Raw genomic sequence first — 69,083 nt, 5'->3', positions numbered from 1 at the left:
TAAATCAATTCATGGATTATAGTTTTCTAAGGACTCTTTTTTGTTGGCAGTTGTAATCCATAGCTCTCATGTTATATGTATTAGGTTCAAAGATGCCTCCCTTTAAACCTTTTCTTGTTTCTGCTAACACTTAATTGTGACCTGGATAAAAATCTCATTGGTGAGTACCAGTTTAATTTTTCTGTTGTAGGGTCCCCTGAGAATATGTGCTCCTATGTCACATGAAAAAGAGCAATATGCATTGAACATTTCATTAATAAGAAATAATGAGAGATGAGCAATATCAGTGCCTTCCAATACTAAAAAGTTTTATTTGGGAGCCTCAAGAAATTCCACATGAACATAGATTCCATTGAGAAACATTGGAAAGAAAAAAAACCTAGAAGAGGAACATTTAAAGACTTTTATATTTAGAATCAGAATTAGAAATTCTGAAAAATCAGCTGCATAATCTGACCATAAATTCTGACTCATTTGGCAATAAGGTATTTCTACATAAGAGAATAAGTGACATAGAGACCAGAGGTTTCCAGATCAGTCCATGGGTCTGTTTGTAAGTTCATGACATCAGGAAGTGCCATGTGTTTTGTTAAATTAGATGCTTTCTTCCTGGACTGAAGGATGGGGGCAAGGAGGTTCCAGTCCAGAGCAGGATGTTCAGCAGCAAGAACTGCCATAGCAGCTGGGGCAGCAGCAGGTGCAGGTGGTCTGGCAGCAAGAGGGGTGGCAACAGCTGGACACACAGCAGCTGGGGCAACAGTAGGTGGTCCTGCAGTGTGTGGTCTGACAGCAGCTGGGGCAGCAACAAGTCTCCTGGCAGAGGCCATGGCCACAGCTCTGGTCAGAGCAGATGGAGCCACAACAGGAGTTGACCATGGTGTCAGAGGGCAGAGGCTCTGGTTGGGTTTCCAGAAGAGTGTATTCCTTGAATCTAGAAGACTTCTTGCTCCAGGCCCCCTTTTACACCCTGCTGAGGGACCTCTTTCCATGTTACTGTTTACCCTAACAAGTAAGCAATCGTTTAATTAGGTAATTACATTTTCCAAGTTGGATGGAAAACATTGTTTCCTTTGCCTGATTAGGATTTATCCCATTATCTCCTCCCCTGTCACATCTTGGCTGTCTTCCTTTGTATGAATCATCTTGGCTCAGATTCTAAGCTGAATATGTTGACTCTCTCTCCATCTGCCCTTTCCTCCTGAATCATCCCTGGTAATTCTGTCCTTGTAGGCACCATCTATGTTTACAGATAGAGAAGCTTCTTCCAGAGAGCAGTTGTCATGGTGAACCTTGACATGGAGTAGTCCAGGTTTCACTCTTCCTCATCTGTGGGTCTTATCATGCTTGCAATTTTTGCAGCATTTCTTATGGAAAAAAGATTTAGTCATAGGTTAAATCCCGATATAAGAAAATCTCAGAAGAATGGAATCTTAACCTGAGAAGTCAAAGTAAAATCCATCAGTGTGGTCAGTTGTTAGCAAAAACAGTTGTGGGCACATGCAGAATTCTCAAGATACTCAGACTGTGTTCTAATCCCATTTCCTGGACTTGCTGTTTTTAAAGAACAAATATGTATCTGGAATGGACATATAGCCCTTCAGGAATCACCACCACTAGAATTGATAAGAGAACCTAATATATGCAAAAAAATTTATATTTATACATAAAATAGAATATACAGTATAGCCCCAATTATGTAAAAACATAGAGAAATATTGAAATTATTACAAATATTAATTTTATTAACATTTAATTACAGATATTAAAAATGATATTAACAGTATTTCTGGTTGGTGGACTTACAGAAACTGTTAATTTTCTCCTTAACACTTTTATCTTCTACTTTTCTTTGATGACTTTTCTTTTGTAAAGAAAAGAAAAGAAAAAAGAAAAGAAGGAAGGAAGAAAAGAAGAAAGAAAGAAAGGAAGAAAAAGAAAGAAAGAAAGAAAGAAAGAAAGAAAGAAAGAAAGAAAGAAAGAGAAAAAGAAAACCTTGTCGTGCAATTACACCACTATTTAGAGATCTCTAATGTGACCCTCTAGGACTGGGGGTTGGAAGATACCAGATCAGGATGATACTGTCAGGGAGGAAGAATTTCCTTTTCCCCTCAAGGTCCTTCTAGCTGGACTAAGAAACAAGTTGACAGAGGCACCTGGGTGGCTCATTCGGTTAAGCTTCTCACTCTTGGTTTCAGCTCAGGTCATGATCTTACACTTTCATGTGTTCGAGCCCCATGTTGGGCTCTGCACTAGCAGTGCAGAGCCTACTTGAGATTCAGTATCCCTCTCTCTCTGCCCCTCCCCCACTTGTGTTGTCTCTGTCTCTCTCAAAATAAAAATTAAAAAAAAAATTTGTTTGAAAAGAAACAAGTTGACATGAAACAGATTAACAGGAGAAAATCAATTTTAATAGCATACATCTGGGGACACTGAAATTCCAAAGATCATGAGGCAGCATGATGCTTCTATGAGCTAAGGAGAAGGGTGGGAGTCTGAGGATACAAATGGGGAAAAGACCATTATCCGGAAGGTGAGAGATGTTTACAAAGCAAAGTTGCCCTATTATGTTGATAAGCTTCTTAGCTATCTTCATTAATAATTCTCTTCCTGATAAAAGCAGGCAGTTGACGGGAGGTAAAGAGTGTTTCCTGAATCTGCTGGGTTTTGATTGGTTTTAACTCAAGGTTCATGCCAAAGTGGCCCCTTTGGGGACAGTCTGCCCTCAGCACCTATACTTCTCAATATCATCCAGGTCTCAGCTCAAATCATCCCCTTCACAAGAGAAACCACCTCTGACCTCACAATCGCAAGGATTTCTCAGTCCCTCTCATCATATTGTACTCTTTGTGTTTCACTTGTCTTCCTAGAACTTACCTTTATTTGAAAGCACAATCATGTGCTTATTGTCATGTGTTGCCCTCTAGAATATCAACTCTTGGTATTACATTCTCAGTAGCTTGAATATTTCTCTGATATATAGTAAGCATTCAGTAAGTATTTGCTGAATGAATGAATAAATATAGCACATGATTCCATTGGGCAGGGTCATGGCGTGTGTGTATACATATTTAAACATAGAAATATTTATATAAACACGGGAAAAGGTCAGGAATGATATCTATCAATCTAGGGATGGGAAGAAGGTCATTAGGGAGACTTTTACTTTATACTTTATAAATTTTCTTCATGTTGGGTTATTAGAAATACTTTTGCCTTCTTTTCAGTGTTTTCAAATAAAATCAAGTTTTTTAAAACAAACAGGAGATTTGGCTTAGCCAAGAAACACATCTCATGAACTATGGATTCTTGTTATAACCTCTTCCAGATTTTGTGTGACCCTACCAGGCATGGGGCAAGGCCTCATGATAACAGGCTATTGACTCTCTGGTGCCCTTAGGATGTATTCCAAACTTCTCAACACCCTTCACACACCTACTTTCCAACCCCATCTACAGTCACTCTCTCATCTTCCTCATTGCCCTAAGCTCTAGTCCACACTTTTCAGATTCAACCCTTTGCAATTCTGTCTAAGACCCTAGAAAACCTATTCCTTATTTTCTACCTCACAAGAACATAGCTCAAATGCCACTCTCTGATAGCTTCTCTTACTCCTTCAAACAGTTATTTGGTGTTATTTCTTTGATATTCCCATAGAGTTCAATTCATCTTGGCTACAGAGCTGCAACCATGTTGTTCTTGTTTGAATCCTCCACATCTAGCAAAGTCCTTGGCTCATAGTATATTCTCAATAAAAGGTTTTGGAGCTTGAGAAAACATTAAAATAACTTTAAAGATCTTTTAAGTTGTATTATGATACTAAGTTATAAAATGTCTGCATAGAAACAATATAATGAAATTTCACTAATTGAAAAATAAGAGAGCAGACTGGCCTAATTTAGCTGGCTAGAACTTTTTAAAATATTGCCTTTAGGGGCACTTTTAGGTGGCATCTTTAGGGATTTAGTTGGTTAAGTGTCTGATTCTTGATTTCAGCTCAGGTCATGATCTCATGGTTTGTAAGATCGAGCCCTGCACTGGGCTCTGCACTGACAGTGTGGAGCCTGCTTGGGATTCTCTGTCTCTCTCTCTCTGTCCCTCCTCCACTCACACTCTATCTCTCTAAATAAATAAATAAATAAATAAATAAATAAATAAACTTAAAAAAATACTACCTTTTAGCTTCTTTCCAATACATTTAAAGTGTAATTAAGAATCATAGCTAAAGAATGCTTCTAAGTGATAGGATCAAGGCATAGGTACAGAATGATATGATTCACTTGCAGTTAGCATTAAGTAAGTCCATACTGTGTTAAATATATCTTCTGTAATTAAATTCACTGTCTCAGTTTGCCTTACAAACAATCATTTTACAGAAGATGCCAAGTTTCAGGTGGGCGCAGGCCAGGAAAAATTAGCCTGCACATGTCACTGATGGAATGTGTCCAAATTAGTGATATTTTATTGTGTGAATGTCATAGCAAGAGATTTAAAGGGTGTAGGAGACATTTAGGACATTGTTCTAATCCTTTTCTCATGGTTCTGGTAATGTGTCAGCCACATAATGGATAATTGCCCCAATACATGACACTCCCAGGAATGTATAATGTCCTTAGAATAGAATTACTTTCCTGAGAGTGAAAGCGAATCACTGGTCCCATAGTCTTTAATGTTTAGGATGTGCACATGATCATGTAGGGATTGTGTTGGGGCCTACAAAGCCCCAAGTGACTCACAGTTCAAATCACAATAGCAGGCCCATGTTTGCAGACAAGCTACATGTTGGTTAGAAATGTTCTCCTTGGGGTGCCTGGGTGGCTCAGCTGGTTAAGCATCCAACTCTTGGTTTTGGCTCAGGTCACAATATCACAGTTTGTGGGTTCGAGCCCTGCATTGGGCTGTACTCTGCCGGTGACGAGTCTGCTTGGAATTCTCTCTCTCTCTCTCTCTCTCTCTCTCTCTCTGCCCCTCCCTTGCTTGCTCTGTCTCTCTCTCTCTCTCAAAACAAATAAATAAATAAAACTAAAAAAAATGTTCTTCTGGAAAGGTCTTTGTTGGGTTTGGTAGAATCATAAAACTAGAGTCTTGTAGAGCTGTAGATTGTCACTCACTGATATATGTAGCAAACAGCAGTTGAAAGCTTCCCTATTTTGTTCCAGGCACTATGCATGAATGTCCGTACTACTTGTTCTTTAAGACTCAAGTGTCATTACCTCATCCAACAAACTCTGCTTGATACTCTCCACTCAAACTGCCTTTCCCTCTTCTAATATCCTGGAGGTATCTTTAAAATTTTTTTTTTAATTTACACTTACTTATTTTTGAGAGACAGAATGAGACAGAGCATGAGCGAGTTGGGGGCAGGGGGGGGTGGTGGGCAGAGAGAAGAGACACAGAATCTGAAGCAGCCTCCAGGTTCTGAGCAAGTATTCAGCACAGAGCCTGATGTGGGGCTCAAACCCGAGAACTGTGAGATCATGACCTGAGCTGAAGTCAGACACTTAACTGACTGCACCAGGCACCCCTGGAGGTATCTTATAGCCCCCATGCCTAGCTTGCAGCATGGCCAAGAGCTAGTTCCATATACACATTTGTTAAATAAATCATATAGTCTCCACCTTTGAGAAACTCAGTGTGGACAGAGAAAGAGATGAATAAAGAGACAGTTCTAGTCCAAAGAAAAATTCTTTATGGAGAACCAAGTGCTCCTGTAGACTGTCTCAGGATAGGAGAAATAACTGTCTAAAAGTGATGCAGAAAAGGGACATTAGATTTAGACCTCAAAGAGCAAAAGGGGACAGATGGAGAATGAATTTGAGACAGAAATGCTGACATGTACAAAGGGGCAGAGACATGGGAGAGCATGGTGTGTTCATGGAGTGGGAAGTGATTTTGGAGAGCTAGAGTTACAGGGGTACTCTAGCATTCCTGTACTTTAAAATAACCTTAGGATGTGGGGAGCTGACTTTGGCTCAGGTCATGATCTTGTGGTCCGTGGGTTCAAGCCCCATGTCGGGCTTTGTGCTGACAGCTTGGGGCCTGGAACCTGCTTCAGATTCTGTGTCTCCCTTCCTCTCTCTCTCTCTCTCTCTCTCTCTCTCTCTCTCAAAAATAAATAAACATTTTTTAAAAATTTAAAAAAACATTAAAATAACCTTAGGATGTGATGTATACTTTGGGGGATGTTGGAATGTCACAGAGCAACACTGATGGGGCAGGAGACATAGATTTTTCTCTTTAGCTTGAATCATGTAAGGGTAAGAAACTGAAGCATGAATGAAATCTGCATATGGTGTATGAATGGCGAATAACTCTTGCCAAAAATTTTCTTCACCCAGTGGCCATTCTCTTGAAGCTAGGGTGAGTAGAAAAAAATGAAGCATTGCTGGTTCATTAAAGACTCAAAGAGATGAGTTTTCTTTGTGTTATCTGATGCTTTTTTGTTGTTAAAATAAGTTTAGAAATTCTGTTATGTAGTGATCCAGGTCTAAATTCTTGTCTGTATCTGTATACAAAATCAGTTATTCAGGAGCTAGTTATAAACACAGGAGAAGTAAGTCCGTTTTATTTCTGTGATGAGAAAAGTGAATATTGAATTAAAAAATGGGATAATCAGTAGAAGAGAAAAATCTAAGAAAATGTCATCAATAAAAACTGAGAATTAAGATGATCTACTCAGAGTCATATAACCTTGGCCAATAATGTCTTTCTTACTGAGTGATGGGAGATGGTGTTGAATGCCTGGTAGTCACTTACAGAGTGCCTCATGCAGAGTGATGGTCTTAGGGAAAATGTGGGAGAGAAATCAGAAACTAGACACACAGCCATCGCAACTCATTTGAGTAACATCACCCAGGACTCTGTGTCCTGGTGCCTTGCATAAAAGAAGCTTTTGATTCTGTAATGATGTTGATGGGGAAGGTGCAAGTGTGGGATAGGGCATTCAGCAACAAGAGGATCCATAGCAGCGAGGGCAGCAGCAGGTGGTATGGAAACAAGTGATCTGGTGGCATCTGGGTATCCAGCAGCTAGGGTGGTAGCGACTGGACATATCACATTTAGGGTGGCAGTAGCTGGGGCACCAAGAGGTCCCCTGGCAGAGGCTGTGCCACAGCCCCGGTCAGAGCAGATGGAACCACAATAGGAGCTGACCGTGGTGTCAGATGGTGGAGGTTCATCATTTCCAGATGAGTGAGTTCCTGAGTTTGGTTATCTCCTTCCACAGTGCCCTCTTTGTACTCAGCTGAGATGCTGCTCCTCAAAAATAAAACTCAACCAGAATCTCCAACCTAACTTTCCTTACTCTTTCCCATAAATACATTTCACCCACCATACTAACTTATTTCCTATGGCATTTGTTGTTTCACCCAGGAATCTCTGGCTCTTGTCTTCTCATTGTCCCAATCCATGAATTAATATTGATATACTTCTACTCCTTAACTGGTTATACTGTTTTCCTGATACTTTTAAAGTAAAGATTTGCCTTCATAAGAATACAAACACTCTGCTTTTACCCAGTTCTCTCCTTCACTTTGTCTTGTCTTATGTGTTTGTGAGCTGTATGCCTTCTCCTGAGTTTTCAAACTTGACACATTTTATTTCTATGAATCAATCCTTATTTATTATTCTTCTCCAGTATTACCAACACACTCTACTGGCACGTATCTTCCTATTAAATTCAAGATTCCATTGTGACTTCCATGAGGGGTGAGAACTGGGTCTCATCCCACATGTGTACTTCCCAGAACCCAATAGCACAAGGACCTTGCTAGGTGGCCTAAAATTCAATTATAGTAAAAAGGACATTCTTGTTTTCTCTTGATAAACTTGATGGGAGAGAGGTGGACAGTCTGGTTTGGGGAAAATTTAATTATTTGCATTTTCTCTAATGTAGGCTTTGATTGATATGTGCAAAATCAGTTTTCTTTGTAGGGCAGAAACCCAAACTTATCTTCAGTTCATAATCAACATTAAAAAATAATTAAGGACCACAAATGTTTCTGACACAGAGTAAGCATTTATTGAGACATAATTATTCTATCTCACATAATTCGTTGCAAAGGCCAAGCATGCACAACAGTCATAAGATTAGGAACCTGTCCCCATGAAGTAAGGTAGATATTTGACTGAATGTCAAGGTAATAGGCATAGAACTTGGAGGGTTTGCATGGTATTTAGTTGCTTGGTGGCATGACCAATAAGATAAATAAATACAGTGACAGATCAGAACATGGCCAGATGCTGTGGACAAAAGAAATGAGAATAAGACAAGTACATTGGCATGATGGTGCTCAACTCAGGGCTGGTGGTGAGGAGCAAAGTCAACAATAAGAGGATCCACAGCAAACAGGGCAACAGCAGGTCATATGGCCCCAGGGGGCCCCAGGGAGTCTGACAACCTGCTGAGTGGAAGCAGCTGGAGTCATAGCAGGAAAGGTGGCAGCAGCTGGACACATAGCAGCTGGGTCAGCAACAGGTCTCCTGGTAGAGGCCATGGCCAAAGCCCTTGTCAGAGCAGACAGCTACAACAGGAGCTGACCCTGGTACGAAATGGTGGATGTTCTGTGTGGGTCTCCAGGACAATGAGATTCTCAAGTGGAAATCTTCTTCTCCCAAACTCTACTGAAGAGCTGTCATCATCACATCCAGGGTTATTTTCTTGCTATTGTTTATCATGTTTATTTTTTATGTTTATTTATTTATTTTTGAGAGAGAGAGAGAGCACAAGCATGGGAGGAGCAGAGAGAGAGAGAGAGGAGAGAGAGAGGGAGGGAGGGAGAGAGAGAGGGGGGAGGGAGGGAGGGAGGGAGAGAGAGAGAGAGAAGAGAGAGAAGAGAGAGAGAATCTGAAACAGGTTTAAGGCTTTGAGCTGTGGTCAGCTGAGAGCCTGATGCTGGGCTCGAACCCATGCACCATGAGATCATGACCTGAGCTGGAGTCAGATGCTTACCTGACTGAGCCACCCAGGTACCCCTTGTTTACCATGTTTAAAAAGAACTTATCAGACATTGTGATTGTGGCATGACTCTCATGCAGAGGTCACTTTGCATTTAAAATGGATGCTTATGGGGAGCTGAGGTGGCTCAGTCAGTTGAACGACTGACTCTTGATTTCAGCTCAGGTTGTGGGATCAAGCCCTGCATTGGGCTCCACACTGAGAGTGGAGCCTGCTTAAGATTCTCTCTCTTACTCTGCCCCTCTTCCCTGCCCACTCTCTTAAAAACAATAATAATAAATTTTAAAAAGTAGAATGGATGCTTACACAGTTTTCATGTAATTTATCCCTAAAAGCATCACTTGCCTTTCTTTTCTGTTTCAGCATCATCTCATCTGTTTGTCTTATCCTTTTAATACGTATCATTGGATATTCTGAGCATACTTGGAGTCACTCTTTGGCCTTCCAATCATTTAACCTCTTATATCCAAAAGAGACACAGAACCACATTTCCTCCTACCAGGACAACACTTAAAACAGACACAAACGTGGATATGCTATTGCACAAAAAAAAAAAAAAAAAAAAAAGGAAAAGGAAAAAGAAAAAGAAAAAGGAAATGAGACCCCACTCCACTGTAGCACCATGGCTGGTGGTAAAACCAGCCCAGCACACCTGTAACTTAGTGAAGAAGCTAAGAAATACAACTGGGTTTAAGGCATGTGGCTTCAAGTTTATCTCATTCAAAATTGAATTGGTCATTCTCACTTTTTCTAAACCAACACCCCAATTATCCAGTCCTATTACAAATTACTTATTTTTGGTCCAAGTTTTCAAGCTAATAAAGTTACTAGAGTTCTCCTTTCTTCAAATGATCATGTATTGATTCTCTCTATGCTGGAGCCATTCTCAGGACATAGACACAGAAGCAAATAATATCCACCCCATCCTTTTGCCACTAGGACTCCATTCTGACTTGCTGAACAACAGCAGATTATTTGACAGGGTGGATTGGTAAGGCCATTACCCATATGCTGGGTCTGCAAACAGGAGGTTTATACACCTTCATCCACATTTATCCACCTTTATCCGCTTCAGCAACATATGCCAGCAACAGAGGCACCTGCAGATGCATCCAAAATACTAGCCTTGGTTAAGTCAGAGCAAATGAAGCTCCATCAAGAGCCACATTGTTGCCACTGAAAGGAAAAGGCTCTTTTCTTTAAAAGGTTACAAGTGTAGAAATTGGGAAGTGTCCAAAATATTGTGCACTTACTCTGCTTTGCTCCATTTATACACAGGATGGAGTAATTGTCCCTTTTGTTCCTGCATGAATACATTTTATGTTTATTTTAATTTTTTATTGAAGTATGATTAACATACATTGTTATATTAGTCTCAAGTGTACAATATGATGTTTCAACAATTCTACACATTATTCAGTGCTAATCACGGTAAATGTACTCTTTTTAATTTTTAAAAAATTTTTATTATTTTTTGTTTTTAGAGAGAGTGCAAGCTGGGGAGAGGGGCAATGGGAGAGAGAGAATCTTAAGCAGACTCCACCCTCAGTGCAGAGCCCAACATGACCCTGGGATCATGACCTGAGCTGAGGTTGAGTTGGATGCTCAACCCAACTGAGCCACCCAGGCACCCCACGGTAAATTTACTCTTAATCCACTTTATCTATTTCACCCACATCCCCATCCACTTCCCCTCTGGAAAATGCCACTTTGTTCTCTGTATTTAAGGGTCTGTTTTTTCATTTGTCTTTTTTTTCCTTTGTTCATTTGTTTGTATCTTTTATTCCATATGTCAGTGAAATCATATAGTTTGTGTCTTTCTCTATCTGATTTACTTCATTTACCATTATATCCTCTAAATCCATCCATGTCGTTGAAGATGGCAAGATCTTGTTCTTTTTTCTGGCTGAGTAATATTCCATGTTTTAAACATACCACATCTTCCTTATTCATTCATCTATTGACGGACACTTGGGATGCCTCCATATTTTGGCTGTTGTAAATAATGGTGCGATAAGTATAAGGGTGCATATATCTTCTCAAGTTAGTGTTTTCATATTCTCTGGGTAAATACTCAGTAGTGGAATTACTAGATCATATGGTAATTCTATTTTTAATTTTTTTGATGAGTCTCCATACTGTTTTCCACGGGGGTTGCACCAATTTGCATTCCCACCAGTAGTGCATGAGGGTTCTTTTTCTCCACATCCTCACCATCACTTGTTATATATTTTCTTTTTGGTTCTAGCCATTCTGATAGGTGTAAGGTGATATCTCATTGTGGTTTTGATTTCCATTTCTCTGATGATTAGTGATGTTGAGCATCTTTTCTTGTGTCCATTGGCCATTTGTATGTCTTCTTGGAAAAATATTTATTGGCATTTGTTCTTTTAAACTGCACTTCAAAGCAAATATTATAGTTGTCAAACTTCTTTGAAACCTTTCTCTTTACCATTAAATGTAAATATACTATCTGCAGAGAAAGCTTTTTTATCAGCTCTGTCAACAGATTTGGAGCTCAGCATGTAAAAGACTGTCAGTTATACTCAAATCAGTCCCCTGATGCAGGAAACAAGATACCTAATGAAGTTGTTGCTACTAATACATTTATCAATTACTGAATTTTGTGACACAGATGTACATCTTGTGAAAATATGGCTTTAGTTAAAAATGTGTTAAAGTATGTTTTGAAATCATCACCTTTGTTTCATCTATTATCAGAAGTATATCCCTAAATAGTTAGTGCCAAAGGAAAAAAAGTAGGTGGTGACAGTGGTTCTGACTTCTCCACATTAGCTTGAATTGTCAGGTGACCAGAGGATGTATTCTGTTTTAAAAAATAGTGATTCATAATTAAATGATGCTGTTATTGCCTACTGCCTCTTCAACTTCTGAAAATAAGTTCCTAAGGGTTATTAATTAACCTAGGGGAACAGTCCTACCATTTACATTCAGAAGTTCATAATCTTTAAGGGACTCTTTCTCCTTGGGTAATTCTCCATGTATCTAGAAAAATACATTATAAATGATACCAGGAAAATTCTGATCATTGGTTCCAAATTTGGAACCAGTGTATGAAAGGCCTAGTGGAGAAGATAATTTCAGTGGCTTAAAAATTTATCTCTGCTCAGAAACCCAACTCTGCACATCTGAGACCATGATCTACTCTGGCTGCAGCTCCTGCTGCCAGCCTTTGTGCTACAGGACCACCTTCTGTTGGACCAGTGGTGCAGACAAACTGTTGTGGGGCCAGCTGCAGTGGACAAACACACAGTGGGGCCAGCTGCTATGGAGCCAGCTGCTGCCAGCCTTGTTGCCACCCAACCTGCTGCAACACCACCTTCTATAGGACCTCATGCTGTCACATATGCTGTGTGTCCAAACCTACTGCCAGCCTTCCTGCTGCTAATTGCTTTGCCGAGAGGCACCATCTGCATAAAACACCAATTTGTCATTTGGGAAACAAAGTCACTGCCAATATTGCTGAAAGCCTGCGCACAGTCAACAACATTACAGGCTTGTGAATCACCTTGAGGAAGTGTGGACCATTTCTAGCTGAGTCTCATCTTCCTTCATCTTTGGATCATGTGCCAACTTCATGCATACTAATATGGAGTCATGACCTCTGCCTTGACTCCACAGTCAAGATTGTCACCCTCTCCCTTTCAATAACATTCAGAAAGAAATTCTAGTGACTCACACATAGGTGTCTACAACTACTCAAAGTCTTCAAATCATGTTTCCTTTTTCAGTGTACTCGTGGTTCTTATATCCTTCTTTCTTCTTCTTGTGATCCATGTAAATGTCTCCTGAGACACAGGGAGTCTTCACTTTTATTTCTCAATAAAGCCTGTGCCATTCGCGTCCCATATGATGTTCATTTCTTTGTACAGTGTTCCCAATGTAGGTATTTGTACACAGGATACATACCAAATCCAGTACCCATTTGGAGCCTCTTACAGTGTCTCACAAATTATTATCTCCATTTTCATACGAACAAACTTCCAGTCGCCTGTCTCAAGCTGATATGCACAGACTCAGAACCCAGACTGTGTCTCCTGCCCTTGATGAAGCGCACATATGTTCATTCTCTCCAGATGAGTTAGAAAGCACCCTGAGTCTCAAGAGTAGCAAGATGTTCATTTGAGTGTCTTCTTTGGCCAAGGAAGTAATATTCTCTTGTGTATGCAAGTGACATCTGGGAATAACTTGTGGATATCAATGTCCAACAGTTCAGCTGACAGTAGCCACATGTGGGAGCAGCAGGACCTGCCCTTTGAAGCTCTTGTGAACGTAGGAGTTTTGTTGCTTTAGACTCCTAGCTCCGCAGCACTCCCCTGCATCAGACACAGGCGAGCATGCAGTGTTCCCACAAGAAACACATGGAGCTGACCACATTGTATTTGGTTCTTGGGAATCACATTCTTGCTTGGCTTCCTGGTCTTCAGGGCCTATTAGCAGAGTAAAAAAGAATCAGGTAGTTTTGCCAAACCTATTTATCTCCCCAACTGTAAGGTAGTTTGTCATCATGATCAAAGTGTTCCCAAGGCAATTAAAGAAGAATGATGTCAGGGACTGAGAGATCGTGCAATGGTCATGTATGACTTTGAGTAATTCATAACTTCTGAATCATGAAAAGCAAAGGAACTCCCTCCGGTATTTTGTGGAGGAAGTGTGAGCAACCGAGGGGGAAAAAATGATGCCTGCTCTGTGAGGGTGAGGAGAATGTGAGGAAGAAAAAAGAGACAACAACGTGTGCATTCCTAGGAGTCAAGAACGAAGTCTGCTGCTTCTGGTCCTGAGCTACTGGTGCCAACTCAGCACTCAGGGCTGTGAGGCCGATTCAGGCTCTGAGAGGAATAGGAGACAGGGCCCCGGGTCACTTCCTGGGGGCAGTGGAGGGACCTCTGATGAGCTTCGAAGGCCCCTATCCAGGACACATGCCACCATTGGAGACTAGGTACCCAGGATGCTCTGGAGAGACTGCCAAGGCCAAACGTGCCTACCACTGCTGGTTCTCAAGAGCTCGATGTTTGCAAAATAAGATGAAAAACTGACATGACCTATGTTTCTGCGTATTTGCTGGATGTCGACTAAATGCTTCATGAGCATTCCCTTTAACTCTTGGAGGAACTTACAAAGTAGGTATTAAAGTTCCCATTGTGGAAGTGAGGAAATTGAGACTGAGTGGGGTAAAGGAAGGTCAGAGTTTTATTTCTTCGAGAAGCTACTTGGAAGAAAAATGTCCAGGAATTTGGTTTTGCAGGGAGGTCATATTGCACTGGTCTGAGTGCAGGTAAGTGTCAAGGGAAAAGGCACTTTGAAGCCAGAATCACAGGTAGCAACTAAAGCTTTAACCTGAAAGATATATCAGAAATGATGTCTCACACATATACAGACACAGACACAGATACTGAGATTCTCCTATATCAGCAATGAGAGAGCTGGAATCTTTATAAACCAGGTCTCGAGAAGCACAGATGGAGTGTTCTTTCTCTGAGTGACATACTCAGGCAGGCTGACATTATGCTGTGCATGAAGAGCCCTTAAGCAAGGATTAGGAGTCAGGGCATACCTAGGGCTGGCGAATTCAAGACATCATTGACAATCCATGGTTTTTAACATTCATCCCACTATTTTATTAACTGGCTTGGTGGATAGACAAAGTAATTGGAAGAAACAGAAGAAGATGGTGAAATATGAATGGGGGATGAGAAGAAGAAGGAATAAAAGGAGAAGGGAGGGAGGAAGAAAGAAAGCATAGAAGGAGGGAGGGAGGGAGGAAGAGAGGGACAAAGGGGAAGACAAGAAAGAAAGAAACTAAAGAATGAAGGAAAGGAGGGAAGGAAAGAAGGCATGGTAGGAGGAAGGAATGGACAGGCATGCAGGAAGGAAGGGAGACAGGCAGAAAAAGAAACACAGGCTGACAGAAAAAAGAAAGAGCAAAAATAAATAAAGATGTAATCAGCTACATGAGGATTCTGATGAGGCTAGCTAACAAGGTTAGGACTACAGTGCCCAACTCACCAAGTTTTGCCCATAATGCCCCCCCTTCTGCCCCTGAAAGCCCCACATCGTGTGAAAGCATTCGATCCTAGGTACAACCGGGGGTACTGGACAATCCCCCCTGCTTTGCTTCTGCCTGGCCATGTGACAGAGAAAACACCAGACATCGGCTACGCAAGGGTCTTTGATTGAACTGAGATACGCAGGTGGGGTTGGGTGCTAGAGGAGACAGATAGGCCTGTGGGAGTCTTGAATCCGGCTTCTGTGGGGAAACGGAACTGTCCTAATGGATCTACCACATTTGTCCCAGTGAACATATCAGCATCATGCCCCTCAACTTAGAGATACTCGCAATCCACATACAAACTAAGGGCAAAGACTGGGGAGGGAACACTGCCGTGACCCTATCCACCCGAGCAGAACGTGACCACACGATGGATGCCATGATCATTGAAACAAGAACGATGCTGCTGATGTGCCCACCTTCCTCTCGTTGGAAAATGTTTCTGTGAGTTATTCTCAAATAGGAAACCATTAGACACTTATTTTGTAATGATTCCTAGCATTTAGGAAACAGCTTCCTCCTTTATGACTCCCCAATGACTGGAAAACGATGTAAACACCAACAAGGAAAGTCCTTCCCATTGGTCTAAACTTCGGGGGTCGAGTGCATAAAACCCCCAGATCCGGAGGAGGGACCAGAATCTGACAACCTCACCTCCGGACAGGACCTGCCCACCCTCCACCCCTGACACCATGACCCACTCGTGCTGCTCCTATTGCTGCCAGCCTACGTGCTGCAGGACCACCTGTTGCCGGACCACCTGCTGCCACCCCAGGTGCTGTGGGTCCAGCGGCTGTGGGTCCAGCTGCTGCCAGCCTTGCTGCCGCCCAACTTGCTGTCACACTACCTGCTGCAGGACCACCTGCTGTAGGACCACTTGCTGCCAACCCAGCTGCTGTGGGTCCAGCGGCTGTGGACACAACGGCAGTGGGTCTAGCGGCTGTGGGTCGAGCTGCTGCCAGCCTTGCTGCTGCCCAACTTGCTGTCACACCACCTGCTGCCAGCCCAGCTGTTGTGGGTCCAGCGGCTGTGGGTCCAGCGGCTGTGGACAAAACTGCTGTGGGTCCCACTGCTGCCAGCCAGTTTGCTGTACCCCCGTGTACTGCACGAGAACCTGCTACCACCCCACCTGCTGCTGCCTGCCTGGGTGCCTAGCCCAGGGCTCTGGATCCTGCTGCCAGCCTTCCTGCCGCTGATTGCCTCGCCAAGAACCACCATCGGACTTGCCACTTGGGAATCGGTCACTACCACGCGTTGCGGAAAGCCAGCCCGCAATCCCCAACATCTCGGTTATTCGTCCGCCTGTCTACCATCTTGTGAATCAGCCTGATGAAGTGTGGACCGCTTCTCCCTGATTCGCTTCTTCTTTCCTTCCTCTGGCTCATGTGCCAGCTTCCCCCAACCTGATACAGAGTTAGGATCTCTGTTTGCTCTCCGTAGTCAAGAACTTTATCCTGTCCCTCTAAATACGTCAGCGAAACACCTCCTCAGGAATGACCTATAACTCGTGGAAACTGCTGAAAGCCCACACGGGTATGTTTTCTTTCTCGGTGTACTCATGAAGCTTGTACGCCTCTTGCTGCCTGTCATGTTCCCTTTCAATGTCTCCCTAGACGCGGGGAGTCTCGCCTGTATCTCTTAATAAACCCTAATCATTTGGAATCCCGTATTGTCTTTGTGGTTTTATGTACGTACGTTTTACATCACATGCAGTGTCCGTGTGGAGCCATACACAGTCCTCCACAAGTCATTATGCGCATTTTCAGCTGAGGAGATTTCACAGTGGAATGTCCCACAGCTGACATGGACACACTCGGATCCAAGACTGTGGTTCGGGCGCTTGCTGAAGCGCACTTACGTTCAGATCTCCAGACGTGGTAGCAAACACCCTTAGTCTCAGCACCAGCAAGATGTCCATCCGAGGCCTTCATTGACCACAGAAGTGTTATTCTCCTGGACAGGCGGGCCATCACTGGCACTAAGTTGTAGACATCAGTGTCGTACAACTCAGCCACAGCAGCCATATGTGAGGACAGCGGGACCCGCCCTTTAGAGCCCTGGGGAACCCAGGATGCTCCTGTTGCCTTGCGTGGCATCCAGGCCCTCAGCACTCTTCTGCCTCACATACAGGTGAGCCTGCGGTGTCCTCGTGAGCAACAGAGGCAGCTGAACACGCTTGTGTTTGGGTCGTGGAAATCACATTCTTGTTTGGCCTCCTTGTCCCCAGGACCTAATGGTATATAGTAAAATGGCATCTTGTGATTTTCTGCCAAACCTGTGTCTCTCCCCTCCTGTAAGGCAGTTTGTCATCGTGATCAAAATGCTGCCCAGAGAGTTGATGAAGCATGGTGTCAGGGCCAGAGAGATCGTGCAATGGGCATGTAGGACTTTGAGTAATCCATGAGCTCTGAACCATCTAAGGAAACAGAATAAGCTCTGGTGTATTGTGGAGGAAGTGTGAGCAACCGAGGGGGAAAAAATGATGCCTGCTCCGTGGGGGTGAGGAGAATGTGAGGAAGAAAAAAGAGACAACCACGTGGGCATTCCTAGGAGTCAGGAACGAAGTCTGCTGCTTCTGGTCCTGAACTACTGGTGCCAACTCAGCACTCAGGGCTGTGAGGCCGATTCAAGCTCTGAGAGGAATAGGAGACAGGTCCCCGGGTCCCTTCCTGGGAGCAGTGGAGGGACCTCTGATGAGCTTCGAAGGCCCCTATCCAGGACACATGCCACCATTGGAGACTAGGTACCCAGGATGCTCTGGAGAGACTGCCAAGGCCAAACGTGCCTACCGCTGCTGGTTCTCAAGAGCGCGATGTTGGCAAAATGAGATGAAAACCTGACACGACCCATGTTTCCGCGTATTTGCTGGCTGTTGACTAAATCCTTCATGAGCATTCCCTTTAATTCTTGGAGGGATTGGCAAAGTAGGTATTAAGGTTCCCATTGTAGACGTGAGGAAATTGAGACTGAGTGTGGTAAAGGAATGTCAGAGTTTGGTTTTCCAGAAGCTCCTCTTCAGTAAAGAGTCCAGGAATGTGGCTTCTTTGGGGAGGTCATATCACACTGGTCCGAGTGTAGGGAGGTGTCCCAGGGAAGTAACACTTTGAGGCCAGCATCACAGTTTGCAACCAAAGCTTTACCCTGAAAGGTATCTCAGACACGGTACAACTCCAAAGAGGCACACTCGCGCGCGCGCACGCACACACACGCGCGCGCATACACACACACACGCACACACGCACACACACACGCACACACACACACAGGTTGAGATTCTCTTATTTCAGCCACGAGGGAGCTGGAGTCTTTATAAACCCACTCTCCAGAAGCAAGGGTTGAGTGTGTTTTCTCCGTGTGGCATGCTCAGGCAGCCTGACATTCTGCTGCGTGTGAAAAGGGCACTTAGGCATTGAGGTGCAGAGCTGGTAGGCAGAAGTTGTCCCAAACACACCAATACCCAAGAGATAGGTTTGGTGGCTTCAGACGTCTTTGGCAGACTATGGTTGTCACCATTCATTCCACTATGTTCTTAATTAGCCGGGCGGATGGAGAAAATCATTGGAAGAAACAGAAGAAGAGGGTGCAATATGAATGGGGGGGATGAGGAGAGGAGTAGGGGGAAAAGGAGAAGGGAGGGAGGAAGAAAGGAAGCCTAGAAGGAAGGGGGGAGGGAGGAAGAGAGGGAGAAAGGGAAGAGAAGAGAGAAAGAAAGAAACTAAAGAATGAAGGGAAAGAAGGAAGAAAGGAAAGAAGGCACGGTGCGAAGAAGGGACCTGCATGGACAGGCATGCAGGGAGGAAGGGAGAAAGGCAGAAAAAGAAAGACAGCCTGACAGAAAAAAGAAAGAGCAACCATAAATAAAGATGTAATGAGCGACGTGAGGACACTGACGAGGCTAGCTAACAAGGTTAGGGCTAGAGTCCCCAACTCACCTGGTTTTGCCCATCCTGCCCCCGCCTTTATGCCCCTGAAAGCCCCACCTCCGGTGAAAGCATCCGACCCTAGGAAAATCAGGGGTCCTGTTCAACAAGGACGTCTATTGACTGATGCTTGCTTAGTCCCAGACTACTGCTGCTGCTTCTCCCCACCTGCTTTGCTTCTGCCTTGCCATGTGGCAGAGAAAACACCAGACATCGGCTTCGCAAGGGGCTTTGATTGAACTGAGATACGCAGGTGGGGTTGGGTGCTACAGGAGACAGATAGGCCTGTGGGAGTCTTGAATCCGGCTTCTGTGGGGAAACGGAACTGGCCTCAGGGATCTACCACATTTGTCCCAGTGAACATATCAGCATCATGCCCCTCACCTCAGAGATACTCGCAATCCACATTCAGTCTAAGGGCAAAGACTGGGGAGGGAACACTGCTGTGACCCTAGCCACCCCAGCAGAACGTGATCACACGATGGATGCCATGATCACTGAAACAGGAACGATGCTGCTGATGTGCCCACCTTCCTCTCGTTGGAAAATGTTTCTGTGAGTTATTCTCAAATAGGAAACCATTAGACACTTATTTTGTAACGATTCCTAGCGTTTAGGAAACAGCTTCCTCGTTTATGATTCCCCCAGTGACTATGGAAAACGATGTAAACACCAACAAGGAAAGTCCTGCCCATTGGCCTAACCTTCGGGGGTCCAGCGCATAAAAGCCCCAGAACCGGAGGAGGCACCAGAATCTGACAACCTCACCTCCGGACAGGACCTGCCCACCCTCCACCCCTGACACCATGACCCACTCGTGCTGCTCCTCTTGCTGCCAGCCTACGTGCTGCAGGACCACCTGCTGCCGGACCACCTGCTGCCAGCCCAGCTGCTGTGGGTGTAGCGGCTGTGGACACAACAGCGGTGGGTCTAGCGGCTGTGGTTCAGGCTGCTGCCATCCTTGCTGCTGCCGAGCTTGCTGTCACACCACCTGCTGCCGGACCACCTGCTGCCAGCCCAGCTGCTGTGGGTGTAGCGGCTGTGGACACAACGGCGGTGGGTCTAGCGGCTGTGGTTCAGGCTGCTGCCAGCCTTGCTGCTGCCCAGCTTGCTGTCACACCACCTGCTGCCGGACCACCTGCTGCCAGCCCAGCTGCTGTGGGTCCAGCGGCTGTGGACACAACGGCGGTGGGTCTAGCGGCTGTGGGTCGAGCTGCTGCCAGCCTTGCTGCTGCCCAACTTGCTGTCACACCACCTGCTGCCGGACCACCTGCTGCCAGCCCAGCTGTTGTGGGTCCAGCGGCTGTGGGTCCAGCGGCTGTGGACAAAACTGCTGTGGGTCCCGCTGCTGCCAGCCAGGTTGCTGAACCCCCGTGTACTGCACGAGAACCTGCTACCACCCCACCTGCTGCTGCCTGCCTGGGTGCCTAGCCCAGGGCTCTGGATCCTGCTGCCAGCCTTCCTGCTGCTGATTGCCTCGCCAAGAACCACCATCGGACTTGCCACTTGGGAATCGGTCACTGCCACGCGTTGCGGAAAGCCAGCCCGCAACCCCCAACATCTCGGTTATTCGTCCGCCTGTCTACCATCTTGTGAATCAGCCTGATGAAGTGTGGACCGCTTCTCCCTGATTCGCTTCTTCTTTCCTTCCTCTGGCTCATGTGCCAGCTTCCCCCAACCTGATACAGAGTTAGGATCTCTGTTTGCTCTCCGTAGTCAAGAACTTTATCCTGTCCCTCTAAATACGTCAGCGAAACACCTCCTCAGGAATGACCTATAACTCGTGGAAACTGCTGAAAGCCCACACGGGTATGTTTTCTTTCTCGGTGTACTCATGAAGCTTGTACGCCTCTTGCTGCCTGTCATGTTCCCTTTCAATGTCTCCCTAGACGCGGGGAGTCTCGCCTGTATCTCTTAATAAACCCTAATCATTTGGAATCCCGTATTGTCTTTGTGGTTTTATGCACGTACGTTTTACATCACATGCAGTGTCCGTGTGGAGCCATACACAGTCCTCCACAAGTCATTATGCGCATTTTCAGCTGAGGAGATTTCACAGTGGAATGTCCCACAGCTGACATGGACACACTCGGATCCAAGACTGTGGTTCGGGCGCTTGCTGAAGCGCACTTACGTTCAGATCTCCAGACGTGGTAGCAAACACCCTTAGTCTCAGCACCAGCAAGATGTCCATCCGAGGCCTTCATTGACCACAGAAGTGTTATTCTCCTGGACAGGCGGGCCATCACTGGCACTAAGTTGTAGACATCAGTGTCGTACAACTCAGCCACAGCAGCCATATGTGAGGACAGCGGGACCCGCCCTTTAGAGGCCTGGGGAACCCAGGATGCTCCTGTTGCCTTGCGTGGCATCCAGGCCCTCAGCACTCTTCTGCCTCACATACAGGTGAGCCTGCGGTGTCCTCGTGAGCAACAGAGGCAGCTGAACACGCTTGTGTTTGGGTCGTGGAAATCACATTCTTGTTTGGCCTCCTTGTCCCCAGGACCTAATGGTATATAGTAAAATGGCATCTTGTGATTTTCTGCCAAACCTGTGTCTCTCCCCTCCTGTAAGGCAGTTTGTCATCGTGATCAAAATGCTGCCCAGAGAGTTGATGAAGCATGGTGTCAGGGCCAGAGAGATCGTGCAATGGGCATGTAGGACTTTGAGTAATCCATGAGCTCTGAACCATCTAAGGAAACAGAATAAGCTCTGGTGTATTGTGGAGGAAGTGTGAGCAACCGAGGGGGAAAAAATGATGCCTGCTCCGTGGGGGTGAGGAGAATGTGAGGAAGAAAAGAGAGACAACCACGTGGGCATTCCTAGGAGTCAGGAACGAAGTCTGCTGCTTCTGGTCCTGAACTACTGGTGCCAACTCAGCACTCAGGGCTGTGAGGCCGATTCAAGCTCTGAGAGGAATAGGAGACAGGTCCCCGGGTCCCTTCCTGGGAGCAGTGGAGGGACCTCTGATGAGCTTCGAAGGCCCCTATCCAGGACACATGCCACCATTGGAGACTAGGTACCCAGGATGCTCTGGAGAGACTGCCAAGGCCAAACGTGCCTACCGCTGCTGGTTCTCAAGAGCGCGATGTTGGCAAAATGAGATGAAAACCTGACACGACCCATGTTTCCGCGTATTTGCTGGCTGTTGACTAAATCCTTCATGAGCATTCCCTTTAATTCTTGGAGGGATTGGCAAAGTAGGTATTAAGGTTCCCATTGTAGACGTGAGGAAATTGAGACTGAGTGTGGTAAAGGAATGTCAGAGTTTGGTTTTCCAGAAGCTCCTCTTCAGTAAAGAGTCCAGGAATGTGGCTTCTTTGGGGAGGTCATATCACACTGGTCCGAGTGTAGGGAGGTGTCCCAGGGAAGTAACACTTTGAGGCCAGCATCACAGTTTGCAACCAAAGCTTTACCCTGAAAGGTATCTCAGACACGGTACAACTCCAAAGAGGCACACTCGCGCGCGCGCACACACACACACGCGCGCGCATACACACATACACACACACACGCACACACACACACACACACACACGCACACACACACACAGGTTGAGATTCTCTTATTTCAGCCACGAGGGAGCTGGAGTCTTTATAAACCCACTCTCCAGAAGCAAGGGTTGAGTGTGTTTTCTCCGTGTGGCATGCTCAGGCAGCCTGACATTCTGCTGCGTGTGAAAAGGGCACTTAGGCATTGAGGTGCAGAGCTGGTAGGCAGAAGTTGTCCCAAACACACCAATACCCAAGAGATAGGTTTGGTGGCTTCAGACGTCTTTGGCAGACTATGGTTGTCACCATTCATTCCACTATGTTCTTAATTAGCCGGGCGGATGGAGAAAATCATTGGAAGAAACAGAAGAAGAGGGTGCAATATGAATGGGGGGGATGAGGAGAGGAGTAGGGGGAAAAGGAGAAGGGAGGGAGGAAGAAAGGAAGCCTAGAAGGAAGGGGGGAGGGAGGAAGAGAGGGAGAAAGGGAAGAGAAGAAAGAAAGAAAGAAACTAAAGAATGAAGGGAAAGAAGGAAGGAAGGAAAGAAGGCACGGTGCGAAGAAGGGACCTGCATGGACAGGCATGCAGGGAGGAAGGGAGAAAGGCAGAAAAAGAAAGACAGCCTGACAGAAAAAAGAAAGAGCAACCATAAATAAAGATGTAATGAGCGACGTGAGGACACTGACGAGGCTAGCTAACAAGGTTAGGGCTAGAGTCCCCAACTCACCTGGTTTTGCCCATCCTGCCCCCGCCTTTATGCCCCTGAAAGCCCCACCTCCGGTGAAAGCATCCGACCCTAGGAAAATCAGGGGTCCTGTTCAACAAGGACGTCTATTGACTGATGCTTGCTTAGTCCCAGACTACTGCTGCTGCTTCTCCCCACCTGCTTTGCTTCTGCCTTGCCATGTGGCAGAGAAAACACCAGACATCGGCTTCGCAAGGGGCTTTGATTGAACTGAGATACGCAGGTGGGGTTGGGTGCTACAGGAGACAGATAGGCCTGTGGGAGTCTTGAATCCGGCTTCTGTGGGGAAACGGAACTGGCCTCAGGGATCTACCACATTTGTCCCAGTGAACATATCAGCATCATGCCCCTCACCTCAGAGATACTCGCAATCCACATTCAGTCTAAGGGCAAAGACTGGGGAGGGAACACTGCTGTGACCCTAGCCACCCCAGCAGAACGTGATCACACGATGGATGCCATGATCACTGAAACAGGAACGATGCTGCTGATGTGCCCACCTTCCTCTCGTTGGAAAATGTTTCTGTGAGTTATTCTCAAATAGGAAACCATTAGACACTTATTTTGTAACGATTCCTAGCGTTTAGGAAACAGCTTCCTCGTTTATGATTCCCCCAGTGACTATGGAAAACGATGTAAACACCAACAAGGAAAGTCCTGCCCATTGGCCTAACCTTCGGGGGTCCAGCGCATAAAAGCCTCAGAACCGGAGGAGGCACCAGAATCTGACAACCTCACCTCCGGACAGGACCTGCCCACCCTCCACCCCTGACACCATGACCCACTCGTGCTGCTCCTCTTGCTGCCAGCCTACGTGCTGCAGGACCACCTGCTGCCGGACCACCTGCTGCCAGCCCAGCTGCTGTGGGTGTAGCGGCTGTGGACACAACAGCGGTGGGTCTAGCGGCTGTGGTTCAGGCTGCTGCCAGCCTTGCTGCTGCCGAGCTTGCTGTCACACCACCTGCTGCCGGACCACCTGCTGCCAGCCCAGCTGCTGTGGGTCCAGCGGCTGTGGACACAACGGCGGTGGGTCTAGCGGCTGTGGGTCGAGCTGCTGCCAGCCTTGCTGCTGCCCAACTTGCTGTCACACCACCTGCTGCCGGACCACCTGCTGCCAGCCCAGCTGCTGATTGCCTCGCCAAGAACCACCATCGGACTTGCCACTTGGGAATCGGTCACTGCCACGCGTTGCGGAAAGCCAGCCCGCAACCCCCAACATCTCGGTTATTCGTCCGCCTGTCTACCATCTTGTGAATCAGCCTGATGAAGTGTGGACCGCTTCTCCCTGATTCGCTTCTTCTTTCCTTCCTCTGGCTCATGTGCCAGCTTCCCCCAACCTGATACAGAGTTAGGATCTCTGTTTGCTCTCCGTAGTCAAGAACTTTATCCTGTCCCTCTAAATACGTCAGCGAAACACCTCCTCAGGAATGACCTATAACTCGTGGAAACTGCTGAAAGCCCACACGGGTATGTTTTCTTTCTCGGTGTACTCATGAAGCTTGTACGCCTCTTGCTGCCTGTCATGTTCCCTTTCAATGTCTCCCTAGACGCGGGGAGTCTCGCCTGTATCTCTTAATAAACCCTAATCATTTGGAATCCCGTATTGTCTTTGTGGTTTTATGCACGTACGTTTTACATCACATGCAGTGTCCGTGTGGAGCCATACACAGTCCTCCACAAGTCATTATGCGCATTTTCAGCTGAGGAGATTTCACAGTGGAATGTCCCACAGCTGACATGGACACACTCGGATCCAAGACTGTGGTTCGGGCGCTTGCTGAAGCGCACTTACGTTCAGATCTCCAGACGTGGTAGCAAACACCCTTAGTCTCAGCACCAGCAAGATGTCCATCCGAGGCCTTCATTGACCACAGAAGTGTTATTCTCCTGGACAGGCGGGCCATCACTGGCACTAAGTTGTAGACATCAGTGTCGTACAACTCAGCCACAGCAGCCATATGTGAGGACAGCGGGACCCGCCCTTTAGAGCCCTGGGGAACCCAGGATGCTCCTGTTGCCTTGCGTGGCATCCAGGCCCTCAGCACTCTTCTGCCTCACATACAGGTGAGCCTGCGGTGTCCTCGTGAGCAACAGAGGCAGCTGAACACGCTTGTGTTTGGGTCGTGGAAATCACATTCTTGTTTGGCCTCCTTGTCCCCAGGACCTAATGGTATATAGTAAAATGGCATCTTGTGATTTTCTGCCAAACCTGTGTCTCTCCCCTCCTGTAAGGCAGTTTGTCATCGTGATCAAAATGCTGCCCAGAGAGTTGATGAAGCATGGTGTCAGGGCCAGAGAGATCGTGCAATGGGCATGTAGGACTTTGAGTAATCCATGAGCTCTGAACCATCTAAGGAAACAGAATAAGCTCTGGTGTATTGTGGAGGAAGTGTGAGCAACCGAGGGGGAAAAAATGATGCCTGCTCCGTGGGGGTGAGGAGAATGTGAGGAAGAAAAGAGAGACAACCACGTGGGCATTCCTAGGAGTCAGGAACGAAGTCTGCTGCTTCTGGTCCTGAACTACTGGTGCCAACTCAGCACTCAGGGCTGTGAGGCCGATTCAAGCTCTGAGAGGAATAGGAGACAGGTCCCCGGGTCCCTTCCTGGGAGCAGTGGAGGGACCTCTGATGAGCTTCGAAGGCCCCTATCCAGGACACATGCCACCATTGGAGACTAGGTACCCAGGATGCTCTGGAGAGACTGCCAAGGCCAAACGTGCCTACCGCTGCTGGTTCTCAAGAGCGCGATGTTGGCAAAATGAGATGAAAACCTGACACGACCCATGTTTCCGCGTATTTGCTGGCTGTTGACTAAATCCTTCATGAGCATTCCCTTTAATTCTTGGAGGGATTGGCAAAGTAGGTATTAAGGTTCCCATTGTAGACGTGAGGAAATTGAGACTGAGTGTGGTAAAGGAATGTCAGAGTTTGGTTTTCCAGAAGCTCCTCTTCAGTAAAGAGTCCAGGAATGTGGCTTCTTTGGGGAGGTCATATCACACTGGTCCGAGTGTAGGGAGGTGTCCCAGGGAAGTAACACTTTGAGGCCAGCATCACAGTTTGCAACCAAAGCTTTACCCTGAAAGGTATCTCAGACACGGTACAACTCCAAAGAGGCACACTCGCGCGCGCGCACACACACACACGCGCGCGCATACACACATACACACACACACGCACACACACACACACACGCACACACACACACAGGTTGAGATTCTCTTATTTCAGCCACGAGGGAGCTGGAGTCTTTATAAACCCACTCTCCAGAAGCAAGGGTTGAGTGTGTTTTCTCCGTGTGGCATGCTCAGGCAGCCTGACATTCTGCTGCGTGTGAAAAGGGCACTTAGGCATTGAGGTGCAGAGCTGGTAGGCAGAAGTTGTCCCAAACACACCAATACCCAAGAGATAGGTTTGGTGGCTTCAGACGTCTTTGGCAGACTATGGTTGTCACCATTCATTCCACTATGTTCTTAATTAGCCGGGCGGATGGAGAAAATCATTGGAAGAAACAGAAGAAGAGGGTGCAATATGAATGGGGGGGATGAGGAGAGGAGTAGGGGGAAAAGGAGAAGGGAGGGAGGAAGAAAGGAAGCCTAGAAGGAAGGGGGGAGGGAGGAAGAGAGGGAGAAAGGGAAGAGAAGAAAGAAAGAAAGAAACTAAAGAATGAAGGGAAAGAAGGAAGGAAGGAAAGAAGGCACGGTGCGAAGAAGGGACCTGCATGGACAGGCATGCAGGGAGGAAGGGAGAAAGGCAGAAAAAGAAAGACAGCCTGACAGAAAAAAGAAAGAGCAACCATAAATAAAGATGTAATGAGCGACGTGAGGACACTGACGAGGCTAGCTAACAAGGTTAGGGCTAGAGTCCCCAACTCACCTGGTTTTGCCCATCCTGCCCCCGCCTTTATGCCCCTGAAAGCCCCACCTCCGGTGAAAGCATCCGACCCTAGGAAAATCAGGGGTCCTGTTCAACAAGGACGTCTATTGACTGATGCTTGCTTAGTCCCAGACTACTGCTGCTGCTTCTCCCCACCTGCTTTGCTTCTGCCTTGCCATGTGGCAGAGAAAACACCAGACATCGGCTTCGCAAGGGGCTTTGATTGAACTGAGATACGCAGGTGGGGTTGGGTGCTACAGGAGACAGATAGGCCTGTGGGAGTCTTGAATCCGGCTTCTGTGGGGAAACGGAACTGGCCTCAGGGATCTACCACATTTGTCCCAGTGAACATATCAGCATCATGCCCCTCACCTCAGAGATACTCGCAATCCACATTCAGTCTAAGGGCAAAGACTGGGGAGGGAACACTGCTGTGACCCTAGCCACCCCAGCAGAACGTGATCACACGATGGATGCCATGATCACTGAAACAGGAACGATGCTGCTGATGTGCCCACCTTCCTCTCGTTGGAAAATGTTTCTGTGAGTTATTCTCAAATAGGAAACCATTAGACACTTATTTTGTAACGATTCCTAGCGTTTAGGAAACAGCTTCCTCGTTTATGATTCCCCCAGTGACTATGGAAAACGATGTAAACACCAACAAGGAAAGTCCTGCCCATTGGCCTAACCTTCGGGGGTCCAGCGCATAAAAGCCCCAGAACCGGAGGAGGCACCAGAATCTGACAACCTCACCTCCGGACAGGACCTGCCCACCCTCCACCCCTGACACCATGACCCACTCGTGCTGCTCCTCTTGCTGCCAGCCTACGTGCTGCAGGACCACCTGCTGCCGGACCACCTGCTGCCAGCCCAGCTGCTGTGGGTGTAGCGGCTGTGGACACAACAGCGGTGGGTCTAGCGGCTGTGGTTCAGGCTGCTGCCATCCTTGCTGCTGCCGAGCTTGCTGTCACACCACCTGCTGCCGGACCACCTGCTGCCAGCCCAGCTGCTGTGGGTGTAGCGGCTGTGGACACAACGGCGGTGGGTCTAGCGGCTGTGGTTCAGGCTGCTGCCAGCCTTGCTGCTGCCCAGCTTGCTGTCACACCACCTGCTGCCGGACCACCTGCTGCCAGCCCAGCTGCTGTGGGTCCAGCGGCTGTGGACACAACGGCGGTGGGTCTAGCGGCTGTGGGTCGAGCTGCTGCCAGCCTTGCTGCTGCCCAACTTGCTGTCACACCACCTGCTGCCGGACCACCTGCTGCCAGCCCAGCTGTTGTGGGTCCAGCGGCTGTGGGTCCAGCGGCTGTGGACAAAACTGCTGTGGGTCCCGCTGCTGCCAGCCAGGTTGCTGAACCCCCGTGTACTGCACGAGAACCTGCTACCACCCCACCTGCTGCTGCCTGCCTGGGTGCCTAGCCCAGGGCTCTGGATCCTGCTGCCAGCCTTCCTGCTGCTGATTGCCTCGCCAAGAACCACCATCGGACTTGCCACTTGGGAATCGGTCACTGCCACGCGTTGCGGAAAGCCAGCCCGCAACCCCCAACATCTCGGTTATTCGTCCGCCTGTCTACCATCTTGTGAATCAGCCTGATGAAGTGTGGACCGCTTCTCCCTGATTCGCTTCTTCTTTCCTTCCTCTGGCTCATGTGCCAGCTTCCCCCAACCTGATACAGAGTTAGGATCTCTGTTTGCTCTCCGTAGTCAAGAACTTTATCCTGTCCCTCTAAACACGTCAGCGAAACACCTCCTCAGGAATGACCTATAACTCGTGGAAACTGCTGAAAGCCCACACGGGTATGTTTTCTTTCTCGGTGTACTCATGAAGCTTGTACGCCTCTTGCTGCCTGTCATGTTCCCTTTCAATGTCTCCCTAGACGCGGGGAGTCTCGCCTGTATCTCTTAATAAACCCTAATCATTTGGAATCCCGTATTGTCTTTGTGGTTTTATGCACGTACGTTTTACATCACATGCAGTGTCCGTGTGGAGCCATACACAGTCCTCCACAAGTCATTATGCGCATTTTCAGCTGAGGAGATTTCACAGTGGAATGTCCCACAGCTGACATGGACACACTCGGATCCAAGACTGTGGTTCGGGCGCTTGCTGAAGCGCACTTACGTTCAGATCTCCAGACGTGGTAGCAAACACCCTTAGTCTCAGCACCAGCAAGATGTCCATCCGAGGCCTTCATTGACCACAGAAGTGTTATTCTCCTGGACAGGCGGGCCATCACTGGCACTAAGTTGTAGACATCAGTGTCGTACAACTCAGCCACAGCAGCCATATGTGAGGACAGCGGGACCCGCCCTTTAGAGCCCTGGGGAACCCAGGATGCTCCTGTTGCCTTGCGTGGCATCCAGGCCCTCAGCACTCTTCTGCCTCACATACAGGTGAGCCTGCGGTGTCCTCGTGAGCAACAGAGGCAGCTGAACACGCTTGTGTTTGGGTCGTGGAAATCACATTCTTGTTTGGCCTCCTTGTCCCCAGGACCTAATGGTATATAGTAAAATGGCATCTTGTGATTTTCTGCCAAACCTGTGTCTCTCCCCTCCTGTAAGGCAGTTTGTCATCGTGATCAAAATGCTGCCCAGAGAGTTGATGAAGCATGGTGTCAGGGCCAGAGAGATCGTGCAATGGGCATGTAGGACTTTGAGTAATCCATGAGCTCTGAACCATCTAAGGAAACAGAATAAGCTCTGGTGTATTGTGGAGGAAGTGTGAGCAACCGAGGGGGAAAAAATGATGCCTGCTCCGTGGGGGTGAGGAGAATGTGAGGAAGAAAAGAGAGACAACCACGTGGGCATTCCTAGGAGTCAGGAACGAAGTCTGCTGCTTCTGGTCCTGAACTACTGGTGCCAACTCAGCACTCAGGGCTGTGAGGCCGATTCAAGCTCTGAGAGGAATAGGAGACAGGTCCCCGGGTCCCTTCCTGGGAGCAGTGGAGGGACCTCTGATGAGCTTCGAAGGCCCCTATCCAGGACACATGCCACCATTGGAGACTAGGTACCCAGGATGCTCTGGAGAGACTGCCAAGGCCAAACGTGCCTACCGCTGCTGGTTCTCAAGAGCGCGATGTTGGCAAAATGAGATGAAAACCTGACACGACCCATGTTTCTGCGTATTTGCTGGCTGTTGACTAAATCCTTCATGAGCATTCCCTTTAATTCTTGGAGGGATTGGCAAAGTAGGTATTAAGGTTCCCATTGTAGACGTGAGGAAATTGAGACTGAGTGTGGTAAAGGAATGTCAGAGTTTGGTTTTCCAGAAGCTCCTCTTCAGTAAAGAGTCCAGGAATGTGGCTTCTTTGGGGAGGTCATATCACACTGGTCCGAGTGTAGGGAGGTGTCCCAGGGAAGTAACACTTTGAGGCCAGCATCACAGTTTGCAACCAAAGCTTTACCCTGAAAGGTATCTCAGACACGGTACAACTCCAAAGAGGCACACTCGCGCGCGCGCACACACACACACGCGCGCGCATACACACATACACACACACACGCACACACACACACACACACACACACACGCACACACACACACAGGTTGAGATTCTCTTATTTCAGCCACGAGGGAGCTGGAGTCTTTATAAACCCACTCTCCAGAAGCAAGGGTTGAGTGTGTTTTCTCCGTGTGGCATGCTCAGGCAGCCTGACATTCTGCTGCGTGTGAAAAGGGCACTTAGGCATTGAGGTGCAGAGCTGGTAGGCAGAAGTTGTCCCAAACACACCAATACCCAAGAGATAGGTTTGGTGGCTTCAGACGTCTTTGGCAGACTATGGTTGTCACCATTCATTCCACTATGTTCTTAATTAGCCGGGCGGATGGAGAAAATCATTGGAAGAAACAGAAGAAGAGGGTGCAATATGAATGGGGGGGATGAGGAGAGGAGTAGGGGGAAAAGGAGAAGGGAGGGAGGAAGAAAGGAAGCCTAGAAGGAAGGGGGGAGGGAGGAAGAGAGGGAGAAAGGGAAGAGAAGAAAGAAAGAAAGAAACTAAAGAATGAAGGGAAAGAAGGAAGGAAGGAAAGAAGGCACGGTGCGAAGAAGGGACCTGCATGGACAGGCATGCAGGGAGGAAGGGAGAAAGGCAGAAAAAGAAAGACAGCCTGACAGAAAAAAGAAAGAGCAACCATAAATAAAGATGTAATGAGCGACGTGAGGACACTGACGAGGCTAGCTAACAAGGTTAGGGCTAGAGTCCCCAACTCACCTGGTTTTGCCCATCCTGCCCCCGCCTTTATGCCCCTGAAAGCCCCACCTCCGGTGAAAGCATCCGACCCTAGGAAAATCAGGGGTCCTGTTCAACAAGGACGTCTATTGACTGATGCTTGCTTAGTCCCAGACTACTGCTGCTGCTTCTCCCCACCTGCTTTGCTTCTGCCTTGCCATGTGGCAGAGAAAACACCAGACATCGGCTTCGCAAGGGGCTTTGATTGAACTGAGATACGCAGGTGGGGTTGGGTGCTACAGGAGACAGATAGGCCTGTGGGAGTCTTGAATCCGGCTTCTGTGGGGAAACGGAACTGGCCTCAGGGATCTACCACATTTGTCCCAGTGAACATATCAGCATCATGCCCCTCACCTCAGAGATACTCGCAATCCACATTCAGTCTAAGGGCAAAGACTGGGGAGGGAACACTGCTGTGACCCTAGCCACCCCAGCAGAACGTGATCACACGATGGATGCCATGATCACTGAAACAGGAACGATGCTGCTGATGTGCCCACCTTCCTCTCGTTGGAAAATGTTTCTGTGAGTTATTCTCAAATAGGAAACCATTAGACACTTATTTTGTAACGATTCCTAGCGTTTAGGAAACAGCTTCCTCGTTTATGATTCCCCCAGTGACTATGGAAAACGATGTAAACACCAACAAGGAAAGTCCTGCCCATTGGCCTAACCTTCGGGGGTCCAGCGCATAAAAGCCCCAGAACCGGAGGAGGCACCAGAATCTGACAACCTCACCTCCGGACAGGACCTGCCCACCCTCCACCCCTGACACCATGACCCACTCGTGCTGCTCCTCTTGCTGCCAGCCTACGTGCTGCAGGACCACCTGCTGCCGGACCACCTGCTGCCAGCCCAGCTGCTGTGGGTGTAGCGGCTGTGGACACAACAGCGGTGGGTCTAGCGGCTGTGGTTCAGGCTGCTGCCATCCTTGCTGCTGCCGAGCTTGCTGTCACACCACCTGCTGCCGGACCACCTGCTGCCAGCCCAGCTGCTGTGGGTGTAGCGGCTGTGGACACAACGGCGGTGGGTCTAGCGGCTGTGGTTCAGGCTGCTGCCAGCCTTGCTGCTGCCCAGCTTGCTGTCACACCACCTGCTGCCGGACCACCTGCTGCCAGCCCAGCTGCTGTGGGTCCAGCGGCTGTGGACATAACGGCGGTGGGTCTAGCGGCTGTGGGTCGAGCTGCTGCCAGCCTTGCTGCTGCCCAACTTGCTGTCACACCACCTGCTGCCGGACCACCTGCTGCCAGCCCAGCTGTTGTGGGTCCAGCGGCTGTGGGTCCAGCGGCTGTGGACAAAACTGCTGTGGGTCCCGCTGCTGCCAGCCAGGTTGCTGAACCCCCGTGTACTGCACGAGAACCTGCTACCACCCCACCTGCTGCTGCCTGCCTGGGTGCCTAGCCCAGGGCTCTGGATCCTGCTGCCAGCCTTCCTGCTGCTGATTGCCTCGCCAAGAACCACCATCGGACTTGCCACTTGGGAATCGGTCACTGCCACGCGTTGCGGAAAGCCAGCCCGCAACCCCCAACATCTCGGTTATTCGTCCGCCTGTCTACCATCTTGTGAATCAGCCTGATGAAGTGTGGACCGCTTCTCCCTGATTCGCTTCTTCTTTCCTTCCTCTGGCTCATGTGCCAGCTTCCCCCAACCTGATACAGAGTTAGGATCTCTGTTTGCTCTCCGTAGTCAAGAACTTTATCCTGTCCCTCTAAACACGTCAGCGAAACACCTCCTCAGGAATGACCTATAACTCGTGGAAACTGCTGAAAGCCCACACGGGTATGTTTTCTTTCTCGGTGTACTCATGAAGCTTGTACGCCTCTTGCTGCCTGTCATGTTCCCTTTCAATGTCTCCCTAGACGCGGGGAGTCTCGCCTGTATCTCTTAATAAACCCTAATCATTTGGAATCCCGTATTGTCTTTGTGGTTTTATGCACGTACGTTTTACATCACATGCAGTGTCCGTGTGGAGCCATACACAGTCCTCCACAAGTCATTATGCGCATTTTCAGCTGAGGAGATTTCACAGTGGAATGTCCCACAGCTGACATGGACACACTCGGATCCAAGACTGTGGTTCGGGCGCTTGCTGAAGCGCACTTACGTTCAGATCTCCAGACGTGGTAGCAAACACCCTTAGTCTCAGCACCAGCAAGATGTCCATCCGAGGCCTTCATTGACCACAGAAGTGTTATTCTCCTGGACAGGCGGGCCATCACTGGCACTAAGTTGTAGACATCAGTGTCGTACAACTCAGCCACAGCAGCCATATGTGAGGACAGCGGGACCCGCCCTTTAGAGCCCTGGGGAACCCAGGATGCTCCTGTTGCCTTGCGTGGCATCCAGGCCCTCAGCACTCTTCTGCCTCACATACAGGTGAGCCTGCGGTGTCCTCGTGAGCAACAGAGGCAGCTGAACACGCTTGTGTTTGGGTCGTGGAAATCACATTCTTGTTTGGCCTCCTTGTCCCCAGGACCTAATGGTATATAGTAAAATGGCATCTTGTGATTTTCTGCCAAACCTGTGTCTCTCCCCTCCTGTAAGGCAGTTTGTCATCGTGATCAAAATGCTGCCCAGAGAGTTGATGAAGCATGGTGTCAGGGCCAGAGAGATCGTGCAATGGGCATGTAGGACTTTGAGTAATCCATGAGCTCTGAACCATCTAAGGAAACAGAATAAGCTCTGGTGTATTGTGGAGGAAGTGTGAGCAACCGAGGGGGAAAAAATGATGCCTGCTCCGTGGGGGTGAGGAGAATGTGAGGAAGAAAAGAGAGACAACCACGTGGGCATTCCTAGGAGTCAGGAACGAAGTCTGCTGCTTCTGGTCCTGAACTACTGGTGCCAACTCAGCACTCAGGGCTGTGAGGCCGATTCAAGCTCTGAGAGGAATAGGAGACAGGTCCCCGGGTCCCTTCCTGGGAGCAGTGGAGGGACCTCTGATGAGCTTCGAAGGCCCCTATCCAGGACACATGCCACCATTGGAGACTAGGTACCCAGGATGCTCTGGAGAGACTGCCAAGGCCAAACGTGCCTACCGCTGCTGGTTCTCAAGAGCGCGATGTTGGCAAAATGAGATGAAAACCTGACACGACCCATGTTTCTGCGTATTTGCTGGCTGTTGACTAAATCCTTCATGAGCATTCCCTTTAATTCTTGGAGGGATTGGCAAAGTAGGTATTAAGGTTCCCATTGTAGACGTGAGGAAATTGAGACTGAGTGTGGTAAAGGAATGTCAGAGTTTGGTTTTCCAGAAGCTCCTCTTCAGTAAAGAGTCCAGGAATGTGGCTTCTTTGGGGAGGTCATATCACACTGGTCCGAGTGTAGGGAGGTGTCCCAGGGAAGTAACACTTTGAGGCCAGCATCACAGTTTGCAACCAAAGCTTTACCCTGAAAGGTATCTCAGACACGGTACAACTCCAAAGAGGCACACTCGCGCGCGCGCACACACACACACGCGCGCGCATACACACATACACACACACATGCACACACACACACACACACACACACGCACACACACACACAGGTTGAGATTCTCTTATTTCAGCCACGAGGGAGCTGGAGTCTTTATAAACCCACTCTCCAGAAGCAAGGGTTGAGTGTGTTTTCTCCGTGTGGCATGCTCAGGCAGCCTGACATTCTGCTGCGTGTGAAAAGGGCACTTAGGCATTGAGGTGCAGAGCTGGTAGGCAGAAGTTGTCCCAAACACACCAATACCCAAGAGATAGGTTTGGTGGCTTCAGACGTCTTTGGCAGACTATGGTTGTCACCATTCATTCCACTATGTTCTTAATTAGCCGGGCGGATGGAGAAAATCATTGGAAGAAACAGAAGAAGAGGGTGCAATATGAATGGGGGGGATGAGGAGAGGAGTAGGGGGAAAAGGAGAAGGGAGGGAGGAAGAAAGGAAGCCTAGAAGGAAGGGGGGAGGGAGGAAGAGAGGGAGAAAGGGAAGAGAAGAAAGAAAGAAAGAAACTAAAGAATGAAGGGAAAGAAGGAAGGAAGGAAAGAAGGCACGGTGCGAAGAAGGGACCTGCATGGACAGGCATGCAGGGAGGAAGGGAGAAAGGCAGAAAAAGAAAGACAGCCTGACAGAAAAAAGAAAGAGCAACCATAAATAAAGATGTAATGAGCGACGTGAGGACACTGACGAGGCTAGCTAACAAGGTTAGGGCTAGAGTCCCCAACTCACCTGGTTTTGCCCATCCTGCCCCCGCCTTTATGCCCCTGAAAGCCCCACCTCCGGTGAAAGCATCCGACCCTAGGAAAATCAGGGGTCCTGTTCAACAAGGACGTCTATTGACTGATGCTTGCTTAGTCCCAGACTACTGCTGCTGCTTCTCCCCACCTGCTTTGCTTCTGCCTTGCCATGTGGCAGAGAAAACACCAGACATCGGCTTCGCAAGGGGCTTTGATTGAACTGAGATACGCAGGTGGGGTTGGGTGCTACAGGAGACAGATAGGCCTGTGGGAGTCTTGAATCCGGCTTCTGTGGGGAAACGGAACTGGCCTCAGGGATCTACCACATTTGTCCCAGTGAACATATCAGCATCATGCCCCTCACCTCAGAGATACTCGCAATCCACATTCAGTCTAAGGGCAAAGACTGGGGAGGGAACACTGCTGTGACCCTAGCCACCCCAGCAGAACGTGATCACACGATGGATGCCATGATCACTGAAACAGGAACGATGCTGCTGATGTGCCCACCTTCCTCTCGTTGGAAAATGTTTCTGTGAGTTATTCTCAAATAGGAAACCATTAGACACTTATTTTGTAACGATTCCTAGCGTTTAGGAAACAGCTTCCTCGTTTATGATTCCCCCAGTGACTATGGAAAACGATGTAAACACCAACAAGGAAAGTCCTGCCCATTGGCCTAACCTTCGGGGGTCCAGCGCATAAAAGCCCCAGAACCGGAGGAGGCACCAGAATCTGACAACCTCACCTCCGGACAGGACCTGCCCACCCTCCACCCCTGACACCATGACCCACTCGTGCTGCTCCTCTTGCTGCCAGCCTACGTGCTGCAGGACCACCTGCTGCCGGACCACCTGCTGCCAGCCCAGCTGCTGTGGGTGTAGCGGCTGTGGACACAACAGCGGTGGGTCTAGCGGCTGTGGTTCAGGCTGCTGCCATCCTTGCTGCTGCCGAGCTTGCTGTCACACCACCTGCTGCCGGACCACCTGCTGCCAGCCCAGCTGCTGTGGGTGTAGCGGCTGTGGACACAACGGCGGTGGGTCTAGCGGCTGTGGTTCAGGCTGCTGCCAGCCTTGCTGCTGCCCAGCTTGCTGTCACACCACCTGCTGCCGGACCACCTGCTGCCAGCCCAGCTGCTGTGGGTCCAGCGGCTGTGGACACAACGGCGGTGGGTCTAGCGGCTGTGGGTCGAGCTGCTGCCAGCCTTGCTGCTGCCCAACTTGCTGTCACACCACCTGCTGCCGGACCACCTGCTGCCAGCCCAGCTGTTGTGGGTCCAGCGGCTGTGGGTCCAGCGGCTGTGGACAAAACTGCTGTGGGTCCCGCTGCTGCCAGCCAGGTTGCTGAACCCCCGTGTACTGCACGAGAACCTGCTACCACCCCACCTGCTGCTGCCTGCCTGGGTGCCTAGCCCAGGGCTCTGGATCCTGCTGCCAGCCTTCCTGCTGCTGATTGCCTCGCCAAGAACCACCATCGGACTTGCCACTTGGGAATCGGTCACTGCCACGCGTTGCGGAAAGCCAGCCCGCAACCCCCAACATCTCGGTTATTCGTCCGCCTGTCTACCATCTTGTGAATCAGCCTGATGAAGTGTGGACCGCTTCTCCCTGATTCGCTTCTTCTTTCCTTCCTCTGGCTCATGTGCCAGCTTCCCCCAACCTGATACAGAGTTAGGATCTCTGTTTGCTCTCCGTAGTCAAGAACTTTATCCTGTCCCTCTAAACACGTCAGCGAAACACCTCCTCAGGAATGACCTATAACTCGTGGAAACTGCTGAAAGCCCACACGGGTATGTTTTCTTTCTCGGTGTACTCATGAAGCTTGTACGCCTCTTGCTGCCTGTCATGTTCCCTTTCAATGTCTCCCTAGACGCGGGGAGTCTCGCCTGTATCTCTTAATAAACCCTAATCATTTGGAATCCCGTATTGTCTTTGTGGTTTTATGCACGTACGTTTTACATCACATGCAGTGTCCGTGTGGAGCCATACACAGTCCTCCACAAGTCATTATGCGCATTTTCAGCTGAGGAGATTTCACAGTGGAATGTCCCACAGCTGACATGGACACACTCGGATCCAAGACTGTGGTTCGGGCGCTTGCTGAAGCGCACTTACGTTCAGATCTCCAGACGTGGTAGCAAACACCCTTAGTCTCAGCACCAGCAAGATGTCCATCCGAGGCCTTCATTGACCACAGAAGTGTTATTCTCCTGGACAGGCGGGCCATCACTGGCACTAAGTTGTAGACATCAGTGTCGTACAACTCAGCCACAGCAGCCATATGTGAGGACAGCGGGACCCGCCCTTTAGAGCCCTGGGGAACCCAGGATGCTCCTGTTGCCTTGCGTGGCATCCAGGCCCTCAGCACTCTTCTGCCTCACATACAGGTGAGCCTGCGGTGTCCTCGTGAGCAACAGAGGCAGCTGAACACGCTTGTGTTTGGGTCGTGGAAATCACATTCTTGTTTGGCCTCCTTGTCCCCAGGACCTAATGGTATATAGTAAAATGGCATCTTGTGATTTTCTGCCAAACCTGTGTCTCTCCCCTCCTGTAAGGCAGTTTGTCATCGTGATCAAAATGCTGCCCAGAGAGTTGATGAAGCATGGTGTCAGGGCCAGAGAGATCGTGCAATGGGCATGTAGGACTTTGAGTAATCCATGAGCTCTGAACCATCTAAGGAAACAGAATAAGCTCTGGTGTATTGTGGAGGAAGTGTGAGCAACCGAGGGGGAAAAAATGATGCCTGCTCCGTGGGGGTGAGGAGAATGTGAGGAAGAAAAGAGAGACAACCACGTGGGCATTCCTAGGAGTCAGGAACGAAGTCTGCTGCTTCTGGTCCTGAACTACTGGTGCCAACTCAGCACTCAGGGCTGTGAGGCCGATTCAAGCTCTGAGAGGAATAGGAGACAGGTCCCCGGGTCCCTTCCTGGGAGCAGTGGAGGGACCTCTGATGAGCTTCGAAGGCCCCTATCCAGGACACATGCCACCATTGGAGACTAGGTACCCAGGATGCTCTGGAGAGACTGCCAAGGCCAAACGTGCCTACCGCTGCTGGTTCTCAAGAGCGCGATGTTGGCAAAATGAGATGAAAACCTGACACGACCCATGTTTCTGCGTATTTGCTGGCTGTTGACTAAATCCTTCATGAGCATTCCCTTTAATTCTTGGAGGGATTGGCAAAGTAGGTATTAAGGTTCCCATTGTAGACGTGAGGAAATTGAGACTGAGTGTGGTAAAGGAATGTCAGAGTTTGGTTTTCCAGAAGCTCCTCTTCAGTAAAGAGTCCAGGAATGTGGCTTCTTTGGGGAGGTCATATCACACTGGTCCGAGTGTAGGGAGGTGTCCCAGGGAAGTAACACTTTGAGGCCAGCATCACAGTTTGCAACCAAAGCTTTACCCTGAAAGGTATCTCAGACACGGTACAACTCCAAAGAGGCACACTCGCGCGCGCGCACACACACACACGCGCGCGCATACACACATACACACACACATGCACACACACACACACACACACACACACGCACACACACACACAGGTTGAGATTCTCTTATTTCAGCCACGAGGGAGCTGGAGTCTTTATAAACCCACTCTCCAGAAGCAAGGGTTGAGTGTGTTTTCTCCGTGTGGCATGCTCAGGCAGCCTGACATTCTGCTGCGTGTGAAAAGGGCACTTAGGCATTGAGGTGCAGAGCTGGTAGGCAGAAGTTGTCCCAAACACACCAATACCCAAGAGATAGGTTTGGTGGCTTCAGACGTCTTTGGCAGACTATGGTTGTCACCATTCATTCCACTATGTTCTTAATTAGCCGGGCGGATGGAGAAAATCATTGGAAGAAACAGAAGAAGAGGGTGCAATATGAATGGGGGGGATGAGGAGAGGAGTAGGGGGAAAAGGAGAAGGGAGGGAGGAAGAAAGGAAGCCTAGAAGGAAGGGGGGAGGGAGGAAGAGAGGGAGAAAGGGAAGAGAAGAAAGAAAGAAAGAAACTAAAGAATGAAGGGAAAGAAGGAAGGAAGGAAAGAAGGCACGGTGCGAAGAAGGGACCTGCATGGACAGGCATGCAGGGAGGAAGGGAGAAAGGCAGAAAAAGAAAGACAGCCTGACAGAAAAAAGAAAGAGCAACCATAAATAAAGATGTAATGAGCGACGTGAGGACACTGACGAGGCTAGCTAACAAGGTTAGGGCTAGAGTCCCCAACTCACCTGGTTTTGCCCATCCTGCCCCCGCCTTTATGCCCCTGAAAGCCCCACCTCCGGTGAAAGCATCCGACCCTAGGAAAATCAGGGGTCCTGTTCAACAAGGACGTCTATTGACTGATGCTTGCTTAGTCCCAGACTACTGCTGCTGCTTCTCCCCACCTGCTTTGCTTCTGCCTTGCCATGTGGCAGAGAAAACACCAGACATCGGCTTCGCAAGGGGCTTTGATTGAACTGAGATACGCAGGTGGGGTTGGGTGCTACAGGAGACAGATAGGCCTGTGGGAGTCTTGAATCCGGCTTCTGTGGGGAAACGGAACTGGCCTCAGGGATCTACCACATTTGTCCCAGTGAACATATCAGCATCATGCCCCTCACCTCAGAGATACTCGCAATCCACATTCAGTCTAAGGGCAAAGACTGGGGAGGGAACACTGCTGTGACCCTAGCCACCCCAGCAGAACGTGATCACACGATGGATGCCATGATCACTGAAACAGGAACGATGCTGCTGATGTGCCCACCTTCCTCTCGTTGGAAAATGTTTCTGTGAGTTATTCTCAAATAGGAAACCATTAGACACTTATTTTGTAACGATTCCTAGCGTTTAGGAAACAGCTTCCTCGTTTATGATTCCCCCAGTGACTATGGAAAACGATGTAAACACCAACAAGGAAAGTCCTGCCCATTGGCCTAACCTTCGGGGGTCCAGCGCATAAAAGCCCCAGAACCGGAGGAGGCACCAGAATCTGACAACCTCACCTCCGGACAGGACCTGCCCACCCTCCACCCCTGACACCATGACCCACTCGTGCTGCTCCTCTTGCTGCCAGCCTACGTGCTGCAGGACCACCTGCTGCCGGACCACCTGCTGCCAGCCCAGCTGCTGTGGGTGTAGCGGCTGTGGACACAACAGCGGTGGGTCTAGCGGCTGTGGTTCAGGCTGCTGCCATCCTTGCTGCTGCCGAGCTTGCTGTCACACCACCTGCTGCCGGACCACCTGCTGCCAGCCCAGCTGCTGTGGGTGTAGCGGCTGTGGACACAACGGCGGTGGGTCTAGCGGCTGTGGTTCAGGCTGCTGCCAGCCTTGCTGCTGCCCAGCTTGCTGTCACACCACCTGCTGCCGGACCACCTGCTGCCAGCCCAGCTGCTGTGGGTCCAGCGGCTGTGGACACAACGGCGGTGGGTCTAGCGGCTGTGGGTCGAGCTGCTGCCAGCCTTGCTGCTGCCCAACTTGCTGTCACACCACCTGCTGCCGGACCACCTGCTGCCAGCCCAGCTGTTGTGGGTCCAGCGGCTGTGGGTCCAGCGGCTGTGGACAAAACTGCTGTGGGTCCCGCTGCTGCCAGCCAGGTTGCTGAACCCCCGTGTACTGCACGAGAACCTGCTACCACCCCACCTGCTGCTGCCTGCCTGGGTGCCTAGCCCAGGGCTCTGGATCCTGCTGCCAGCCTTCCTGCTGCTGATTGCCTCGCCAAGAACCACCATCGGACTTGCCACTTGGGAATCGGTCACTGCCACGCGTTGCGGAAAGCCAGCCCGCAACCCCCAACATCTCGGTTATTCGTCCGCCTGTCTACCATCTTGTGAATCAGCCTGATGAAGTGTGGACCGCTTCTCCCTGATTCGCTTCTTCTTTCCTTCCTCTGGCTCATGTGCCAGCTTCCCCCAACCTGATACAGAGTTAGGATCTCTGTTTGCTCTCCGTAGTCAAGAACTTTATCCTGTCCCTCTAAACACGTCAGCGAAACACCTCCTCAGGAATGACCTATAACTCGTGGAAACTGCTGAAAGCCCACACGGGTATGTTTTCTTTCTCGGTGTACTCATGAAGCTTGTACGCCTCTTGCTGCCTGTCATGTTCCCTTTCAATGTCTCCCTAGACGCGGGGAGTCTCGCCTGTATCTCTTAATAAACCCTAATCATTTGGAATCCCGTATTGTCTTTGTGGTTTTATGCACGTACGTTTTACATCACATGCAGTGTCCGTGTGGAGCCATACACAGTCCTCCACAAGTCATTATGCGCATTTTCAGCTGAGGAGATTTCACAGTGGAATGTCCCACAGCTGACATGGACACACTCGGATCCAAGACTGTGGTTCGGGCGCTTGCTGAAGCGCACTTACGTTCAGATCTCCAGACGTGGTAGCAAACACCCTTAGTCTCAGCACCAGCAAGATGTCCATCCGAGGCCTTCATTGACCACAGAAGTGTTATTCTCCTGGACAGGCGGGCCATCACTGGCACTAAGTTGTAGACATCAGTGTCGTACAACTCAGCCACAGCAGCCATATGTGAGGACAGCGGGACCCGCCCTTTAGAGCCCTGGGGAACCCAGGATGCTCCTGTTGCCTTGCGTGGCATCCAGGCCCTCAGCACTCTTCTGCCTCACATACAGGTGAGCCTGCGGTGTCCTCGTGAGCAACAGAGGCAGCTGAACACGCTTGTGTTTGGGTCGTGGAAATCACATTCTTGTTTGGCCTCCTTGTCCCCAGGACCTAATGGTATATAGTAAAATGGCATCTTGTGATTTTCTGCCAAACCTGTGTCTCTCCCCTCCTGTAAGGCAGTTTGTCATCGTGATCAAAATGCTGCCCAGAGAGTTGATGAAGCATGGTGTCAGGGCCAGAGAGATCGTGCAATGGGCATGTAGGACTTTGAGTAATCCATGAGCTCTGAACCATCTAAGGAAACAGAATAAGCTCTGGTGTATTGTGGAGGAAGTGTGAGCAACCGAGGGGGAAAAAATGATGCCTGCTCCGTGGGGGTGAGGAGAATGTGAGGAAGAAAAGAGAGACAACCACGTGGGCATTCCTAGGAGTCAGGAACGAAGTCTGCTGCTTCTGGTCCTGAACTACTGGTGCCAACTCAGCACTCAGGGCTGTGAGGCCGATTCAAGCTCTGAGAGGAATAGGAGACAGGTCCCCGGGTCCCTTCCTGGGAGCAGTGGAGGGACCTCTGATGAGCTTCGAAGGCCCCTATCCAGGACACATGCCACCATTGGAGACTAGGTACCCAGGATGCTCTGGAGAGACTGCCAAGGCCAAACGTGCCTACCGCTGCTGGTTCTCAAGAGCGCGATGTTGGCAAAATGAGATGAAAACCTGACACGACCCATGTTTCTGCGTATTTGCTGGCTGTTGACTAAATCCTTCATGAGCATTCCCTTTAATTCTTGGAGGGATTGGCAAAGTAGGTATTAAGGTTCCCATTGTAGACGTGAGGAAATTGAGACTGAGTGTGGTAAAGGAATGTCAGAGTTTGGTTTTCCAGAAGCTCCTCTTCAGTAAAGAGTCCAGGAATGTGGCTTCTTTGGGGAGGTCATATCACACTGGTCCGAGTGTAGGGAGGTGTCCCAGGGAAGTAACACTTTGAGGCCAGCATCACAGTTTGCAACCAAAGCTTTACCCTGAAAGGTATCTCAGACACGGTACAACTCCAAAGAGGCACACTCGCGCGCGCGCACACACACACACGCGCGCGCATACACACATACACACACACACGCACACACACACACACACACACACACGCACACACACACACAGGTTGAGATTCTCTTATTTCAGCCACGAGGGAGCTGGAGTCTTTATAAACCCACTCTCCAGAAGCAAGGGTTGAGTGTGTTTTCTCCGTGTGGCATGCTCAGGCAGCCTGACATTCTGCTGCGTGTGAAAAGGGCACTTAGGCATTGAGGTGCAGAGCTGGTAGGCAGAAGTTGTCCCAAACACACCAATACCCAAGAGATAGGTTTGGTGGCTTCAGACGTCTTTGGCAGACTATGGTTGTCACCATTCATTCCACTATGTTCTTAATTAGCCGGGCGGATGGAGAAAATCATTGGAAGAAACAGAAGAAGAGGGTGCAATATGAATGGGGGGGATGAGGAGAGGAGTAGGGGGAAAAGGAGAAGGGAGGGAGGAAGAAAGGAAGCCTAGAAGGAAGGGGGGAGGGAGGAAGAGAGGGAGAAAGGGAAGAGAAGAAAGAAAGAAAGAAACTAAAGAATGAAGGGAAAGAAGGAAGGAAGGAAAGAAGGCACGGTGCGAAGAAGGGACCTGCATGGACAGGCATGCAGGGAGGAAGGGAGAAAGGCAGAAAAAGAAAGACAGCCTGACAGAAAAAAGAAAGAGCAACCATAAATAAAGATGTAATGAGCGACGTGAGGACACTGACGAGGCTAGCTAACAAGGTTAGGGCTAGAGTCCCCAACTCACCTGGTTTTGCCCATCCTGCCCCCGCCTTTATGCCCCTGAAAGCCCCACCTCCGGTGAAAGCATCCGACCCTAGGAAAATCAGGGGTCCTGTTCAACAAGGACGTCTATTGACTGATGCTTGCTTAGTCCCAGACTACTGCTGCTGCTTCTCCCCACCTGCTTTGCTTCTGCCTTGCCATGTGGCAGAGAAAACACCAGACATCGGCTTCGCAAGGGGCTTTGATTGAACTGAGATACGCAGGTGGGGTTGGGTGCTACAGGAGACAGATAGGCCTGTGGGAGTCTTGAATCCGGCTTCTGTGGGGAAACGGAACTGGCCTCAGGGATCTACCACATTTGTCCCAGTGAACATATCAGCATCATGCCCCTCACCTCAGAGATACTCGCAATCCACATTCAGTCTAAGGGCAAAGACTGGGGAGGGAACACTGCTGTGACCCTAGCCACCCCAGCAGAACGTGATCACACGATGGATGCCATGATCACTGAAACAGGAACGATGCTGCTGATGTGCCCACCTTCCTCTCGTTGGAAAATGTTTCTGTGAGTTATTCTCAAATAGGAAACCATTAGACACTTATTTTGTAACGATTCCTAGCGTTTAGGAAACAGCTTCCTCGTTTATGATTCCCCCAGTGACTATGGAAAACGATGTAAACACCAACAAGGAAAGTCCTGCCCATTGGCCTAACCTTCGGGGGTCCAGCGCATAAAAGCCCCAGAACCGGAGGAGGCACCAGAATCTGACAACCTCACCTCCGGACAGGACCTGCCCACCCTCCACCCCTGACACCATGACCCACTCGTGCTGCTCCTCTTGCTGCCAGCCTACGTGCTGCAGGACCACCTGCTGCCGGACCACCTGCTGCCAGCCCAGCTGCTGTGGGTGTAGCGGCTGTGGACACAACAGCGGTGGGTCTAGCGGCTGTGGTTCAGGCTGCTGCCATCCTTGCTGCTGCCGAGCTTGCTGTCACACCACCTGCTGCCGGACCACCTGCTGCCAGCCCAGCTGCTGTGGGTGTAGCGGCTGTGGACACAACGGCGGTGGGTCTAGCGGCTGTGGTTCAGGCTGCTGCCAGCCTTGCTGCTGCCCAGCTTGCTGTCACACCACCTGCTGCCGGACCACCTGCTGCCAGCCCAGCTGCTGTGGGTCCAGCGGCTGTGGACACAACGGCGGTGGGTCTAGCGGCTGTGGGTCGAGCTGCTGCCAGCCTTGCTGCTGCCCAACTTGCTGTCACACCACCTGCTGCCGGACCACCTGCTGCCAGCCCAGCTGTTGTGGGTCCAGCGGCTGTGGGTCCAGCGGCTGTGGACAAAACTGCTGTGGGTCCCGCTGCTGCCAGCCAGGTTGCTGAACCCCCGTGTACTGCACGAGAACCTGCTACCACCCCACCTGCTGCTGCCTGCCTGGGTGCCTAGCCCAGGGCTCTGGATCCTGCTGCCAGCCTTCCTGCTGCTGATTGCCTCGCCAAGAACCACCATCGGACTTGCCACTTGGGAATCGGTCACTGCCACGCGTTGCGGAAAGCCAGCCCGCAACCCCCAACATCTCGGTTATTCGTCCGCCTGTCTACCATCTTGTGAATCAGCCTGATGAAGTGTGGACCGCTTCTCCCTGATTCGCTTCTTCTTTCCTTCCTCTGGCTCATGTGCCAGCTTCCCCCAACCTGATACAGAGTTAGGATCTCTGTTTGCTCTCCGTAGTCAAGAACTTTATCCTGTCCCTCTAAACACGTCAGCGAAACACCTCCTCAGGAATGACCTATAACTCGTGGAAACTGCTGAAAGCCCACACGGGTATGTTTTCTTTCTCGGTGTACTCATGAAGCTTGTACGCCTCTTGCTGCCTGTCATGTTCCCTTTCAATGTCTCCCTAGACGCGGGGAGTCTCGCCTGTATCTCTTAATAAACCCTAATCATTTGGAATCCCGTATTGTCTTTGTGGTTTTATGCACGTACGTTTTACATCACATGCAGTGTCCGTGTGGAGCCATACACAGTCCTCCACAAGTCATTATGCGCATTTTCAGCTGAGGAGATTTCACAGTGGAATGTCCCACAGCTGACATGGACACACTCGGATCCAAGACTGTGGTTCGGGCGCTTGCTGAAGCGCACTTACGTTCAGATCTCCAGACGTGGTAGCAAACACCCTTAGTCTCAGCACCAGCAAGATGTCCATCCGAGGCCTTCATTGACCACAGAAGTGTTATTCTCCTGGACAGGCGGGCCATCACTGGCACTAAGTTGTAGACATCAGTGTCGTACAACTCAGCCACAGCAGCCATATGTGAGGACAGCGGGACCCGCCCTTTAGAGCCCTGGGGAACCCAGGATGCTCCTGTTGCCTTGCGTGGCATCCAGGCCCTCAGCACTCTTCTGCCTCACATACAGGTGAGCCTGCGGTGTCCTCGTGAGCAACAGAGGCAGCTGAACACGCTTGTGTTTGGGTCGTGGAAATCACATTCTTGTTTGGCCTCCTTGTCCCCAGGACCTAATGGTATATAGTAAAATGGCATCTTGTGATTTTCTGCCAAACCTGTGTCTCTCCCCTCCTGTAAGGCAGTTTGTCATCGTGATCAAAATGCTGCCCAGAGAGTTGATGAAGCATGGTGTCAGGGCCAGAGAGATCGTGCAATGGGCATGTAGGACTTTGAGTAATCCATGAGCTCTGAACCATCTAAGGAAACAGAATAAGCTCTGGTGTATTGTGGAGGAAGTGTGAGCAACCGAGGGGGAAAAAATGATGCCTGCTCCGTGGGGGTGAGGAGAATGTGAGGAAGAAAAGAGAGACAACCACGTGGGCATTCCTAGGAGTCAGGAACGAAGTCTGCTGCTTCTGGTCCTGAACTACTGGTGCCAACTCAGCACTCAGGGCTGTGAGGCCGATTCAAGCTCTGAGAGGAATAGGAGACAGGTCCCCGGGTCCCTTCCTGGGAGCAGTGGAGGGACCTCTGATGAGCTTCGAAGGCCCCTATCCAGGACACATGCCACCATTGGAGACTAGGTACCCAGGATGCTCTGGAGAGACTGCCAAGGCCAAACGTGCCTACCGCTGCTGGTTCTCAAGAGCGCGATGTTGGCAAAATGAGATGAAAACCTGACACGACCCATGTTTCTGCGTATTTGCTGGCTGTTGACTAAATCCTTCATGAGCATTCCCTTTAATTCTTGGAGGGATTGGCAAAGTAGGTATTAAGGTTCCCATTGTAGACGTGAGGAAATTGAGACTGAGTGTGGTAAAGGAATGTCAGAGTTTGGTTTTCCAGAAGCTCCTCTTCAGTAAAGAGTCCAGGAATGTGGCTTCTTTGGGGAGGTCATATCACACTGGTCCGAGTGTAGGGAGGTGTCCCAGGGAAGTAACACTTTGAGGCCAGCATCACAGTTTGCAACCAAAGCTTTACCCTGAAAGGTATCTCAGACACGGTACAACTCCAAAGAGGCACACTCGCGCGCGCGCACACACACACACGCGCGCGCATACACACATACACACACACACGCACACACACACACACACACACACACACGCACACACACACACAGGTTGAGATTCTCTTATTTCAGCCACGAGGGAGCTGGAGTCTTTATAAACCCACTCTCCAGAAGCAAGGGTTGAGTGTGTTTTCTCCGTGTGGCATGCTCAGGCAGCCTGACATTCTGCTGCGTGTGAAAAGGGCACTTAGGCATTGAGGTGCAGAGCTGGTAGGCAGAAGTTGTCCCAAACACACCAATACCCAAGAGATAGGTTTGGTGGCTTCAGACGTCTTTGGCAGACTATGGTTGTCACCATTCATTCCACTATGTTCTTAATTAGCCGGGCGGATGGAGAAAATCATTGGAAGAAACAGAAGAAGAGGGTGCAATATGAATGGGGGGGATGAGGAGAGGAGTAGGGGGAAAAGGAGAAGGGAGGGAGGAAGAAAGGAAGCCTAGAAGGAAGGGGGGAGGGAGGAAGAGAGGGAGAAAGGGAAGAGAAGAAAGAAAGAAAGAAACTAAAGAATGAAGGGAAAGAAGGAAGGAAGGAAAGAAGGCACGGTGCGAAGAAGGGACCTGCATGGACAGGCATGCAGGGAGGAAGGGAGAAAGGCAGAAAAAGAAAGACAGCCTGACAGAAAAAAGAAAGAGCAACCATAAATAAAGATGTAATGAGCGACGTGAGGACACTGACGAGGCTAGCTAACAAGGTTAGGGCTAGAGTCCCCAACTCACCTGGTTTTGCCCATCCTGCCCCCGCCTTTATGCCCCTGAAAGCCCCACCTCCGGTGAAAGCATCCGACCCTAGGAAAATCAGGGGTCCTGTTCAACAAGGACGTCTATTGACTGATGCTTGCTTAGTCCCAGACTACTGCTGCTGCTTCTCCCCACCTGCTTTGCTTCTGCCTTGCCATGTGGCAGAGAAAACACCAGACATCGGCTTCGCAAGGGGCTTTGATTGAACTGAGATACGCAGGTGGGGTTGGGTGCTACAGGAGACAGATAGGCCTGTGGGAGTCTTGAATCCGGCTTCTGTGGGGAAACGGAACTGGCCTCAGGGATCTACCACATTTGTCCCAGTGAACATATCAGCATCATGCCCCTCACCTCAGAGATACTCGCAATCCACATTCAGTCTAAGGGCAAAGACTGGGGAGGGAACACTGCTGTGACCCTAGCCACCCCAGCAGAACGTGATCACACGATGGATGCCATGATCACTGAAACAGGAACGATGCTGCTGATGTGCCCACCTTCCTCTCGTTGGAAAATGTTTCTGTGAGTTATTCTCAAATAGGAAACCATTAGACACTTATTTTGTAACGATTCCTAGCGTTTAGGAAACAGCTTCCTCGTTTATGATTCCCCCAGTGACTATGGAAAACGATGTAAACACCAACAAGGAAAGTCCTGCCCATTGGCCTAACCTTCGGGGGTCCAGCGCATAAAAGCCCCAGAACCGGAGGAGGCACCAGAATCTGACAACCTCACCTCCGGACAGGACCTGCCCACCCTCCACCCCTGACACCATGACCCACTCGTGCTGCTCCTCTTGCTGCCAGCCTACGTGCTGCAGGACCACCTGCTGCCGGACCACCTGCTGCCAGCCCAGCTGCTGTGGGTGTAGCGGCTGTGGACACAACAGCGGTGGGTCTAGCGGCTGTGGTTCAGGCTGCTGCCATCCTTGCTGCTGCCGAGCTTGCTGTCACACCACCTGCTGCCGGACCACCTGCTGCCAGCCCAGCTGCTGTGGGTGTAGCGGCTGTGGACACAACGGCGGTGGGTCTAGCGGCTGTGGTTCAGGCTGCTGCCAGCCTTGCTGCTGCCCAGCTTGCTGTCACACCACCTGCTGCCGGACCACCTGCTGCCAGCCCAGCTGCTGTGGGTCCAGCGGCTGTGGACACAACGGCGGTGGGTCTAGCGGCTGTGGGTCGAGCTGCTGCCAGCCTTGCTGCTGCCCAACTTGCTGTCACACCACCTGCTGCCGGACCACCTGCTGCCAGCCCAGCTGTTGTGGGTCCAGCGGCTGTGGGTCCAGCGGCTGTGGACAAAACTGCTGTGGGTCCCGCTGCTGCCAGCCAGGTTGCTGAACCCCCGTGTACTGCACGAGAACCTGCTACCACCCCACCTGCTGCTGCCTGCCTGGGTGCCTAGCCCAGGGCTCTGGATCCTGCTGCCAGCCTTCCTGCTGCTGATTGCCTCGCCAAGAACCACCATCGGACTTGCCACTTGGGAATCGGTCACTGCCACGCGTTGCGGAAAGCCAGCCCGCAACCCCCAACATCTCGGTTATTCGTCCGCCTGTCTACCATCTTGTGAATCAGCCTGATGAAGTGTGGACCGCTTCTCCCTGATTCGCTTCTTCTTTCCTTCCTCTGGCTCATGTGCCAGCTTCCCCCAACCTGATACAGAGTTAGGATCTCTGTTTGCTCTCCGTAGTCAAGAACTTTATCCTGTCCCTCTAAACACGTCAGCGAAACACCTCCTCAGGAATGACCTATAACTCGTGGAAACTGCTGAAAGCCCACACGGGTATGTTTTCTTTCTCGGTGTACTCATGAAGCTTGTACGCCTCTTGCTGCCTGTCATGTTCCCTTTCAATGTCTCCCTAGACGCGGGGAGTCTCGCCTGTATCTCTTAATAAACCCTAATCATTTGGAATCCCGTATTGTCTTTGTGGTTTTATGCACGTACGTTTTACATCACATGCAGTGTCCGTGTGGAGCCATACACAGTCCTCCACAAGTCATTATGCGCATTTTCAGCTGAGGAGATTTCACAGTGGAATGTCCCACAGCTGACATGGACACACTCGGATCCAAGACTGTGGTTCGGGCGCTTGCTGAAGCGCACTTACGTTCAGATCTCCAGACGTGGTAGCAAACACCCTTAGTCTCAGCACCAGCAAGATGTCCATCCGAGGCCTTCATTGACCACAGAAGTGTTATTCTCCTGGACAGGCGGGCCATCACTGGCACTAAGTTGTAGACATCAGTGTCGTACAACTCAGCCACAGCAGCCATATGTGAGGACAGCGGGACCCGCCCTTTAGAGCCCTGGGGAACCCAGGATGCTCCTGTTGCCTTGCGTGGCATCCAGGCCCTCAGCACTCTTCTGCCTCACATACAGGTGAGCCTGCGGTGTCCTCGTGAGCAACAGAGGCAGCTGAACACGCTTGTGTTTGGGTCGTGGAAATCACATTCTTGTTTGGCCTCCTTGTCCCCAGGACCTAATGGTATATAGTAAAATGGCATCTTGTGATTTTCTGCCAAACCTGTGTCTCTCCCCTCCTGTAAGGCAGTTTGTCATCGTGATCAAAATGCTGCCCAGAGAGTTGATGAAGCATGGTGTCAGGGCCAGAGAGATCGTGCAATGGGCATGTAGGACTTTGAGTAATCCATGAGCTCTGAACCATCTAAGGAAACAGAATAAGCTCTGGTGTATTGTGGAGGAAGTGTGAGCAACCGAGGGGGAAAAAATGATGCCTGCTCCGTGGGGGTGAGGAGAATGTGAGGAAGAAAAGAGAGACAACCACGTGGGCATTCCTAGGAGTCAGGAACGAAGTCTGCTGCTTCTGGTCCTGAACTACTGGTGCCAACTCAGCACTCAGGGCTGTGAGGCCGATTCAAGCTCTGAGAGGAATAGGAGACAGGTCCCCGGGTCCCTTCCTGGGAGCAGTGGAGGGACCTCTGATGAGCTTCGAAGGCCCCTATCCAGGACACATGCCACCATTGGAGACTAGGTACCCAGGATGCTCTGGAGAGACTGCCAAGGCCAAACGTGCCTACCGCTGCTGGTTCTCAAGAGCGCGATGTTGGCAAAATGAGATGAAAACCTGACACGACCCATGTTTCCGCGTATTTGCTGGCTGTTGACTAAATCCTTCATGAGCATTCCCTTTAATTCTTGGAGGGATTGGCAAAGTAGGTATTAAGGTTCCCATTGTAGACGTGAGGAAATTGAGACTGAGTGTGGTAAAGGAATGTCAGAGTTTGGTTTTCCAGAAGCTCCTCTTCAGTAAAGAGTCCAGGAATGTGGCTTCTTTGGGGAGGTCATATCACACTGGTCCGAGTGTAGGGAGGTGTCCCAGGGAAGTAACACTTTGAGGCCAGCATCACAGTTTGCAACCAAAGCTTTACCCTGAAAGGTATCTCAGACACGGTACAACTCCAAAGAGGCACACTCGCGCGCGCGCACACACACACACGCGCGCGCATACACACATACACACACACACGCACACACACACATACACACACACACGCACACACACACACAGGTTGAGATTCTCTTATTTCAGCCACGAGGGAGCTGGAGTCTTTATAAACCCACTCTCCAGAAGCAAGGGTTGAGTGTGTTTTCTCCGTGTGGCATGCTCAGGCAGCCTGACATTCTGCTGCGTGTGAAAAGGGCACTTAGGCATTGAGGTGCAGAGCTGGTAGGCAGAAGTTGTCCCAAACACACCAATACCCAAGAGATAGGTTTGGTGGCTTCAGACGTCTTTGGCAGACTATGGTTGTCACCATTCATTCCACTATGTTCTTAATTAGCCGGGCGGATGGAGAAAATCATTGGAAGAAACAGAAGAAGAGGGTGCAATATGAATGGGGGGGATGAGGAGAGGAGTAGGGGGAAAAGGAGAAGGGAGGGAGGAAGAAAGGAAGCCTAGAAGGAAGGGGGGAGGGAGGAAGAGAGGGAGAAAGGGAAGAGAAGAAAGAAAGAAAGAAACTAAAGAATGAAGGGAAAGAAGGAAGGAAGGAAAGAAGGCACGGTGCGAAGAAGGGACCTGCATGGACAGGCATGCAGGGAGGAAGGGAGAAAGGCAGAAAAAGAAAGACAGCCTGACAGAAAAAAGAAAGAGCAACCATAAATAAAGATGTAATGAGCGACGTGAGGACACTGACGAGGCTAGCTAACAAGGTTAGGGCTAGAGTCCCCAACTCACCTGGTTTTGCCCATCCTGCCCCCGCCTTTATGCCCCTGAAAGCCCCACCTCCGGTGAAAGCATCCGACCCTAGGAAAATCAGGGGTCCTGTTCAACAAGGACGTCTATTGACTGATGCTTGCTTAGTCCCAGACTACTGCTGCTGCTTCTCCCCACCTGCTTTGCTTCTGCCTTGCCATGTGGCAGAGAAAACACCAGACATCGGCTTCGCAAGGGGCTTTGATTGAACTGAGATACGCAGGTGGGGTTGGGTGCTACAGGAGACAGATAGGCCTGTGGGAGTCTTGAATCCGGCTTCTGTGGGGAAACGGAACTGGCCTCAGGGATCTACCACATTTGTCCCAGTGAACATATCAGCATCATGCCCCTCACCTCAGAGATACTCGCAATCCACATTCAGTCTAAGGGCAAAGACTGGGGAGGGAACACTGCTGTGACCCTAGCCACCCCAGCAGAACGTGATCACACGATGGATGCCATGATCACTGAAACAGGAACGATGCTGCTGATGTGCCCACCTTCCTCTCGTTGGAAAATGTTTCTGTGAGTTATTCTCAAATAGGAAACCATTAGACACTTATTTTGTAACGATTCCTAGCGTTTAGGAAACAGCTTCCTCGTTTATGATTCCCCCAGTGACTATGGAAAACGATGTAAACACCAACAAGGAAAGTCCTGCCCATTGGCCTAACCTTCGGGGGTCCAGCGCATAAAAGCCCCAGAACCGGAGGAGGCACCAGAATCTGACAACCTCACCTCCGGACAGGACCTGCCCACCCTCCACCCCTGACACCATGACCCACTCGTGCTGCTCCTCTTGCTGCCAGCCTACGTGCTGCAGGACCACCTGCTGCCGGACCACCTGCTGCCAGCCCAGCTGCTGTGGGTGTAGCGGCTGTGGACACAACAGCGGTGGGTCTAGCGGCTGTGGTTCAGGCTGCTGCCATCCTTGCTGCTGCCGAGCTTGCTGTCACACCACCTGCTGCCGGACCACCTGCTGCCAGCCCAGCTGCTGTGGGTGTAGCGGCTGTGGACACAACGGCGGTGGGTCTAGCGGCTGTGGTTCAGGCTGCTGCCAGCCTTGCTGCTGCCCAGCTTGCTGTCACACCACCTGCTGCCGGACCACCTGCTGCCAGCCCAGCTGCTGTGGGTCCAGCGGCTGTGGACACAACGGCGGTGGGTCTAGCGGCTGTGGGTCGAGCTGCTGCCAGCCTTGCTGCTGCCCAACTTGCTGTCACACCACCTGCTGCCGGACCACCTGCTGCCAGCCCAGCTGTTGTGGGTCCAGCGGCTGTGGGTCCAGCGGCTGTGGACAAAACTGCTGTGGGTCCCGCTGCTGCCAGCCAGGTTGCTGAACCCCCGTGTACTGCACGAGAACCTGCTACCACCCCACCTGCTGCTGCCTGCCTGGGTGCCTAGCCCAGGGCTCTGGATCCTGCTGCCAGCCTTCCTGCTGCTGATTGCCTCGCCAAGAACCACCATCGGACTTGCCACTTGGGAATCGGTCACTGCCACGCGTTGCGGAAAGCCAGCCCGCAACCCCCAACATCTCGGTTATTCGTCCGCCTGTCTACCATCTTGTGAATCAGCCTGATGAAGTGTGGACCGCTTCTCCCTGATTCGCTTCTTCTTTCCTTCCTCTGGCTCATGTGCCAGCTTCCCCCAACCTGATACAGAGTTAGGATCTCTGTTTGCTCTCCGTAGTCAAGAACTTTATCCTGTCCCTCTAAACACGTCAGCGAAACACCTCCTCAGGAATGACCTATAACTCGTGGAAACTGCTGAAAGCCCACACGGGTATGTTTTCTTTCTCGGTGTACTCATGAAGCTTGTACGCCTCTTGCTGCCTGTCATGTTCCCTTTCAATGTCTCCCTAGACGCGGGGAGTCTCGCCTGTATCTCTTAATAAACCCTAATCATTTGGAATCCCGTATTGTCTTTGTGGTTTTATGCACGTACGTTTTACATCACATGCAGTGTCCGTGTGGAGCCATACACAGTCCTCCACAAGTCATTATGCGCATTTTCAGCTGAGGAGATTTCACAGTGGAATGTCCCACAGCTGACATGGACACACTCGGATCCAAGACTGTGGTTCGGGCGCTTGCTGAAGCGCACTTACGTTCAGATCTCCAGACGTGGTAGCAAACACCCTTAGTCTCAGCACCAGCAAGATGTCCATCCGAGGCCTTCATTGACCACAGAAGTGTTATTCTCCTGGACAGGCGGGCCATCACTGGCACTAAGTTGTAGACATCAGTGTCGTACAACTCAGCCACAGCAGCCATATGTGAGGACAGCGGGACCCGCCCTTTAGAGCCCTGGGGAACCCAGGATGCTCCTGTTGCCTTGCGTGGCATCCAGGCCCTCAGCACTCTTCTGCCTCACATACAGGTGAGCCTGCGGTGTCCTCGTGAGCAACAGAGGCAGCTGAACACGCTTGTGTTTGGGTCGTGGAAATCACATTCTTGTTTGGCCTCCTTGTCCCCAGGACCTAATGGTATATAGTAAAATGGCATCTTGTGATTTTCTGCCAAACCTGTGTCTCTCCCCTCCTGTAAGGCAGTTTGTCATCGTGATCAAAATGCTGCCCAGAGAGTTGATGAAGCATGGTGTCAGGGCCAGAGAGATCGTGCAATGGGCATGTAGGACTTTGAGTAATCCATGAGCTCTGAACCATCTAAGGAAACAGAATAAGCTCTGGTGTATTGTGGAGGAAGTGTGAGCAACCGAGGGGGAAAAAATGATGCCTGCTCCGTGGGGGTGAGGAGAATGTGAGGAAGAAAAGAGAGACAACCACGTGGGCATTCCTAGGAGTCAGGAACGAAGTCTGCTGCTTCTGGTCCTGAACTACTGGTGCCAACTCAGCACTCAGGGCTGTGAGGCCGATTCAAGCTCTGAGAGGAATAGGAGACAGGTCCCCGGGTCCCTTCCTGGGAGCAGTGGAGGGACCTCTGATGAGCTTCGAAGGCCCCTATCCAGGACACATGCCACCATTGGAGACTAGGTACCCAGGATGCTCTGGAGAGACTGCCAAGGCCAAACGTGCCTACCGCTGCTGGTTCTCAAGAGCGCGATGTTGGCAAAATGAGATGAAAACCTGACACGACCCATGTTTCTGCGTATTTGCTGGCTGTTGACTAAATCCTTCATGAGCATTCCCTTTAATTCTTGGAGGGATTGGCAAAGTAGGTATTAAGGTTCCCATTGTAGACGTGAGGAAATTGAGACTGAGTGTGGTAAAGGAATGTCAGAGTTTGGTTTTCCAGAAGCTCCTCTTCAGTAAAGAGTCCAGGAATGTGGCTTCTTTGGGGAGGTCATATCACACTGGTCCGAGTGTAGGGAGGTGTCCCAGGGAAGTAACACTTTGAGGCCAGCATCACAGTTTGCAACCAAAGCTTTACCCTGAAAGGTATCTCAGACACGGTACAACTCCAAAGAGGCACACTCGCGCGCGCGCACACACACACACGCGCGCGCATACACACATACACACACACACGCACACACACACACACACACACACACACGCACACACACACACAGGTTGAGATTCTCTTATTTCAGCCACGAGGGAGCTGGAGTCTTTATAAACCCACTCTCCAGAAGCAAGGGTTGAGTGTGTTTTCTCCGTGTGGCATGCTCAGGCAGCCTGACATTCTGCTGCGTGTGAAAAGGGCACTTAGGCATTGAGGTGCAGAGCTGGTAGGCAGAAGTTGTCCCAAACACACCAATACCCAAGAGATAGGTTTGGTGGCTTCAGACGTCTTTGGCAGACTATGGTTGTCACCATTCATTCCACTATGTTCTTAATTAGCCGGGCGGATGGAGAAAATCATTGGAAGAAACAGAAGAAGAGGGTGCAATATGAATGGGGGGGATGAGGAGAGGAGTAGGGGGAAAAGGAGAAGGGAGGGAGGAAGAAAGGAAGCCTAGAAGGAAGGGGGGAGGGAGGAAGAGAGGGAGAAAGGGAAGAGAAGAAAGAAAGAAAGAAACTAAAGAATGAAGGGAAAGAAGGAAGGAAGGAAAGAAGGCACGGTGCGAAGAAGGGACCTGCATGGACAGGCATGCAGGGAGGAAGGGAGAAAGGCAGAAAAAGAAAGACAGCCTGACAGAAAAAAGAAAGAGCAACCATAAATAAAGATGTAATGAGCGACGTGAGGACACTGACGAGGCTAGCTAACAAGGTTAGGGCTAGAGTCCCCAACTCACCTGGTTTTGCCCATCCTGCCCCCGCCTTTATGCCCCTGAAAGCCCCACCTCCGGTGAAAGCATCCGACCCTAGGAAAATCAGGGGTCCTGTTCAACAAGGACGTCTATTGACTGATGCTTGCTTAGTCCCAGACTACTGCTGCTGCTTCTCCCCACCTGCTTTGCTTCTGCCTTGCCATGTGGCAGAGAAAACACCAGACATCGGCTTCGCAAGGGGCTTTGATTGAACTGAGATACGCAGGTGGGGTTGGGTGCTACAGGAGACAGATAGGCCTGTGGGAGTCTTGAATCCGGCTTCTGTGGGGAAACGGAACTGGCCTCAGGGATCTACCACATTTGTCCCAGTGAACATATCAGCATCATGCCCCTCACCTCAGAGATACTCGCAATCCACATTCAGTCTAAGGGCAAAGACTGGGGAGGGAACACTGCTGTGACCCTAGCCACCCCAGCAGAACGTGATCACACGATGGATGCCATGATCACTGAAACAGGAACGATGCTGCTGATGTGCCCACCTTCCTCTCGTTGGAAAATGTTTCTGTGAGTTATTCTCAAATAGGAAACCATTAGACACTTATTTTGTAACGATTCCTAGCGTTTAGGAAACAGCTTCCTCGTTTATGATTCCCCCAGTGACTATGGAAAACGATGTAAACACCAACAAGGAAAGTCCTGCCCATTGGCCTAACCTTCGGGGGTCCAGCGCATAAAAGCCCCAGAACCGGAGGAGGCACCAGAATCTGACAACCTCACCTCCGGACAGGACCTGCCCACCCTCCACCCCTGACACCATGACCCACTCGTGCTGCTCCTCTTGCTGCCAGCCTACGTGCTGCAGGACCACCTGCTGCCGGACCACCTGCTGCCAGCCCAGCTGCTGTGGGTGTAGCGGCTGTGGACACAACAGCGGTGGGTCTAGCGGCTGTGGTTCAGGCTGCTGCCATCCTTGCTGCTGCCGAGCTTGCTGTCACACCACCTGCTGCCGGACCACCTGCTGCCAGCCCAGCTGCTGTGGGTGTAGCGGCTGTGGACACAACGGCGGTGGGTCTAGCGGCTGTGGTTCAGGCTGCTGCCAGCCTTGCTGCTGCCCAGCTTGCTGTCACACCACCTGCTGCCGGACCACCTGCTGCCAGCCCAGCTGCTGTGGGTCCAGCGGCTGTGGACACAACGGCGGTGGGTCTAGCGGCTGTGGGTCGAGCTGCTGCCAGCCTTGCTGCTGCCCAACTTGCTGTCACACCACCTGCTGCCGGACCACCTGCTGCCAGCCCAGCTGTTGTGGGTCCAGCGGCTGTGGGTCCAGCGGCTGTGGACAAAACTGCTGTGGGTCCCGCTGCTGCCAGCCAGGTTGCTGAACCCCCGTGTACTGCACGAGAACCTGCTACCACCCCACCTGCTGCTGCCTGCCTGGGTGCCTAGCCCAGGGCTCTGGATCCTGCTGCCAGCCTTCCTGCTGCTGATTGCCTCGCCAAGAACCACCATCGGACTTGCCACTTGGGAATCGGTCACTGCCACGCGTTGCGGAAAGCCAGCCCGCAACCCCCAACATCTCGGTTATTCGTCCGCCTGTCTACCATCTTGTGAATCAGCCTGATGAAGTGTGGACCGCTTCTCCCTGATTCGCTTCTTCTTTCCTTCCTCTGGCTCATGTGCCAGCTTCCCCCAACCTGATACAGAGTTAGGATCTCTGTTTGCTCTCCGTAGTCAAGAACTTTATCCTGTCCCTCTAAACACGTCAGCGAAACACCTCCTCAGGAATGACCTATAACTCGTGGAAACTGCTGAAAGCCCACACGGGTATGTTTTCTTTCTCGGTGTACTCATGAAGCTTGTACGCCTCTTGCTGCCTGTCATGTTCCCTTTCAATGTCTCCCTAGACGCGGGGAGTCTCGCCTGTATCTCTTAATAAACCCTAATCATTTGGAATCCCGTATTGTCTTTGTGGTTTTATGCACGTACGTTTTACATCACATGCAGTGTCCGTGTGGAGCCATACACAGTCCTCCACAAGTCATTATGCGCATTTTCAGCTGAGGAGATTTCACAGTGGAATGTCCCACAGCTGACATGGACACACTCGGATCCAAGACTGTGGTTCGGGCGCTTGCTGAAGCGCACTTACGTTCAGATCTCCAGACGTGGTAGCAAACACCCTTAGTCTCAGCACCAGCAAGATGTCCATCCGAGGCCTTCATTGACCACAGAAGTGTTATTCTCCTGGACAGGCGGGCCATCACTGGCACTAAGTTGTAGACATCAGTGTCGTACAACTCAGCCACAGCAGCCATATGTGAGGACAGCGGGACCCGCCCTTTAGAGCCCTGGGGAACCCAGGATGCTCCTGTTGCCTTGCGTGGCATCCAGGCCCTCAGCACTCTTCTGCCTCACATACAGGTGAGCCTGCGGTGTCCTCGTGAGCAACAGAGGCAGCTGAACACGCTTGTGTTTGGGTCGTGGAAATCACATTCTTGTTTGGCCTCCTTGTCCCCAGGACCTAATGGTATATAGTAAAATGGCATCTTGTGATTTTCTGCCAAACCTGTGTCTCTCCCCTCCTGTAAGGCAGTTTGTCATCGTGATCAAAATGCTGCCCAGAGAGTTGATGAAGCATGGTGTCAGGGCCAGAGAGATCGTGCAATGGGCATGTAGGACTTTGAGTAATCCATGAGCTCTGAACCATCTAAGGAAACAGAATAAGCTCTGGTGTATTGTGGAGGAAGTGTGAGCAACCGAGGGGGAAAAAATGATGCCTGCTCCGTGGGGGTGAGGAGAATGTGAGGAAGAAAAGAGAGACAACCACGTGGGCATTCCTAGGAGTCAGGAACGAAGTCTGCTGCTTCTGGTCCTGAACTACTGGTGCCAACTCAGCACTCAGGGCTGTGAGGCCGATTCAAGCTCTGAGAGGAATAGGAGACAGGTCCCCGGGTCCCTTCCTGGGAGCAGTGGAGGGACCTCTGATGAGCTTCGAAGGCCCCTATCCAGGACACATGCCACCATTGGAGACTAGGTACCCAGGATGCTCTGGAGAGACTGCCAAGGCCAAACGTGCCTACCGCTGCTGGTTCTCAAGAGCGCGATGTTGGCAAAATGAGATGAAAACCTGACACGACCCATGTTTCTGCGTATTTGCTGGCTGTTGACTAAATCCTTCATGAGCATTCCCTTTAATTCTTGGAGGGATTGGCAAAGTAGGTATTAAGGTTCCCATTGTAGACGTGAGGAAATTGAGACTGAGTGTGGTAAAGGAATGTCAGAGTTTGGTTTTCCAGAAGCTCCTCTTCAGTAAAGAGTCCAGGAATGTGGCTTCTTTGGGGAGGTCATATCACACTGGTCCGAGTGTAGGGAGGTGTCCCAGGGAAGTAACACTTTGAGGCCAGCATCACAGTTTGCAACCAAAGCTTTACCCTGAAAGGTATCTCAGACACGGTACAACTCCAAAGAGGCACACTCGCGCGCGCGCACACACACACACGCGCGCGCATACACACATACACACACACACGCACACACACACACACACACACACACACGCACACACACACACAGGTTGAGATTCTCTTATTTCAGCCACGAGGGAGCTGGAGTCTTTATAAACCCACTCTCCAGAAGCAAGGGTTGAGTGTGTTTTCTCCGTGTGGCATGCTCAGGCAGCCTGACATTCTGCTGCGTGTGAAAAGGGCACTTAGGCATTGAGGTGCAGAGCTGGTAGGCAGAAGTTGTCCCAAACACACCAATACCCAAGAGATAGGTTTGGTGGCTTCAGACGTCTTTGGCAGACTATGGTTGTCACCATTCATTCCACTATGTTCTTAATTAGCCGGGCGGATGGAGAAAATCATTGGAAGAAACAGAAGAAGAGGGTGCAATATGAATGGGGGGGATGAGGAGAGGAGTAGGGGGAAAAGGAGAAGGGAGGGAGGAAGAAAGGAAGCCTAGAAGGAAGGGGGGAGGGAGGAAGAGAGGGAGAAAGGGAAGAGAAGAAAGAAAGAAAGAAACTAAAGAATGAAGGGAAAGAAGGAAGGAAGGAAAGAAGGCACGGTGCGAAGAAGGGACCTGCATGGACAGGCATGCAGGGAGGAAGGGAGAAAGGCAGAAAAAGAAAGACAGCCTGACAGAAAAAAGAAAGAGCAACCATAAATAAAGATGTAATGAGCGACGTGAGGACACTGACGAGGCTAGCTAACAAGGTTAGGGCTAGAGTCCCCAACTCACCTGGTTTTGCCCATCCTGCCCCCGCCTTTATGCCCCTGAAAGCCCCACCTCCGGTGAAAGCATCCGACCCTAGGAAAATCAGGGGTCCTGTTCAACAAGGACGTCTATTGACTGATGCTTGCTTAGTCCCAGACTACTGCTGCTGCTTCTCCCCACCTGCTTTGCTTCTGCCTTGCCATGTGGCAGAGAAAACACCAGACATCGGCTTCGCAAGGGGCTTTGATTGAACTGAGATACGCAGGTGGGGTTGGGTGCTACAGGAGACAGATAGGCCTGTGGGAGTCTTGAATCCGGCTTCTGTGGGGAAACGGAACTGGCCTCAGGGATCTACCACATTTGTCCCAGTGAACATATCAGCATCATGCCCCTCACCTCAGAGATACTCGCAATCCACATTCAGTCTAAGGGCAAAGACTGGGGAGGGAACACTGCTGTGACCCTAGCCACCCCAGCAGAACGTGATCACACGATGGATGCCATGATCACTGAAACAGGAACGATGCTGCTGATGTGCCCACCTTCCTCTCGTTGGAAAATGTTTCTGTGAGTTATTCTCAAATAGGAAACCATTAGACACTTATTTTGTAACGATTCCTAGCGTTTAGGAAACAGCTTCCTCGTTTATGATTCCCCCAGTGACTATGGAAAACGATGTAAACACCAACAAGGAAAGTCCTGCCCATTGGCCTAACCTTCGGGGGTCCAGCGCATAAAAGCCCCAGAACCGGAGGAGGCACCAGAATCTGACAACCTCACCTCCGGACAGGACCTGCCCACCCTCCACCCCTGACACCATGACCCACTCGTGCTGCTCCTCTTGCTGCCAGCCTACGTGCTGCAGGACCACCTGCTGCCGGACCACCTGCTGCCAGCCCAGCTGCTGTGGGTGTAGCGGCTGTGGACACAACAGCGGTGGGTCTAGCGGCTGTGGTTCAGGCTGCTGCCATCCTTGCTGCTGCCGAGCTTGCTGTCACACCACCTGCTGCCGGACCACCTGCTGCCAGCCCAGCTGCTGTGGGTGTAGCGGCTGTGGACACAACGGCGGTGGGTCTAGCGGCTGTGGTTCAGGCTGCTGCCAGCCTTGCTGCTGCCCAGCTTGCTGTCACACCACCTGCTGCCGGACCACCTGCTGCCAGCCCAGCTGCTGTGGGTCCAGCGGCTGTGGACACAACGGCGGTGGGTCTAGCGGCTGTGGGTCGAGCTGCTGCCAGCCTTGCTGCTGCCCAACTTGCTGTCACACCACCTGCTGCCGGACCACCTGCTGCCAGCCCAGCTGTTGTGGGTCCAGCGGCTGTGGGTCCAGCGGCTGTGGACAAAACTGCTGTGGGTCCCGCTGCTGCCAGCCAGGTTGCTGAACCCCCGTGTACTGCACGAGAACCTGCTACCACCCCACCTGCTGCTGCCTGCCTGGGTGCCTAGCCCAGGGCTCTGGATCCTGCTGCCAGCCTTCCTGCTGCTGATTGCCTCGCCAAGAACCACCATCGGACTTGCCACTTGGGAATCGGTCACTGCCACGCGTTGCGGAAAGCCAGCCCGCAACCCCCAACATCTCGGTTATTCGTCCGCCTGTCTACCATCTTGTGAATCAGCCTGATGAAGTGTGGACCGCTTCTCCCTGATTCGCTTCTTCTTTCCTTCCTCTGGCTCATGTGCCAGCTTCCCCCAACCTGATACAGAGTTAGGATCTCTGTTTGCTCTCCGTAGTCAAGAACTTTATCCTGTCCCTCTAAACACGTCAGCGAAACACCTCCTCAGGAATGACCTATAACTCGTGGAAACTGCTGAAAGCCCACACGGGTATGTTTTCTTTCTCGGTGTACTCATGAAGCTTGTACGCCTCTTGCTGCCTGTCATGTTCCCTTTCAATGTCTCCCTAGACGCGGGGAGTCTCGCCTGTATCTCTTAATAAACCCTAATCATTTGGAATCCCGTATTGTCTTTGTGGTTTTATGCACGTACGTTTTACATCACATGCAGTGTCCGTGTGGAGCCATACACAGTCCTCCACAAGTCATTATGCGCATTTTCAGCTGAGGAGATTTCACAGTGGAATGTCCCACAGCTGACATGGACACACTCGGATCCAAGACTGTGGTTCGGGCGCTTGCTGAAGCGCACTTACGTTCAGATCTCCAGACGTGGTAGCAAACACCCTTAGTCTCAGCACCAGCAAGATGTCCATCCGAGGCCTTCATTGACCACAGAAGTGTTATTCTCCTGGACAGGCGGGCCATCACTGGCACTAAGTTGTAGACATCAGTGTCGTACAACTCAGCCACAGCAGCCATATGTGAGGACAGCGGGACCCGCCCTTTAGAGCCCTGGGGAACCCAGGATGCTCCTGTTGCCTTGCGTGGCATCCAGGCCCTCAGCACTCTTCTGCCTCACATACAGGTGAGCCTGCGGTGTCCTCGTGAGCAACAGAGGCAGCTGAACACGCTTGTGTTTGGGTCGTGGAAATCACATTCTTGTTTGGCCTCCTTGTCCCCAGGACCTAATGGTATATAGTAAAATGGCATCTTGTGATTTTCTGCCAAACCTGTGTCTCTCCCCTCCTGTAAGGCAGTTTGTCATCGTGATCAAAATGCTGCCCAGAGAGTTGATGAAGCATGGTGTCAGGGCCAGAGAGATCGTGCAATGGGCATGTAGGACTTTGAGTAATCCATGAGCTCTGAACCATCTAAGGAAACAGAATAAGCTCTGGTGTATTGTGGAGGAAGTGTGAGCAACCGAGGGGGAAAAAATGATGCCTGCTCCGTGGGGGTGAGGAGAATGTGAGGAAGAAAAGAGAGACAACCACGTGGGCATTCCTAGGAGTCAGGAACGAAGTCTGCTGCTTCTGGTCCTGAACTACTGGTGCCAACTCAGCACTCAGGGCTGTGAGGCCGATTCAAGCTCTGAGAGGAATAGGAGACAGGTCCCCGGGTCCCTTCCTGGGAGCAGTGGAGGGACCTCTGATGAGCTTCGAAGGCCCCTATCCAGGACACATGCCACCATTGGAGACTAGGTACCCAGGATGCTCTGGAGAGACTGCCAAGGCCAAACGTGCCTACCGCTGCTGGTTCTCAAGAGCGCGATGTTGGCAAAATGAGATGAAAACCTGACACGACCCATGTTTCTGCGTATTTGCTGGCTGTTGACTAAATCCTTCATGAGCATTCCCTTTAATTCTTGGAGGGATTGGCAAAGTAGGTATTAAGGTTCCCATTGTAGACGTGAGGAAATTGAGACTGAGTGTGGTAAAGGAATGTCAGAGTTTGGTTTTCCAGAAGCTCCTCTTCAGTAAAGAGTCCAGGAATGTGGCTTCTTTGGGGAGGTCATATCACACTGGTCCGAGTGTAGGGAGGTGTCCCAGGGAAGTAACACTTTGAGGCCAGCATCACAGTTTGCAACCAAAGCTTTACCCTGAAAGGTATCTCAGACACGGTACAACTCCAAAGAGGCACACTCGCGCGCGCGCACACACACACACGCGCGCGCATACACACATACACACACACACGCACACACACACACACACACACACACACGCACACACACACACAGGTTGAGATTCTCTTATTTCAGCCACGAGGGAGCTGGAGTCTTTATAAACCCACTCTCCAGAAGCAAGGGTTGAGTGTGTTTTCTCCGTGTGGCATGCTCAGGCAGCCTGACATTCTGCTGCGTGTGAAAAGGGCACTTAGGCATTGAGGTGCAGAGCTGGTAGGCAGAAGTTGTCCCAAACACACCAATACCCAAGAGATAGGTTTGGTGGCTTCAGACGTCTTTGGCAGACTATGGTTGTCACCATTCATTCCACTATGTTCTTAATTAGCCGGGCGGATGGAGAAAATCATTGGAAGAAACAGAAGAAGAGGGTGCAATATGAATGGGGGGGATGAGGAGAGGAGTAGGGGGAAAAGGAGAAGGGAGGGAGGAAGAAAGGAAGCCTAGAAGGAAGGGGGGAGGGAGGAAGAGAGGGAGAAAGGGAAGAGAAGAAAGAAAGAAAGAAACTAAAGAATGAAGGGAAAGAAGGAAGGAAGGAAAGAAGGCACGGTGCGAAGAAGGGACCTGCATGGACAGGCATGCAGGGAGGAAGGGAGAAAGGCAGAAAAAGAAAGACAGCCTGACAGAAAAAAGAAAGAGCAACCATAAATAAAGATGTAATGAGCGACGTGAGGACACTGACGAGGCTAGCTAACAAGGTTAGGGCTAGAGTCCCCAACTCACCTGGTTTTGCCCATCCTGCCCCCGCCTTTATGCCCCTGAAAGCCCCACCTCCGGTGAAAGCATCCGACCCTAGGAAAATCAGGGGTCCTGTTCAACAAGGACGTCTATTGACTGATGCTTGCTTAGTCCCAGACTACTGCTGCTGCTTCTCCCCACCTGCTTTGCTTCTGCCTTGCCATGTGGCAGAGAAAACACCAGACATCGGCTTCGCAAGGGGCTTTGATTGAACTGAGATACGCAGGTGGGGTTGGGTGCTACAGGAGACAGATAGGCCTGTGGGAGTCTTGAATCCGGCTTCTGTGGGGAAACGGAACTGGCCTCAGGGATCTACCACATTTGTCCCAGTGAACATATCAGCATCATGCCCCTCACCTCAGAGATACTCGCAATCCACATTCAGTCTAAGGGCAAAGACTGGGGAGGGAACACTGCTGTGACCCTAGCCACCCCAGCAGAACGTGATCACACGATGGATGCCATGATCACTGAAACAGGAACGATGCTGCTGATGTGCCCACCTTCCTCTCGTTGGAAAATGTTTCTGTGAGTTATTCTCAAATAGGAAACCATTAGACACTTATTTTGTAACGATTCCTAGCGTTTAGGAAACAGCTTCCTCGTTTATGATTCCCCCAGTGACTATGGAAAACGATGTAAACACCAACAAGGAAAGTCCTGCCCATTGGCCTAACCTTCGGGGGTCCAGCGCATAAAAGCCCCAGAACCGGAGGAGGCACCAGAATCTGACAACCTCACCTCCGGACAGGACCTGCCCACCCTCCACCCCTGACACCATGACCCACTCGTGCTGCTCCTCTTGCTGCCAGCCTACGTGCTGCAGGACCACCTGCTGCCGGACCACCTGCTGCCAGCCCAGCTGCTGTGGGTGTAGCGGCTGTGGACACAACAGCGGTGGGTCTAGCGGCTGTGGTTCAGGCTGCTGCCATCCTTGCTGCTGCCGAGCTTGCTGTCACACCACCTGCTGCCGGACCACCTGCTGCCAGCCCAGCTGCTGTGGGTGTAGCGGCTGTGGACACAACGGCGGTGGGTCTAGCGGCTGTGGTTCAGGCTGCTGCCAGCCTTGCTGCTGCCCAGCTTGCTGTCACACCACCTGCTGCCGGACCACCTGCTGCCAGCCCAGCTGCTGTGGGTCCAGCGGCTGTGGACACAACGGCGGTGGGTCTAGCGGCTGTGGGTCGAGCTGCTGCCAGCCTTGCTGCTGCCCAACTTGCTGTCACACCACCTGCTGCCGGACCACCTGCTGCCAGCCCAGCTGTTGTGGGTCCAGCGGCTGTGGGTCCAGCGGCTGTGGACAAAACTGCTGTGGGTCCCGCTGCTGCCAGCCAGGTTGCTGAACCCCCGTGTACTGCACGAGAACCTGCTACCACCCCACCTGCTGCTGCCTGCCTGGGTGCCTAGCCCAGGGCTCTGGATCCTGCTGCCAGCCTTCCTGCTGCTGATTGCCTCGCCAAGAACCACCATCGGACTTGCCACTTGGGAATCGGTCACTGCCACGCGTTGCGGAAAGCCAGCCCGCAACCCCCAACATCTCGGTTATTCGTCCGCCTGTCTACCATCTTGTGAATCAGCCTGATGAAGTGTGGACCGCTTCTCCCTGATTCGCTTCTTCTTTCCTTCCTCTGGCTCATGTGCCAGCTTCCCCCAACCTGATACAGAGTTAGGATCTCTGTTTGCTCTCCGTAGTCAAGAACTTTATCCTGTCCCTCTAAACACGTCAGCGAAACACCTCCTCAGGAATGACCTATAACTCGTGGAAACTGCTGAAAGCCCACACGGGTATGTTTTCTTTCTCGGTGTACTCATGAAGCTTGTACGCCTCTTGCTGCCTGTCATGTTCCCTTTCAATGTCTCCCTAGACGCGGGGAGTCTCGCCTGTATCTCTTAATAAACCCTAATCATTTGGAATCCCGTATTGTCTTTGTGGTTTTATGCACGTACGTTTTACATCACATGCAGTGTCCGTGTGGAGCCATACACAGTCCTCCACAAGTCATTATGCGCATTTTCAGCTGAGGAGATTTCACAGTGGAATGTCCCACAGCTGACATGGACACACTCGGATCCAAGACTGTGGTTCGGGCGCTTGCTGAAGCGCACTTACGTTCAGATCTCCAGACGTGGTAGCAAACACCCTTAGTCTCAGCACCAGCAAGATGTCCATCCGAGGCCTTCATTGACCACAGAAGTGTTATTCTCCTGGACAGGCGGGCCATCACTGGCACTAAGTTGTAGACATCAGTGTCGTACAACTCAGCCACAGCAGCCATATGTGAGGACAGCGGGACCCGCCCTTTAGAGCCCTGGGGAACCCAGGATGCTCCTGTTGCCTTGCGTGGCATCCAGGCCCTCAGCACTCTTCTGCCTCACATACAGGTGAGCCTGCGGTGTCCTCGTGAGCAACAGAGGCAGCTGAACACGCTTGTGTTTGGGTCGTGGAAATCACATTCTTGTTTGGCCTCCTTGTCCCCAGGACCTAATGGTATATAGTAAAATGGCATCTTGTGATTTTCTGCCAAACCTGTGTCTCTCCCCTCCTGTAAGGCAGTTTGTCATCGTGATCAAAATGCTGCCCAGAGAGTTGATGAAGCATGGTGTCAGGGCCAGAGAGATCGTGCAATGGGCATGTAGGACTTTGAGTAATCCATGAGCTCTGAACCATCTAAGGAAACAGAATAAGCTCTGGTGTATTGTGGAGGAAGTGTGAGCAACCGAGGGGGAAAAAATGATGCCTGCTCCGTGGGGGTGAGGAGAATGTGAGGAAGAAAAGAGAGACAACCACGTGGGCATTCCTAGGAGTCAGGAACGAAGTCTGCTGCTTCTGGTCCTGAACTACTGGTGCCAACTCAGCACTCAGGGCTGTGAGGCCGATTCAAGCTCTGAGAGGAATAGGAGACAGGTCCCCGGGTCCCTTCCTGGGAGCAGTGGAGGGACCTCTGATGAGCTTCGAAGGCCCCTATCCAGGACACATGCCACCATTGGAGACTAGGTACCCAGGATGCTCTGGAGAGACTGCCAAGGCCAAACGTGCCTACCGCTGCTGGTTCTCAAGAGCGCGATGTTGGCAAAATGAGATGAAAACCTGACACGACCCATGTTTCTGCGTATTTGCTGGCTGTTGACTAAATCCTTCATGAGCATTCCCTTTAATTCTTGGAGGGATTGGCAAAGTAGGTATTAAGGTTCCCATTGTAGACGTGAGGAAATTGAGACTGAGTGTGGTAAAGGAATGTCAGAGTTTGGTTTTCCAGAAGCTCCTCTTCAGTAAAGAGTCCAGGAATGTGGCTTCTTTGGGGAGGTCATATCACACTGGTCCGAGTGTAGGGAGGTGTCCCAGGGAAGTAACACTTTGAGGCCAGCATCACAGTTTGCAACCAAAGCTTTACCCTGAAAGGTATCTCAGACACGGTACAACTCCAAAGAGGCACACTCGCGCGCGCGCACACACACACACGCGCGCGCATACACACATACACACACACACGCACACACACACACACACACACACACACGCACACACACACACAGGTTGAGATTCTCTTATTTCAGCCACGAGGGAGCTGGAGTCTTTATAAACCCACTCTCCAGAAGCAAGGGTTGAGTGTGTTTTCTCCGTGTGGCATGCTCAGGCAGCCTGACATTCTGCTGCGTGTGAAAAGGGCACTTAGGCATTGAGGTGCAGAGCTGGTAGGCAGAAGTTGTCCCAAACACACCAATACCCAAGAGATAGGTTTGGTGGCTTCAGACGTCTTTGGCAGACTATGGTTGTCACCATTCATTCCACTATGTTCTTAATTAGCCGGGCGGATGGAGAAAATCATTGGAAGAAACAGAAGAAGAGGGTGCAATATGAATGGGGGGGATGAGGAGAGGAGTAGGGGGAAAAGGAGAAGGGAGGGAGGAAGAAAGGAAGCCTAGAAGGAAGGGGGGAGGGAGGAAGAGAGGGAGAAAGGGAAGAGAAGAAAGAAAGAAAGAAACTAAAGAATGAAGGGAAAGAAGGAAGGAAGGAAAGAAGGCACGGTGCGAAGAAGGGACCTGCATGGACAGGCATGCAGGGAGGAAGGGAGAAAGGCAGAAAAAGAAAGACAGCCTGACAGAAAAAAGAAAGAG

General features: G+C 50.6%; 6 protein-coding genes and 5 pseudogenes across 6 annotated transcripts; 10 read left to right on the top strand and 1 right to left on the bottom strand.

The window, feature by feature from the left end:
- LOC131498507 (keratin-associated protein 4-9-like) overlaps positions 1 to 924 on the bottom strand; it is a 6,764-nt pseudogene extending 5,840 nt beyond the window's left edge.
- A 14,773-nt stretch (positions 925 to 15,697) lies between these two features.
- On the top strand, positions 15,698 to 24,311 carry LOC131496966 (keratin-associated protein 9-1-like). Its single transcript, XM_058702838.1, has 3 exons — positions 15,698 to 16,211; positions 20,299 to 20,482; positions 23,930 to 24,311. Exons 1-3 carry the CDS (start codon positions 15,716 to 15,718, stop codon positions 24,309 to 24,311), a joined length of 1,062 nt encoding a protein of 353 aa, XP_058558821.1. The 5' UTR covers positions 15,698 to 15,715.
- A 7,716-nt stretch (positions 24,312 to 32,027) lies between these two features.
- Positions 32,028 to 32,792, top strand: LOC131498495 (keratin-associated protein 9-1-like). The gene is made up of 2 exons (XM_058705806.1): positions 32,028 to 32,288; positions 32,334 to 32,792. The coding sequence occupies exons 1-2, from the start codon at positions 32,060 to 32,062 to the stop codon at positions 32,618 to 32,620; spliced, it is 516 nt and encodes a 171-aa protein (XP_058561789.1). The 5' UTR covers positions 32,028 to 32,059; the 3' UTR covers positions 32,621 to 32,792.
- Positions 32,793 to 35,944: 3,152 nt separating this feature from the next.
- LOC131496965 (keratin-associated protein 9-2-like) lies at positions 35,945 to 37,002 on the top strand (annotated as a pseudogene).
- A 3,154-nt stretch (positions 37,003 to 40,156) lies between these two features.
- Positions 40,157 to 41,214, top strand: LOC131496964 (keratin-associated protein 9-2-like; annotated as a pseudogene).
- A 3,152-nt stretch (positions 41,215 to 44,366) lies between these two features.
- On the top strand, positions 44,367 to 45,424 carry LOC131496963 (keratin-associated protein 9-2-like; annotated as a pseudogene).
- A 3,154-nt stretch (positions 45,425 to 48,578) lies between these two features.
- Positions 48,579 to 49,636, top strand: LOC131496962 (keratin-associated protein 9-2-like; annotated as a pseudogene).
- A 3,445-nt stretch (positions 49,637 to 53,081) lies between these two features.
- LOC131498498 (keratin-associated protein 9-1-like) lies at positions 53,082 to 53,846 on the top strand. The gene is made up of 3 exons (XM_058705809.1): positions 53,082 to 53,210; positions 53,256 to 53,339; positions 53,415 to 53,846. The coding sequence occupies exons 1-3, from the start codon at positions 53,114 to 53,116 to the stop codon at positions 53,672 to 53,674; spliced, it is 441 nt and encodes a 146-aa protein (XP_058561792.1). The 5' UTR covers positions 53,082 to 53,113; the 3' UTR covers positions 53,675 to 53,846.
- A 3,447-nt stretch (positions 53,847 to 57,293) lies between these two features.
- LOC131498487 (keratin-associated protein 9-1-like) lies at positions 57,294 to 58,058 on the top strand. The gene has a single exon (XM_058705797.1). It carries the CDS (start codon positions 57,326 to 57,328, stop codon positions 57,884 to 57,886), a length of 561 nt encoding a protein of 186 aa, XP_058561780.1. The 5' UTR covers positions 57,294 to 57,325; the 3' UTR covers positions 57,887 to 58,058.
- Positions 58,059 to 61,505: 3,447 nt separating this feature from the next.
- On the top strand, positions 61,506 to 62,270 carry LOC131498486 (keratin-associated protein 9-1-like). The gene has a single exon (XM_058705796.1). The coding sequence runs from the start codon at positions 61,538 to 61,540 to the stop codon at positions 62,096 to 62,098; it is 561 nt and encodes a 186-aa protein (XP_058561779.1). The 5' UTR covers positions 61,506 to 61,537; the 3' UTR covers positions 62,099 to 62,270.
- A 3,447-nt stretch (positions 62,271 to 65,717) lies between these two features.
- Positions 65,718 to 66,482, top strand: LOC131498485 (keratin-associated protein 9-1-like). The gene has a single exon (XM_058705794.1). It carries the CDS (start codon positions 65,750 to 65,752, stop codon positions 66,308 to 66,310), a length of 561 nt encoding a protein of 186 aa, XP_058561777.1. The 5' UTR covers positions 65,718 to 65,749; the 3' UTR covers positions 66,311 to 66,482.
- The last annotated feature ends 2,601 nt before the right edge of the window (positions 66,483 to 69,083 follow it).

This window comes from Neofelis nebulosa, chromosome 16 (genome assembly GCF_028018385.1).
Source record: "Neofelis nebulosa isolate mNeoNeb1 chromosome 16, mNeoNeb1.pri, whole genome shotgun sequence".
NCBI classification, from domain to species: domain Eukaryota; kingdom Metazoa; phylum Chordata; class Mammalia; order Carnivora; family Felidae; genus Neofelis; species Neofelis nebulosa.
The sequence above is the reverse complement of the archived record's forward strand: the minus strand, read 5'-3'. Positions and strand labels throughout refer to the sequence as shown.

What these genes read in the sequence shown, in the direction of transcription:
- LOC131496966 (XM_058702838.1), top strand. Translation starts at nt 15,716, where the DNA reads ATGACCCACTCGTGCTGCTCCTATTGCTGCCAGCCTACGTGCTGCAGG. An exon ending in ATCCTGCTGCCAGCCTTCCT is followed by an intron (nt 16,212 to 20,298) that starts GCCGCTGATTGC and finishes CGCTGCTGCCAG; the next exon opens with CCAGGTTGCTGAACCCCCGT. An exon ending in ACTGCCACGCGTTGCGGAAA is followed by an intron (nt 20,483 to 23,929) that starts GCCAGCCCGCAA and finishes ACCTCCGGACAG; the next exon opens with GACCTGCCCACCCTCCACCC.
- LOC131498487 (XM_058705797.1), top strand. Translation starts at nt 57,326, where the DNA reads ATGACCCACTCGTGCTGCTCCTCTTGCTGCCAGCCTACGTGCTGCAGG.
- LOC131498498 (XM_058705809.1), top strand. Translation starts at nt 53,114, where the DNA reads ATGACCCACTCGTGCTGCTCCTCTTGCTGCCAGCCTACGTGCTGCAGG. An exon ending in GCCCAGCTGCTGTGGGTGTA is followed by an intron (nt 53,211 to 53,255) that starts GCGGCTGTGGAC and finishes GCTGTGGTTCAG; the next exon opens with GCTGCTGCCATCCTTGCTGC. An exon ending in CCAGCCCAGCTGCTGTGGGT is followed by an intron (nt 53,340 to 53,414) that starts GTAGCGGCTGTG and finishes GCTGCTGCCCAG; the next exon opens with CTTGCTGTCACACCACCTGC.
- LOC131498485 (XM_058705794.1), top strand. Translation starts at nt 65,750, where the DNA reads ATGACCCACTCGTGCTGCTCCTCTTGCTGCCAGCCTACGTGCTGCAGG.
- LOC131498486 (XM_058705796.1), top strand. Translation starts at nt 61,538, where the DNA reads ATGACCCACTCGTGCTGCTCCTCTTGCTGCCAGCCTACGTGCTGCAGG.
- LOC131498495 (XM_058705806.1), top strand. Translation starts at nt 32,060, where the DNA reads ATGACCCACTCGTGCTGCTCCTCTTGCTGCCAGCCTACGTGCTGCAGG. An exon ending in GCCCAGCTGCTGTGGGTGTA is followed by an intron (nt 32,289 to 32,333) that starts GCGGCTGTGGAC and finishes GCTGTGGTTCAG; the next exon opens with GCTGCTGCCAGCCTTGCTGC.